The sequence below is a fragment of the Melospiza melodia genome, chromosome 1 (genome assembly GCF_035770615.1).
Source record: "Melospiza melodia melodia isolate bMelMel2 chromosome 1, bMelMel2.pri, whole genome shotgun sequence".
NCBI lineage: Eukaryota > Metazoa > Chordata > Aves > Passeriformes > Passerellidae > Melospiza > Melospiza melodia.
Window position 1 is genome coordinate 141,281,894 of NC_086194.1, and position 72,089 is coordinate 141,353,982.

Here is a 72,089-nt window from a genome sequence, read left to right on the forward strand (position 1 = left end):
CAAAAACTAATGCTTGCTTCTTGCCCTTCTCTAAATTTTCTGTTAGGAAAGCACCAAATGCATGAAAAACCACAAAGATGCAATATCATTCACTCTTCAAGTCCTTACAACCACAGCTTCTTCTTGTTGCAGGAACCAGGTATCACTGGCTACTGATGGTAGTTCAGTTGAGCTTTCTTTGCAGTCTTTGCTATGTTTGGCAGGTAGATGCCATTAAAAAGAAGGAACAAAAGAGCTGCCATGTATTGCTCAGCTTGCCTGTTATCTCAGCTTTACTGTTCCCATTTCATGATACCTTTATTGTATAACTCTTATATACAATAAGAGTTGTACACTCTTATATAATTGAATATTCAATATTCAGTCATTTGTCCTCATAGATCACTTCTTGGACAGAAAATACACCTTTCCATAGTCACATTCTTCCATGGATTTTTTTAGTTATCCCAAAAGCTTTCCTTGTATGACCCCTGCACCTTCAATCTTGCTACATATAACAGTTGAGAAGACAGCACTATTTCCAGTATTGTTTTTATTTAGCACTGCTGGCTTCCAGGAACATTTGAAAGTATTAAAATCACCTGCTCCAGCTTCCTGCCAGTTCCCTTCCAAACTCAGACTGCTTTGGTTATTCCATTTTTCTCACTTATGTACTTTATTTCTAACACTGTGTAAAAAAGACACGGCACGCGAGTTTTGGCAAGGATGCTCAGGGCTTTTCCTCCTTGGGTCATTTCCAGGACACAGTCATGTGATTTTAAAAGATTTGCCCCTGCTTCAGGCAAGAATTGGCCACAGCAACAGCTGTGCTCCACAGATGCTTTTGCACCTCTCTCCTCCATAACAGGATTTCAGGCAACGGAGCAAAGCACACGGTCCCTAATTGTCCTCACTGCTCCTACACGGCTTCCTCTGCTCCCACTGCCTAGAAGCGAGCAGGAAAAGCAAATGGAAAACACTTCTTTTTTGTTTGCAACAGTTGTTCTAGTCTGCAGCTGTGTTTAATTAATTATGTGGGTAAGTGAGATGGATAGAAGAGCTTTTCAAAGCTGCTGAGAAGAGAGCTGTCTGCAGCTAATTATACTGTTACAATAATCCCATGGCATTCCTCAGACTTTTCATCCTCTGACTGAATAACAGCTTAGCAAAATATCCAAGGATCACTTATAGTTTTTAATAAACAGCTGGGAAGAGTGGTAAAGCAAAGTAGAATTCAGCTAGGAATAACTAAAAGATCTTCAGCTTGCTCATTGACAAACCATAAAAGATCAGATACCAGGAAAATACAAGCAGGATTTTCAAAATGTTTCCCCTTCTTTGCCCAAAATATTTATTTAAGCTTGTTTTTTCATTCTTTAGCTAGTTGACATGATTTATTTTAACAAAAATACTTAATACTTATCAGAACCACTTGTGAAAGTTCCTCGTAACTGCCAAGAGGGAAAACCAACCAGAATATCATGTAACATTTTTGCTCATTTTGGGAAGAAAAATATGTATGTGAAAACTGAAATAGTAATGCCACAGAACCAAAACAAAGATTTTTCAAGAACTTTGTAGCACGGGTAATTTTTTTTTCTTTTTTTCCAGAACATACTTTTTGTCAAATATCCCAGGTTATACCTGAGAAATTAGATTGGGGGAGAAAAAAGAGAAACATTAAGTAGCTGGTGAATTGGGAGACCCATAATTACAAAATGACAAGTTGTTTTTTCTTCCATAAAATGCTGTAAGACAGGTTTCTTCTTTGCATGCATAACCCCACATTGCAAATTGCTCACACAAGAGACACAGCACATGGATCATACTGTGAGAAGTAAAGAATAAAAATGGAAAAGATCTTCCAGTCTGTGGCCACAGAAGTAGTTTTATTTCAATATGATTATCTGTGCATAAGCCTTGGTGAGCTGCCAGCGCATAGAGAATTCCTCAATGCTGCTACCTATTATAAACATGCAATATCCCAGAGGCATATCTCTCCAAAAGCACATCAGAAAATAAAGAGCAGATATGCAAGGTTAGTGAAATCAGTGCCAGCCAATGTCTAATGATACCCATCAGAGCCACTTCTATAAAGGTTTTCTGTTTGCTGAGCTTCCATTCAGGCAAAAATCCATGATGGGAGATGACTCTTAACATCAATCTATATCTCAGTTTAAACATCATGATTTTTGATTTTGCTGCATACAAAAACATGCTAGCTCAGAACATTCTCTTGGGCATGACAGGTCTAAGTATTAATGGAAGTGTTAATTCAGCTTTCATGTCGACAGTCCAGCTAATATTGCAAGTGCAGCAGCCTTTTTCAAAAGAGACACATATTTGCAGAGCTGAGTAGGCAGCAGCTACTACTTTGACAATGTTCCAGGAGCAGACGCTGTAGGTAGACAGTGGAAAAATATTTCACTTTTGTGGAATAAGCCTGAGCATGGGCAGGCAGAAAGGAGACATCAGCGTTGTGCGCAGACAGCCAGCGCAGACACAGCCTGGAGATTTCATTTGGCTGCCAACCATAGACAATTTTCTGCAATGGTTCAGAGCTCTACATATTGAGCAAAGACAACATTTTTCCAACCTAAATCTGTGCCTGACACTTTCATTTAGAACATGTCATTAATAATCTCACCAAAAGTAAGTATCTGAACACTGAGCATCCACAAAAATATCCTTAAAGCAGTTATTACAATGCAAGAGCTTTTAAATCCTGTTGGCAATTTTCTCATGTATTGATAAACCACATTAAGGGGAGACTGAGCTTGATAGCACTGTTTTTCCTCTCTGCCCCTCACCTTTCTCTCAAATAAATAGGGCAGTGTTTTGGTTTGTTTATTCTTTTTTTTTTTTTTTTTTTTTTTTTTTTTTTTTTTTTTTTTTGAGGAGTGGGGGTGTTCTCAGCAAGGACAATCAACACTTGAAGCCTTAGAGATGTAGCTCCACCTCACCAGAATCATGTGTACTTATAGTTTGGGCCTCTGGTGTCCTCTGCAGGTGACACGACTGTCTCCTGAAGGGTCCTAATGGAGGTAACCTCTGCCTGGACAGACATGGCCTTGCAGAGCTGCTTGCATCTCTTGATCTCTTAGAGATGATGCAAAAGTGGATGGAGTATGGGGGAAATGCTAAATATGCATCAGGTGATGTCATGTTTCTTTCTCTGATATTTCTTTTGTAATTTTATTTTCTTCATTCAAAACGTGACCACATAACACTCTCAAATGAGAAGACACCTGCAAAGTCAGCACCTAGAATGAAATGCTTGTCATGGAAACAAAAGCCTGGATCCTAAATGGGGATGGATTTCAGTCCTCTGTGGAGATGTGACAGATTCTGTTTAGCTTGGTCAGGAAGAGAGCTTGTCTCCAGCCAAGCAAAATGGCATGGATAACTCAGCTGTAACAATAAAGCTTTAGGCTTTGTGTCATCTCCTTTGACTTGGTCCCTACACAGTTTTCAGTGGCCCCTCTGCAGTTCTCAGCTAGAATAGGTATGTTTAGCAAACACAGGCCTGTACATAACAAAAACTTTATTTAAGGATTCTTGTTTGCAGCATTTGCTTTTTTGAGTGTGTTTTTCAGTTAGGGGTTCATTTAGTCCTGCTGAACACTTGAAAGGTCAACTTCCAATTTAAAGGGAATTAAATAGTGGTCTTTTGAGTTCTACTGTCTTCTACACTCTTCTGAATATGAAATATAAAATGTCACCACAATCAAGTGCAGAGCTATGATCACATCATGACTGTGAGAAGAGTGGCACTCAGCCCCATCTGAGGCAAAAATGTATAATTTCCTTTTGCTATTTCCACTGCTAGTTACAGGTAGCAAGTCAACCAACCATCGTGTCAGACATTTTCCACAGCATGTTGCATGACTTGGACTCCCCAATGCCAGTGGGAATAAAGTAAATTAATTCAAAGGATCCCAAGATGATATCAGATAGACTGTCTCACATGGGATTTGCATGCTGAGAACCTTTCACAGTGTTCTGGATGGCAACAGACTCTTGCACTAGTGCTGCAATAGATCAGCTACAAGAATAACCCATCCCTCCCGGTACCCAAAAATCTCAAAAGTGCTTGAACAATGAGAGATGACAAAAATAAAAAGAAATGGAGAATGGAAAGAGGAAGGGGAGTGTGGCAGACTCTGTACATCTGCGGCACATTTCCATAGCCACAGATGTACAGAGTCTGGTGACCCCATAAAGACATAGAATATAAGGAGTGTAGTGCATTTTCTCTCATTTCTCTAGGGAATTTCCCATTTCAGTGGCATATCTTAATGCTGGAGACACTTCTCCCTGGAAAACTTTGTGCCAATCAATATTTGCTTCTGGTTCACAGTGGTAAATGAACAAGATGTGGGGGAATCAGACGGTAGTACATGGTCTCCCTCCCACCTGGTCTTGAGATAACTCCTTCAAAAGATAAAACTGTGAAATGACTGCTGAAATGCACAAGGCAGCAAATACAAAGGCAGAAAATGTATTTCCCTAACAGCTCCACCACTGCTAATCACACATGACACTTATAAATGAACTGTATATAATACAGAAAGGCTTTGTTGATTTGATATGGAGCAGGGGGATTTTGTTTTTTTTCTATCTCACCAGCATAGTTTATAGATCACTTGGCTTTCCATTACTGATTGCACAGCACTCCTGGTGCACCAATGAGTGCTTACACAGTAAGTTGATATTCAGGCAACGTCTGTAGCATAATTTAGCTTTCTTTTGGCAAAAATATAGCAGGGAACCATGGTAGGATTCAGCAGCATGTGGCAAGTGAGCCAGCCAAGCTCAGGGGCTGCCGCTGATGGTCCCTGTCCTGTGTCAGGCACCCACCATGTGGAGGCTCTGCCATGTCATGGTGCTCATACCATGTCCACAATAGGACTGTGTTATTTTAATATATGTGGAGTTATTTAAACCCCATTCTGCTTGTTTTGGAGAAGATCAGTTGTACAGAAATCAAAACTTGTGGCTACTATAGTGTGGAATTTATATTAATGCCAGATTATTGAAGTTATTTTCAAAGGCAGTCACCCTGTGCATCATTTCTTATGAAGAGCAATGATTTAATGCCAAGAGAGCACACTTTATTCTAATAAAATTTTCTTTGGAAATGAAGCTTAGCTTCCAATGGGACTTCATAGATTTTTCACTTTTCATAACTTGAATCATAGACTTTTGAGCTGGAACTGAACAACAACAACAAAAAATCCTACAGTGCTATTAGGCAATTTTCTCTTTAATTTTGGCCAAAAGAACACTGCTTTTTGAAATGCATTCCCAAAATATTTGTCTAATATATTTTTAAATCACTCATGTGATGGAACTCCTGACATTCTTCTTTAGACAATATTCCCAAATCTAATCAACCAATTAACTTTTTTGTCCCTCCTATTTCAATTAAATTTTCTGCCCTTAAATATTTTCTTTGAAATTCCACTTCAGTTAAAGATTTATACATATTTCAATAATAAGATAAAAAATTACTCTGAATAATGATTGTGATATAGGATATTGTTATGATACTCCTACATAATTATTGTTGTTTGTTGCAGTAGTAGTGTCCTCTGTTCAAAAAAATCTGATCCATGTGTCAGATGTACCCTGATGGACAGTGGAACCCTTGCAGCATGGATGCTGTCAAGGAGATTGGCATCCTGTCAAAGCCAGAGAGCTTGAGGGTGAAATGAGGCACAAGCAAGAAGTCCACTGACCCAGTGAAATGTGTTTGGTTGGCTGTGCAAGATCTCTTTATCTTCTAACTCCTTCTAGAGTCTCCTCCCCTGCAAGGTCAGGCTCTCGGAGGAGCAATTCATAAACTCACAGCTCATATTCTGGTTGCAGTTCCAGAACTGACACAAAATTAAATCAGTCTTGAGTGCAGTAGGATACAAGAATTACCTTCCCAGCCCACTGAGCCCTTCAAGACTTCCAATAAATCTCCCAGTGGCAGCATTCCAGCGCTGGTTGCCTATCTTCCTTGCCTTACAAAAAGACCTTGAAATGGAAAGAGAAGGGTTTTCTTTGAAGTCATATTTCATAGCACAAAAAGACATGCACAGAAGCAGCTGACTTAAGTGGTTTCCCCCTCTCGTTCAAAGTATTTTCTGAAAAGTCTTAAATGGGACTTTTTAGTTAATCCCCAGAACTCATAATTGCTGGTGCCACAGCACGTATCAAAGCAGGAGCTGATATCAACAAAGGTTCCTTTAAAAAAAAATGAAGGCAAAACACTTCAAAAATATGCAGGCTAGCAGAAACATTGTTAGGCTTCATCTAATTGCATTCCTCCCCTGAAAATTATAGCACTCTTCCCTAAAACATATTAAACTTGAACAAGTATATTCACTTCATCTTAAAACTGGCACTGAGTGCAAATGAAATATATCCCTCTGTAATTATTAAATTGAGCAAGCCGTAATTATCTCTAGTAAGATTTCCAGGGCTTCAGTAAGGGATTGCTGAGTTTTAGAGCAACCCTTTCACTTACTCTTGTGGAGAAGCAGGAATGGTTCTCGAGGCTGGCTCTGGTCCTCCCAGAGCCCATTTTGCTGGGGTGTGACCTGTCATGGGCTCCCTGCACTGTCAGGCTGGCGTGTTCTTCTTTCCCAAGAGCTCATGGAGCTGGAGCACTGGCAGAGCTGCCTGAAGGGCATGGTCCCTGAACAGAGGGGCTCAGGAAATACCCCCACACTATTTATTACCTGAGGATGATGCCACTAAGGGGAGGAACAGCTCCCAGCAGGGAGAGGGTAACTGCCCTGACACAGGTGACCGCAAGCATTCAGAGAGTTCTCAGAGCATTCATGAAGGTCACCTTATCCTTTCATAAAGAGCTGCTGTGCTTTCTTTAATGTCAGTCTTTCTGTTGCTTGAACCAGATAAAATGCTGTGCAGTGGACATGGACACCAGCCCTGGCACCTCTCAAACTTTGGTGCTGATGCTGATGCAGGCTTTAGCCTGGGACCCATTTCTATTTTAGGTGCAGAGCCCTCTGAACATGTCTGTGTGCAAGTGGGCTCCAGGAGGAGCTCCCACGTGAGTGACCTGTGAGGACTTCGTTTTGTTTAAGGCTGCTTAAAGTGTTATTGGAAAATTCTGTAAGGCAGCTCAAGTGAGTGAAAATGATTTGCTTAGGATGAATGTAACCACCAGTGCATTACTTCACATAATCTAAACAGAGTTTCAGGCACACTTCATCTATCATTCCCTGAAAGAGGGAGGCTGAGTTAATGCTCTCTGACAAATATTATGTTTCTCAGGCAGCCCTGGTGCTGTCTTCCACGTTTCCTGACCCACTTTGATTAGATACATAAACAGCATGACTAAAACACAGGTTGGATTTTGCTGTTGGAAATGCAAGATAAGGATACCATAAAGACTCATCAACACCCCAGCCCTCTCTGTAAGAGACACCCAGCACTCCTGAGATGGGAGATTCCTTCTCAGTGCTGTAAGATGAGTCACTTGGCTAATAACTATGATTTAGAACAGCATTTTAATTGCTCCCTGGGCTCTCTGATGAAGACAGAAGAGGGGCAGGGTGTCACACTTAGGGACAGTGTCCTTCAGGGCAGGGGAGAGGGGACAGCAGGGCTGATGTCCTGCAGTGAATGAACATTGCTCAGAGGGCAGATGGAGAGGCCCAGGAGGAAAGAAGGAAAGGATGCCAGGCAGAGCCACTGATGGCTCCTGGTTTTCTAATGCTGACACTCTCTTCTGAATCTAATATGAATGTCAGGCACAGGACTAGGAGATGGCAATGAAGAGGGAAAACTCCAGCTCTTCCATGCTGATTTTGTTACAAAAAGTGTGTCTAGCAAACCTCTTGGTGCTACAACTCTGTAGTGAGGGTTTGAGTAGGTTAATTTTGCCCTAAAAACACCCAAAGCCTCAAATGTATTCATTCATTAGCTCTAAGTGGGCTCATAGCCACATCTCTGGGCATGTATACAAAGAGTAATCAGAAGAAAATGAGGACATTTCTTTCCAAACATGTAAACCTCCCACATCCATCAAACTGCAATTCCCCTTAAGCCAGTCCTCACTGCTCACTTTCCCAGAAAGAAGAATTACAGAGCAACTTGGAAGTCATCAAAAAATGTACAAGGCACACATCCTCACTATATTGCTAATCCAAAGGGCTCAGAGGTTAACTGAGAGCTGGCAGGAGGAACAAAAGAGTTTTCTTTATCTGGTTTCCCTGATACAATCATGCTAAAACATTGGCTGGAGCAGCAAAGGCTTAAGACAGCACTCCAGAGAGCTGGCCTTGTGCCCTATCTTTGGATCTTCACTCTGTTTTTTGGGGAGGGGAGTACAAACTGAGCAATGTCACCTTCCTCAGGCTGTACAGAGAGGCATCTTTCAGGCTGCTAAATTTTCACTTGTTAAAGCCAGCCATACAATCTGTGCATGCTGATTGACTGAAACCCAGATTTAATTCTTCATTTTTCACAGGAAGTAAGAGTCTAATCCTACTGCCTTGTCTGTCAGATATCCAGTTTACATTTCTAGTGAATATTGAGACAGGAAGAAGAGCATCCCAGCATCAGTGGTATTGTCTTATGTGGGTTATAATAAGGGGAACTTTTATTGCATTTGGTGAAATCTTTATATAAAAAGACCAATTTTTTTAATGGGAAAAAGGAAAACAAAATAGCAAACACAAATTCTGTCATGGCTAGGAAATAAAAAATGGCTATGGTTTTCAGCCACAGCAATAGAAAAATAATTAAACTGGTTTTAACTGCTCCCAGAAATTGCCACACCAAACTGGCGTGTGGAGGAACTGGCTACAGGCAGCTTACATTTGACCAGGTTATGCACAGCCCCAGCAGGCAAATGTGTGATCAGGATAAATTTACAAAAGAGAGGACAATTTATGAAGGGTCAGTTTCCACAGTTACCAAGGGCTCTCCATCCTGCACTGGGCTGATGCAGCAGGGTGGGAAGAGGCCTGACAGCCCTGTCACCAGCTCAGTCCACAGTCAGCTGAGTGCTTACCCAGCCCTGAGGCACCTGCACAAAGGGTGAATTGGGTTCCATGAGCCTGCTTTAACCTTCTGTGGGTGAACATTATTGTCTGAAACTCCCTGGGAGCAGAGCAAGGCTCTGTGATGGGTGTCACTGCTCTGTGCTGGGCCAAGGAAACTTTGAACAACCTGGAGCCTCGTTCAGGGTCAGAATAGCAGAGAAGGAAATCAAGGCATATCTTAGTCTGCAATGACAACTGAATTAATTTAGGAGTTACAAAGAACAGGCTAGTGTTTTCTATTTTTCTCTCCTTCTCTATTGGGACTTGCTTTCCTTTAATTGACCCATTTTATTGACTATGCTTGAATCATGTTCACTTTGCTGCCTACATTGAGCCCCCTCTGGAAGCTGATTTCAAACTCTCTGAAGTAAAAATGGAACTTTGTTTTCAATGATCTGTGGGACTTTCTGCCATGGTCATAACATGGTCCTAAGAGCAAAATATGAATGGGGCAATGAAGAGTCACTGGTGGGTTTGAGGCAGCTTCACCATCCCTCCACTTCCACAGCTGCAAGCTGTGTTACAAATGCTGGCAAGATGTGGCATTGCAGAAAGGGCATCCACAAGGCTCTGCAAGCCTGAAAGCCTCTCAGAAAATATCATATGACCTCAGTTTGGGAAAGACCACACATGTTGGAGTACTTGTGACACCTGCTACACGTCTTGCCAGTCACTGCCTTGCCTTGCCTTGCTGTTCTGGTGTAGAAGGTGATCTTGAAAAATATCTTCTTATTTTTATAACATTACCACAGTAATACACATAAACATTCTGAGGCTGCATTGCAGAAAGAGTGCAGGCCACTGAACCAGTGAAAGCCAAATGGCAGAAGCTCAGTTTCTACAGAAGATTAGAAGATTCTAATTGCTCAGGGTGGCCACTGGGGCCACCACAGCTTTGGGAGGTTATTTTTGTCCTGGAATATATAACTCACACTGCAGCACCTGTTGTTTGGTTTTCCTGGCTGCTGGTTGTTAAGTGCACCCCATAAATGGAGATGGGAGGTCTGGGGGTGCCTGGTGATTGTGTTTCACATCCCTGTGAGTTCTGCCTGCACTGGCTGACCTGACTCTGCTGATAGAAGCTGAGAGCCAAGTGCTGTGCTAGCATGGAGGTGGTCGCAGTTGAGGCATTTTGAGCCTCATACCCTACTCACACTTTGGCAGAAGTACAGGTTTGCTGCTTCTTCATATTAGAATGATCTTGGTCAGGGATTGTGTAGCACAGGGCAAAATGTCAGTGGTAGTTCTCCTCTGGATGTATCCAGACATCCTACACATGCTCTGAAATCTGGCATAATTTGCTGGAAGGTTTGCATGAACTTCTCCAGCATTTCTAAAGTTTTTCAGGCTGGGAATGCCACACCTGGTACTTGCACCATAACTAAGGTGATATTCAGTGTGTGTCCCCTGGCAGGAACCAGGATTACCACCTGCAATCAAGAAGGACCTTCACACATTTCTTAAATTCCTAGGCAATGTGCAGGGTAAATGTGGCAGTAAAGTCACTGCAAAAACCAGCTCTTACAAAGAAAAAATGGGGTATCTGAAGTAAGCTACCCTAAGGCTCTCAGTTCCTTTTGAGCAAAGCAGCAGAGCAAGTGCATATTCCACTCTGTTGGCTTACAGGTAAAGAGATGGACCTGGAAGCCACCTCTGGCATGGAACAGGCTCAGAGCAGGTTGCCTGTGCTGGGTGAGGGCTCAATTCCCATCACATTGGTGTGGTATTCAGGCTGCATCTGGGGTACTGTGTCCAGCTCTGGGCTCCCCTGTACAAGAAAGACAAGGAACTACCAGAGCAGGTTTAGTAGAGAGTTACAAAGATGATTAGTTGGCTGGGACATGAAGACAGGCTGAGGGAGCTGATCCTGTTTAGCCTGGAGAAAGAAGACTGAGAGCGGATCTTACCAATGCATACAAATATTTATCTCAATGGCCAGACTCCTCTGTGATGCCCAGGGCCAGGACAAGGGGCAGCAGGCCCAGACTAAAATGTAGGAAGTTCTTTCTCAGTATGAGGAAAACTTTGCCCTTCTGAGGGTGACAGGGCGCTGGAACAGGCTATCTAGAGGTTGTGGGGTCTCCTTCTCTGGAGATATTCAAAAGCTCTCTGGATGAGATAGTGTGCAACCTGCTCCAGTTGTACCTATTTTAGCAGGGGGGTTGGGCTGGATGATCTCCAGAGGCACCTTCCTCCATCAGCCATTCTGTGATTCTGTGATGTTCATTTTTATTTCCTTCAGCCTCTATTATTAGAAGTTTTTACTTTTCTTAAAGTCTAGGAGGAAAAAGTCCACAGACCTAGGTATGTATTATTATGCTTTGTTTCAAAACTCAACAGTAAGCTCCTTACCAATTATTCAGTCTTTATTTAAAAGCTGTTTTGTAAGTTAGGATTTTAGACATTAAAAAGCAGTCTTTTACATCAGAATATATGCATGCTGGAACGAGGATTCCATTGTTTCACTCTAGAGTGGTTAATACATGTTTTATGAGTTCCTCAGGAATAATTGGTGTGCTGCTGTTATTATTCAGATAAGTGGATGATGCTTTTTGTCTCTTCTGGAAACCAGAAAATCCTCCCTTGTGACTCACAGCCTTGTGGACTCTTGGCTCCATCCTTAATTCCCCCGGCATGCCTTGACTTTTCTTTCACCAGTGAAATTTAAGAACCTTTAATAGCACTGATGACTTTTTTGTCCCAAACCCAGAGGTCCCAGGTGACCTCTGAGCCAGTGTCACACATCTCTACACATTTTCTCCCCTCCTTTAGATCTGCCATAATTGCCTGCCTGCCCTGGCTGGGTCAGATATGCTTTTTATTTGCAGCTCCTCCTCATCTGACACTCACTATTCCATGCTGTTTTTTCTTAACCTCTCTGCTCATATCTATAGATTTCACAATTAAGGAAAGTTTTAACAGTGAGTGTTCATTTGCTCATGCTTTCTGGAGAAAGTGATATTAGATTGTGCACCTCAGGGTGTGCTATGGCCAGGAGGAGGGACTCAGACATGGCATCCTTTGCGCCACCTGTGTGTGACCTCTCTGTGTGACAACAGCTACACAGCAACAGCTACAGCCACACAACTGATCTCAGGCAAAGGAGGCACCGCAGATCCACCTCAGCTGCTGTGAAGCAACAATTAGGATAATCCCCCAGGTCATGGGAGACTTCCCAGCTTCAGGCCACAGCGGATGTTGGGTCTTGGGGCAGCAGAGGTGGATTTCAGCAGCCACCTTTGCTTTCTAAGCTCCTTTTACAGTGTTTAGAAATGAGTATTTCTGCCTTGCATTCCTGTAAGTTTATGCAGGAAACACTTTCTTTCACTATTCCAAATATTTTTTGTGGTTGTATCAGCCTCACTTTTGCCCCTGCATCCTTCCACTTGTGGGTAAGAGGGTAAATGTGCACACTTCTCACTGTGGTCATCTGCCTCTGCTTTATCTGACCTAATTGTAGCATGTATTTTTTTTTTTATCCCCAGTACTCATTTGCTTATGTTACAAAATATTAGAAAATTTTTCAAAGCAAAATATCATTTATTTGAGTCAGATGAAGGAATGAAGAGAATAGAGAAATCTTTTGGCTAGCTTTATAAATTTATGAAGAAATATGGAATAACAGTTTTTTTTGGTTTTTTTTTTAACATACTCAAGAAAGACTTTAACTAGCAAGAGAATACAATCTAAATAAAATGAAATTAAATCAGTCCAGCTCCATTAAGTATCAAAGTTTTTTGGGTTGAGTTTAAAGGCTGAAATGATGCAGACTCCATAACTTTCCCTTTGTGTGTGAAACTTGTCCATAAAACACTTCACAGGGCTATCAGCCAGATTTCTTGAGGGAGAAATAGTCAGGGTCCAAACTTAGACCAGACACAGGTTTGAAACACTAATCCTACATCTCCTCAAAACTGAATGAGGTAAGCACATTCAGAGCACCCTACAGACTCACTAGAGCCATCTGAGATCCAAGCTGTCGCATTTCCTTTTGTTGCATGTTGGCACCAGCACAACTAAAATCCAGCAAGGGGAGATGTCTCTCTCAGGTGGTCCTTGGGGTGCCAGACTCCAGCCTGTCCCAGAGCTCCATGGACTGCTCTGCCTGGGGCGGGAGTCACAGTGCCAGTGGCAGCACTGAACCATGATGACTTTCAGCCATTTCACTCAATTGTAATTATCTCACAAACCAGGCAGACGTGCCAAGAAAAGGTAAAATCTGATTCTGCAGGAAGTGAGTCTGAGGAGATGAGAAGCCACTCTGAGGTGCTTCATGGCTATCTCTCACAGCATCCATGCTGCCGTGCTGAATCATTCCCATGGACATTGCCAGCTCCAGGGATTAGCATCAGGACTGAATTGGGAAGCACACTTTCTGCTTTTAAAAGTTTAAATGTTCTTAACTCTCCCTATCCTTGATCCCGTGTGGCTGAATGCAGCTGAATTTGCCATTGCTGTGAGCAGCACTGTTGTACTCAGATGGGTCTTGGGGCTTTCTGTCCTTTCTAATGTGATCACTAATGTCAATGTCAGTCCCAGTTCCTTTTCCTTTTGCCTTTACTCCAAATTACTGGCCTGTTTGAACCTTCTGTTTTCCATAGTCCTGTTTCCTGCTGCTGGTTAATTTTTAGACTGCAGTCATTTCTCTGGAAAAATAAATACTAACAGTACTAACAATTTCTGAAATGAATAGCTTTAAACTTGGCTCTGCTTTTTAAGCTGTGATTCCCAATTATGAAGCAACACAAAATGCATCACTTCTCATCACTTTCATTACTTCCTGTCTTGACTTCTAAACCAAATCTTACCATTGCTTAGATTTTCCCCTGCCTGAGTGTCCTGGTTTCAGCTGGATAGAGGTAATCTCTACAACACTGATTCATTCAAGCATCTGAAGCATCTTCTCTCATGGTTACTGTGAAATTGTCTTGGTGCATTTCTACAAGGATGCAAATATCTTTACCTAACAGGTTCAGATGTGCCTGAGTTCATGGATCAACCCATGCCCTGGCTTATACAAATCTCTCTTGCAGTGCCTGTGTCAGTATGGATTTACATTTATGCACCAACCTAAATGTAGGTGCTTTTTACTGCTTTAGGCTTTTTACTGCTCAGAAGATGCTGCATTTAAAGCAGAGCTCCTACTTTTGTTATCAGAGATTTTCTCAGCTCCTGTGTCATTCTTTGTATTTTCTCAATCATTCAAAAGAGAAAGCTCAAAAAACTCTCCTGCTGACTGCAACTCCAGGGTGAGGTTTGCTACACGCCTGTACTTTGTCTGCTCATTACATGGGCCTAATTCCTGCCCACAGTGAGACAGACAGACAAGGTATAGCCAATCTGTAAGACAAGTTACAACTGATGCATGCCCTGTTGTAGCCTAAGTGATTCCTTACTCCTACAGGGCAGGGTAAAAGGCCATTGATATAAGGGAAAATCTGCCTCTGGTTTCTTCTCTTGGGTTCTCCTCTACAGATTAAGGATATTTTCTCATCTTTTCTTTCTCTTACTACATGCTCTGCTTATGGGCATTTCATCTTACAAAACAAAAAATGTAACCAGTGAGAAGGACCACCTCTTTGTTCATATGGATTCCTCTTCTTTCTATCTATCCTTCAAGGGTTTGAAATCATTCCCAGCTGATTTTGGGGAGTGGGGATGTTCTCCCCTACCAATCCTCTACAACACAAATTTTCAGACAGCATTTTGTTGTGAAATGTTTCACAAAGCCACATTTTCAGTGTGCTGCAGAAAACAAAATTGTTTTATATATCAGAGCAAGGAGAATTCAAGGCTATTTCTTTGAAGAAAAAAAGTGAGTCAAAAAATTATGGAGACTCACTTACAGAGTGGCTTTGTCTTTGGTCCAGCAGCATATCATGGAGAATACCAGTATGTACACTAGACAGCTTGAAGCAAGTTATTTCCTATATATTGAAAAGAGTCTCACTCGAATCCACTTCAAATCTGGGCACTTCAGATTTCTGCTAAGGGTGTATTTTATTGCTCTAGCTAATTTTAATTTAAATGGGCAAAGTATTTTGATAGCCCTTCTTATTAGCAAGAGTCAGATGCTAGAAAGGCAGGCAACTGGATCTTTGGGTTCAGGAATGGACTGCCATCATGTTTCAGACTACCAACTCACACAGAAATGTCATTTCTTGTCCCAAATTGTGACCCTCCTGTGTGTCACACAGATGAGGCACAAATCAGTTTTCCCAACAGGATTTTATGGGAATTATCTGGTTTTGGTGGGAGGAGATGGTGCCATTGCCTGAACCATGCTGCCATTCATCTCGAGGAGTAAATAGTGACAGCACTGATGAGCAGCAGGAAATGAAATAGAATATTTACTCTCACTATCAGCAATATTGATATACAGTGACTATGAGTGCCTACAGAACTGCCAGCACCCCAACTGAAAAGGTGTTACTTCCATACAGACAGAAGGGAAGTGGGTGAGTATTGAATACAGATACACACCCATCACAGTTTGCAGATTCTATATTCACACTCAGAGGATACATTCCCATTGAATAGCAATCCCTAAGTGTTAATTCAAAAATTCACATTGTAACACTTTTGGTTTACATATATTTAGCTGTACCTAACAGGTAACACATCAAGACAGGTGGAGGTTGCTCTCTTTTCCCATGCAGCAAGCAATTGGACAAGAGGAATTGGCTCAAGCTGAACCAGCTGAGGTTTACATTGAATATTAGGAAAAATTCCTTCACTGGAAAGGTGGTCAAGCATTGCAACAGGCTGCCCAGGAAAATGAAATAACTATCTGCAGAAGAGTTAACAAAACATGTAGATATGGTGTTTAGAGACATGGTTTAGTGTAAAGTTAATGTTTGTACTCAATGGTTTTTTCTTACTTAGAGGTCTTTTCCAACCATAATGATTCTAATAGGATTGCTTCTAGAGATTGCTCAAATGGCCCTGTATCTTCAGCTCAGTCTGCAAAAATTTTTAATCATGATTTATATTCCAGTTGTACTTGTACTTTTCTTTAAACTCTACATCTTTTGTACTTAGGCTCTATTAGATCATTCTACCACATACAAATAAATAATATTAGTCTGAGAATTTCCATAGAAAGCTGCATCATTAATTCAATGTTGTAATATTTGCTTATTATACAATAACTCATTTCTATCTGTCTATATAAAATTGGAAAGGAAAACTTTTCTCAAATTGTGAACACTCAGGAAAGCTGAGAGGCAGCTGTATATAAAGGTCTCAGAGTTCTGTTCAAAGAGGCTTGAAAGGCTTAGACTTTAAAACTATGAGTGCTGACTACTTTTTTCCTGATACTGTTCTTCACTCAAAACAATGCATTTAGGTCCCATTTACTTACCCAAAAATGCTATCACTCACTGCCATCTAGTGTTAATGGCACAGACTGCCAGGAATTTAAAATTGCTCTTATTACATTTTTCAAGTTTGGCCCTATCCTGAGAACCTGGCCATTTTTTTTACTGACAGAGGGAGCTGCAGATGCACAGCAGTGCAGAAAACCTGAACAGTTTATTCACAGGAACAGATCTGACTTTAGGAGCCACCACAATTTCAGAGACTACAGTTACATTTTTACTTTTTCTGCTCTGACTCTGCTTACATGTTCTCTTCCTGTTTCACTGTGTCACACCAGGCTTGCCCTGGAGCAGAGCTGCTCCTCCAGCAGCCTCCTCCTTTCTCTGTTTTACCTGCAAGGATTTACAGTCTCAAAGCTGGGATAGAGCAGTTGGGTGAGAAAGAATTTTGCCTACTGAACATCTGTGGCAATTTTAAGGCACAAGTCACATTAATTTACAGTGCAGCTTCCAGTGTTTTCTGAAGACTGTACAAGTTCTGTACAGTGTGAATTACCTCCTAATGACTACCTTTTAAATAAATAGGAATCATAACTGGTGTTTATGAGAAGAATTATGTATAAGAATAATGTATACTAAATTCTTAAAGAAAATGTCTGAATTCAAAAGCAGACATTCAAAAACAGAGCCTTACCACCATGCATAGTCATAATTAGTTTATTAGCACTGGTTTTGAAACAAATATATTCAGGTACTCAAACACATTTTAATTAATGTTTACTAAATTCAATATATTACCATATATTACATAATGCACTGAATATTCAGTAAATGAATAATGAAACCAAAGTGCAGATAAAAGTAGCAAGATCAGTTTTAAGTTATCAGGAAGGGCAAAATCACATTTAGCAGTATAAGGACAGCAAGTTGTAAATGACTAATATTAAACATGTCATTCTACCACTGCTACAGGCATGCTAGTACAAATGATCCTGCTGTGAACTGCTTCCACTATCTAGAAAAGAAAGTAGTTCTTCCCTTACATTACAACTTCATGATCCTTGATTTCCTACCTTTCAGGCCTGATCCTGCAGTCCCTACTCAGCAAAACTTCCAATGCACTCTGTCAGATTAGTTTTGTACTTTTTATTAAAGCTACACAAAGCCCATTGGCTCTCTCCAAACACCTGAATAATAAATGACTAGAATCTAATTTCTAAAAATTTAGAAATTCTAAAAATATTTGTAACAGAAAACAATGTAATTACATACAGACCTAAGTGTACTAGGGCCAAACCCAGGAACAGATCTAGACAGAAGCCAGGACAGCAAGGCTGGCCTCTGTGGAGTTAGGCACTTTCCTGATTAGCCAGTCACTTTTAGGATCACAGTTTTGGACATAGACATCTCCAGTCTCTTTAAATACTGTTTTGAGCACCTGCATCCTGGTTTTGGATCTGGCCTTTTTTTATACTCGAGTACATGATGCATCACATTAACATTATGCAAAGACAATAAGAGAAGTGACCCTAAAGTAGAACAAAATGATAATACAACATGATATCATAGCCAAGTCTAGAAGAAGGTATTGTTCTTTTCCGTGCTTGGGTTAGGCACATTTGTTTTAACAGCTTTTAACACTGTATCCCATTTGCTATTCTTGTGCTCTAACTGCCTTTTCCTAAACTTGTGCTGAAATAAATCATTGCTGTCTTCATCCTCAGCCTCTGATACTATCTCCATTTTTTGGATAATCAGTTTAATGAGGTCATGCTGCTTTTCCAACAATGTTGATATATCTTTGAGCCTAAAAAGCAAACAAACAAACAAATACACATCAGACTTTGTCATTTGATTTCAAAGGACATCTAAGTCATTAAAATTACAGATGCAAAAATTGACGATACTTCACCCTTCTGAGAGTACTTAACTAAACCCTTCTGCTAACACAGACTATTATTTACAATACATTTAATTCTTTAAGCTGAAGTTCTTCTCCATGTTACAGGAAATAGGATAAAAGAACAAATCTGTGGTTCTTGTGAAAAGTAACTTAATATATAATTAAGCAACTTCACTCTTAAAATAAAGTTGTTGACTGCTCTATCAAAAGTTTTTCCTATTAACCTATTTCCGTAAGAAAAAGGCCAGCAACCAAAAACATTTAGTGAAATTCACAATCACTTTTACAGCATATGAGAAATACTGATGAGGCACTCACTGATCTTTTTCAAAGTGCTATCCAAAGTGCAATTGATGCAATCAAGTAGTTAAACTAAGTTAGCATCACACATACAGAACACAGTATCTGTTATCTTTAAGGAAACAGGGAAATAAATGGAAATTGTGACTATAAACTGTCTTTACAGAACTACCAAAGAGGCATTTGAAAATCTACTTTTCTGAATCTACTGAATGTCTACACTCACAAAATTACAACAAGAAAAGATGTGACTGAAAAGGTGCTTTTGCAGAACAGTTGAGGGGCTTTAGATGTAGTTAGGGTTTTTGTTGTTTTGTTGGTTTTTTTAATAAGAAATGGTAATACATCTTGAGATATGTGAGAATCACAAGTAATAAAATGCAAAGCAAAAGAAAACTCTGCCCCATACCAAAATCCAAAAATACATACACCCAGCACTGACACTAGCTCCAGTAGTAACTGAACTCAGTTTTGAACTCTGGTAAAAACACACTGGCAACGTAGTAAGAGTTTTCAGCCAATATTTTCAGAGAAATAAATATGACTTTCCACAATGATAAGGTCACAAGTTATGCTATTGCAAATAATTTTATAAAATTATAGTTTTCTTCCTTCTCTGTAGGAAAAAAATCCCAACCAAGGAAGAGTCTGTTTTATGCTGTTTTATATTATAATGATGTAGTATGCAGTTTAAGAAAGACTTGCTAAAGTCCACGATTTGCCTATATCTGTAGGGTGTAGTCTCACATGCTTCAACTCTTGCTGAGTCTTTCATGCAACCAAAAAAAATGCAATCTGAATCTGTGCAGGTGGACAAAAATTTGGTAGATTAACAAAAAAAAGGGAAAGGAAAAAAAATTGAGAGAAAACAAGTGCAAGGAAAAGTGAGACTGAGTGAGAAACAATGAGTTTTTCTAGTTGTACATTCAGAGTAAGCTTTTCTGAAACCATTCTTATGGATATGTTGGTATGACAAGTAAATCAAGAAAGTACAAAGAATTCCTTCCAAGGCTGTGGGAAACATGCTTTGTTTAAGAGAGAATCAACACCAATCAAACTTTGGGAAAACAATCTGAATCTGATTTACCCAGTGGAAAGTCAGTAACAGATTGTATATACTTGCAAACCAACTGGAATTACATCACTTGGGAGTTCTGAATAACCCTTGCAAACCTCCATTTGCAACTCTCTAAAATGAAATTCCATTTTCTCCATTACTTCAGATTACTTTAATGCGCAACAAGCTGTGTTGGTTTGGGCTGGGGACACAGAATTTTAAGAATTTTACTTTTCAGATACAGTATGGAGCTTTAAAATACCTTTAAAAATAGGAGTATATTTTGTAATATTGGTTCTACTTATTTTTAAAACTGTAAAATATCACAAAAATACCTGTATTTCTGCTTCAGAACTTCCAATTCTAGTGTAGTATCAGGGCTCTGTGCATATGTGGTAGAGTCCTCACACCCAAAGCAATACTGGAACACGCTCTAAACAAAACATGGAACCAAACTTAAATAGATCCTATAGTCTGACAACAGAATAAATATGTGAACAGATTAAATATGTGAACATTGTTCACACAGTGTAAACATTGAAAAGATTTTCTGTTATGATGTTATTTGCTTATATATTCAAATGTTTGTTTTATAAGAAAATTCAGTCTATCAACAACAGCTCAAATAAAAGAAGAAAAGCCAAAAGGGAGTAATTCTACTTTTTATCTGAACATCTTTTGTAGCTTGACTTACTTAATAAAGTTACCGTGCACTGAGTACTCAAACACTAATTTTATCTGAATCCAGCTGCACTCAAACAGATTTATCATTTTCACTGACCTTAGGCAAGGTCTAACCACAATTCCCTTGATGTCAGTTAATAACACAATGTCCTTAGCAATGTGTGTACACCTCCCTTTTTGGCAAGAATCCTTCTATCTAATATTCACCATCTTACCATAAATCCACAGTATCTTGGCCTGTTGGGATATACAGTGATTGATTCCTGGTCCACCCGACTTAAGAACCAAAATGGCAGCTTCTTCTCTAAGTTGGTATGAAGATTAACCTAAATGTGGTTTTGCATTTAGAATGAGATATGTTATCTTACGATAAATACACATTGTACGTGAAAATAACAATCATGTCATTTTATTCCATTCACTAGTACTACCCCACACTGCAAACAGCAGTATAATAACTGAATAGTCCAGCCCAGACACTAAAAGTACATTGTCATGACCAGTATTGAGTATCTTGACAGAATTAATTTCTCCACACAGATGTGCACTCTAATGAGAATTTAGTCCAGCAGAATGAATTTGGTATCCTTTTGATTTTTGTGTACCTTCTTTCCACTGCACAGACTCTCTACTAGAAGAAAACTGCAATTTCAGGCTTTGCAGTGACTGATTCTGAGATTCTGGTTTTGGAAAAACTCAAAATTTCTTGAACTGATGGTTGAAAAATTTCTTAAAAATGCATTTATTTGTACATTTCCTTGGCAATGACTCGTATGAGTGAAAATGAGATTCAGAATGTTCAAACTTGCCAAATCTGCTTTACGGATAACCAACGATAGTTGGGAATATGATGATAAACCAACTAATTATCTAAAAGGTGTTCTAGCAATGATATGTACTTCCAACATTTGATGATTTTATGGTCTTACTCACCTGCATTGCAATCCTTTTGAGTGCAGCATATTTTTGTACTTCAGCAATATCACCAACAGCCAAACCAATCTAGGAAAAAGAGACATCATTCATTATCTACTTTTTCATAGTCTGTGATTTCAATTGTATTTCTCTTTCACACTTAAAGAAGAAAATATTCTAGAATTAAATTACTTTTTCACTTGAATTTCGAAATGTTTTTTGCATATTTGTAATATGTATCAATAAATGTAGAGAGTGTTTTCACTGACAAAACTCTGTTGGTAACGCACTGAACTGCTAGTTTTGCCAAGAATAACAACCCATCTTTTACATTCTTCATTACTGCTGGAATGTTAAGAAACCAGTTGATCTCTTGATTAAGTAGAATCATGGCTGCAATAAACAAGTTTAAAAAACATGAGGTTTTTGACTTTTATTGCCCAGTTCAAGTGAAAATGTGATTTCCTAAACAAAAGTTATATTCAGTGTATCATGGCTGAAGATATATTACGTATTTTCCCCCCTTTCCACCATTATTGTGTTTTCTGATTCTTAACTTTCAGGTCAGGTTTGTTAGTTAGTTCTTTCATTACTTCTGATTGCTGTTTTGTGCACAGTGAATATTTGAATTTGGGCTTTTTGGGCTTTATTTTTTTAATTTACATTATTGTTAGTGTTAGGTTATGACACAACAAGGGATTGAACAAAAATCATTGTTCCTCAATTTTCCTTATCAAGACCTCAGAATAATACATTGCAGCTCCAATTCAAATTCCATCAAAGTTATTACCTAAACATATAAAAATACTCCTGTAGAAGTGAGGTGTAGGAAAATACTGAGAGAAGTACACTGGACGGAAAACAAGTGCAGAGAACAAGGACATTTTAATATGTTACTGAAAATATTTGTTAAATAATGAATGGCTGTCACTTACTGAAGTAATTCGATACTAGAATTACTAGTACTCTAGAATTCTCTACACATACTCGTGTTTAACCAATTTTGTATATTAATAAATAGCTTATACTTACTAGCAAATTCATAAGAAGGATTGGAATAAGCAAGGTAAATATAATGAGAACTGTGTAACTCAGGAATGGGTATGGCAATTCACTGCTTAGTAAAGGATCCAGGAATGCATCATGGTAATTAATGTCTCCCAGCATCATTGCAAATGTCTTCATTACAGAAAGCAGAGGTGTGCTGTATGTTTGCTGCAAAAAGAAACATCAAAATAAAGATAAAACCCAACTGATGGAATTTGTAAATAAAGTCTTGAGATGCTTTAGTCAAAGATAATATTTATAATGATAAAAACTTAACTAGAGTATTGAACTAACCTGTGAACCCAAAAGGACAAAGAAACTCAGCCCAAAGGCCAGTATCAGGAAAAAGAAAACCACAGCAATTCGAATCAAAGTCCTCAAAATTTCCCAGAACATCACAACATAGATTCCATAGTTCTCAAATCTAGGCAATAAGTAAACAAAAAAGATAGAGAATCAGTCATAGAATAAGACTTCTAAGACAATCCACTCCAACTATTAATCTAGCACAACTATTAATCTAGCACAGCCAAGTCTACCCCTAAAGCATTAAATACTGAAGTATGAGTCCCTTTCAGTTATTTCTGTAAGGCAGTATGTAACACTGATTTTCATCTGTGGAAAGGGACACTGCCTCTCTGAGAGATTCTGTGATGGTAACAAACCTGCTCTACTTTCACATCCAAAAGAGTGCAAGTGATCCTACACACAGCAACTTCATACTGCATAGTCTTATATTTTAATGCACAAGAACAGTTTTCAACATAGTATTTTTCATGGATAACATTTATTCCCTCCATAGGCATAGGCAGTACAGTATTGTACCACTGCTACATTCAGAATAAAAAACAATAGCAAACTATCCAAATTTTTTCTGCTTCTCAAAGCAAAGCAGCAACCAAAATAAAGGACAACGGGCACCATAATCCATGTAGCAGCTACATGCCTGATTTAAAAGACTTCACTTTTTACAAGATGTGAAAGAAATGACATAATGTAGTTTTAGTGTAATACAAAGAATAGAAAACAAACAAACAAAAAGAAACACACTGTTCAGGAAGATAAGGAGAATAGCATAATTTTAAGACACCTGTGTTCCCAACAACAATCTGTTGTTGGCAAGCCTCTCCTATTCTTGGTTGACACAAAAACTAAATATGAAAACAGGAATTACCATAAAGCACATTAATTTTTCTTTCAAACCTGAACTTGTGAATTTATGTCCCCTCTCATATCCAGGGACCAAGAGATATTTTAAGCTCACTGGAGCAACTGTGAAAATCCCTGTGGGTATCTTTCACTCTGAAACATTATTTGCAAGGCTGAAAAGGTCAAGCTGGAAATAAAGCAAACCCAATCTTCCCTTATATATTAGGCATTTACTAGGCAAAATTCAGCTGAAGTCAATGGACTCACATATTGCTTTGGGAAAAGAGCCTGAATGAGTTAGAAAAATCATGTGTAGAGTTCTACTGCAACACACTTGAAATAACAGTCAGGCCAGGAAGGCATTTCATCCATCAGCAGAAGAAAGGTTGTGCAATCACCTGTTTACTTTGGAGCAGACAGGACACACACATTCATTGGTCACCTGAGGCCAGACATGGGGGTGGGGGGTTAAGGAAAAGGTTTGCAGTAGAGGCAAGACCATAAAGGTCCTCTCTTTTGACATTAACTCTGCTGACAAACCGTGTCCTTAAGCATCCCTACTACAGTAAAACAGCCCTGAAATTAATCAGCAAATGTGTTTGTCTGTCTGCAAGACTTTGTGGCGGTGATTAGAGCATATATACAACAAGAATTGGAAGAACATTTATGCAGTGTTACCACATTCAGTCCTGCTCAGACACAAATGTGTTTAATTTGTCTCAAGCACTACACCCACAATATTTTTTTCCTCCAGCCAGCTCTCCTGCAGTTCATAACTCTTGGAAACTATTGTGCCAGTGACATGATTTAAGATAATTAAGGGCAATAAACAGACATGATGTCAACTCAAGAAATTTACAATTCCATCAATTGCAATTCTTTTACAGGACACTACAGCATAAAGTCAGACATGCCATTTAATATGGGAAATGATAAAGGAATTTACCTTCTCCCAGGTATTACTCATAAAACCTGACTTCCTTATGCCATTCATAATTCATATCTTTCTGGGTTTTTTTAAAGTCAAAGTCTATAGAGTGTAGTGAAAGATGATTTAAAAAAGATAAAATTCAGCATGGCTGTGCTTAATTAATATTAAAATAAATATTGTTATTTCTATAGTTGCTATAACATATGTTGTGATGCTCTACATGAAAAACACTGAAAATTACAGCTCATCAGAGATAAAAAATTCCTATGGTCCTAATCTGGAAACTTTTATAGTTTGAAAAAAAATAAAAATAAAAAATGGGACTCTCAAACTTGATCTTTCACAATTTAGAGTATGTAAAATATCTGAAAATATTAAAATATTTTATTGTAAAGCCTGTAAAATTTTTTACCGTTGAAGATAAAGCAAGAAGTTCATCCAAGACAAGTACACAGCAATTGCTCCACATTCCCACTGCAAATGAGCTGGTGTATTAATAAATAAAGAAGATACAAAAATTATGCTTGTAGTATAAATGGTCCAGTCCAGTAGATTGGAGTAATCCAACAAATATTTCAATTTCTAGGATTTAAGAGAGAAAGGTTAATATTTACCAGTCATCCATCATTAAAACACTGAGTTCAATACACTATTTAAATTCACCATTCAAAATCTGTTTTAATCATTATGTATATAAATTAAAAAGTATAAATTGACATTTGACTTCTAATAAGGAAAAAAACAGATAATTTCAATATCATACGAACTGCCATGCACATAAATTTTCTGATTAATGTTATTTCTCTCTGTACTAACCTGCTGAATCAGCTGAAATATTTCTTTGCAGATGCCCAGTAAACTCATAATTAAAACTAAACACATACACACTCTTGTGAAGTATGAGTCCTGCAACAAAATCAGAGCACAAAAGAAATTAGAAATTATTAAAGGAATGTTAATTTGATCTCTACCTATTATATATACATTATATTGCCTGTTAGCTTGTATCATATACTTATTACTATCTATATTCTGTTTAATTAATATTTATTGTGAAATCCATGTTCTGGGTTGAGCTGTATATGTGATCTCATGATTTTTTCATAGATCAGGATATCTTCATGAACCTTTGATATCCCTTGAGTTTATTTTATTTCATTTTTCTACTAGCATATCTTTTCTGAGTTCCTGTTTCAGTTTCATTCTTTTTCTCTCGTGTGAATCTTTTTTCTTTAATATTAAATAAACATTATTCACTTCAGGGAAAAAACTGAAGTAACCATGTACTAAATATAAATTTCTCAGAAAAAAATAAGAAATGGGAACTGAAAATTATCTAAACTGAAAATTATCTATCAGCAGAGGTTGCTGCTGAATGTTTAGAAATATATACTTCAATTTTATTCCATAGAGTTGCTAGATCATAAATTAATCTAGACATTATTTAAGTAATCATACCTTTTTGGTGTAAAAATCTTAAACAGATTGTAACTATTAATAAAAAGTACCTCATATTCTAATGGTCTTGCTTCATAGAGCTCTGTTCCATTCAGAGGTCTTCCTGGTTGTATGTGAGTGACCAGAAGAGTCAGTGGGATGAGACCAAGAGAATATATGCCTAAATTCATTAAATGTGCTCGAAACCCATAGGCCATCCTTGAAAGTGAAAATGTTAAAGTTACAACACTTTTCAAATTCAGAAGAGCATGCATTCAAATTTAACATTCAATAATGTCTTCAAGACAAGGGAATAAGCATTTCTTAAAATGTCCCTTTGTGATGAATGTGTTCATCACTTATGTGGACAAAAGTGTATCTGCCACTCTGAAAAACCATTCCTTTCACTTTTACTTGGCAACCTAATTATATATTTTATAACAAAGAGGAAACAAAGATAATAGCTGCCTTTGTTGTAAATATCAAAAAATCTTTACTAAATACTAAGTTGTATTTTATGGAAAAGACATTTCTCAGTCAGCTCTATAAACATGCACATTTTAATAAACAACTTTCAGGCAAAATAGTCTTTATCTTGACATGCAGTATTATATTTTATATCCACTGAAATAGACCAACCATTTCATAAGCAAATATTCTTTACACACAGGATGACTGAGTAGCTCCATGCGATTGTGGCGCACCATGGCCTGCAAAACACAAATACAGGAGGGTCAAACTTAATTCATCCAGGCAAGCAAAGTGTTTAAAAAAACTGGCTAGGCCACCTTTTTAACCTGATTATTAGCCCAATGAAAAGTAAAATATGTGTAAGATATTGCAAAGTTCTTTTGATTAAGCACCTGGCCCAAACCCATCACTGTCTTGCCCTCTCTGCCTGCTAAGGCCTTCAGTTTCTCTGCTGAGACTCTGTTAGTCTATTTCAAGCTTCAAAAATTATACAGACTATTTTCAACCACACCTGTGAGACCAAGTTTTACATTCAATGAGAAAAATATTTATTTATTTATTTATTATTAGACAGTATAACAATGAATTGCCAACAGGAATCCCAAAAAGCAAACATATTAAGCCAGAAAGTTTGTTATATAGACATTTTCTGACAAAGAATGAGAGAACAGATTGCAATGCTACAAAACTAGCAAATTTGTTTCATATTATAAATATTTTGCAATTACCATATGAAACAAATCAGCTTGTCAGGTTTTTTAGTGCCTTACATTCCAGTGCATGGTCACTGGAATGACTGGAGTGTGGTTTTCTTTGATGTACTACCTGCACGTACAGCACAATATCTTGAGCATTCATAGTTTTATCTAAATCTAAAAGAAATTTTATTTATTACTTAGAACTTTGGCCCATACTTAATTTCAATATCCTTTCAATATACAAAGTTATGGGCTTTGGAGAAGAAATATTATGATGAAAAATTTCATTTTATCTAAACCAAGACAGCAGGCGATGATGTCAGAGTAAAACTTACATTTAAAGTGGTAAGTGGTTCATAGAAAATATCTTCACCATCCTTTACTTTCTTGTTAAGTGTCAAGGGACACTGAAGATATCTGAAGTTGTATTCAATCTATATAATACACCAGAAGTTAAATACAATGCAAATTATTATCTCAGTCTTAGATGATGTTCTTAATATGAAAAAGTCTATCTTTTAGAGAGCACATTGTGTCAAGGTAGTCAGAATCAAGATGTATATTCACTGTTAGCTGAACACATGTCATCAAGATACACATCTGTGACTGCCAGGTGTTTAAATGAACAGCCATTTTGAATTAAAAAAAAAAAAGTGTACATTTCTTGCTAAAATGTTACAATTAAGAAAGGTCATTTTCATAACCGTGATTTTTTAATGCCAACTTTAAAGAAAAGCTTGTCTTTAAAAGTTATATGGCTTTGATAATACAATATAAAGAAAATGCACAGTAGCAAAATATTTGCAAGTTTTCTGTTAATGATGGGGATACCATCCAATATAATCACTGATAAGGTGGTTTTCAATATGGTTTCAAAGGTAACATAACTGGAGAACATTCATGTCTCCCTAGCATTAAAAGCAATCTACTGCTTGAGATTTTCAACAAGAATTTACAAAACAAAGAAACATGTTGAACTCAAAAGTATTGATGACATTTGCACTACTTATTATAAGCACACTTTCAATATTCATAAATAGATATTACATGTCTTCTCTCACTGCTATTTTGAAATACCCATAACCTCTGATACCCAGCTTGATTGCAAAATTTGCCACAGCAAAGATACAGTTTATGGATTGTAGAACTTTAATGTCACACTTATCAAAATATGTAAGCATGAAGATTACAGAAACTGAACTTCAAACTATTGACAGTCCAAAGGATAAAATCTGTCTCCTGTGTTCTGTGCAAAGATCTGAGATTCATCTACAACAGTACCTTATATATATGAGCTTGACATGTACATTAAAATACATGTTTTGTACTTTCCCAGACTTTTTCATCTACTTACATAGAAGTCTCGACTTGTCTTTTCCTCTGAAGACTCAATTATGCAGTTGTCCAATACCAGCTTTGCAGATGAACAGAAAAGTGAATTAAGGTGATATAGACAATGTTCAACAGAAAGAATATGTTTAGACCAGAAGAAAATGACTGTCAAATACAATGATCAGCTAACAGAAGTGATGACCGTCAGTTTTTATGATGTAGGTTTTGAAGACATAAAATTCTAGAGTTTTCCTGTAGGAGTTAAATGTAAATGCAGTTTACAAGGCTACAAGCCAGTTTACCAGTATGAAGTGTGAATAGTTTATGAAAACCTATGTAGTAATTACCTATCCTCTGAACAGAGAGAGACACAGTTCTCCCAAGATTTTAGAAGCTGTGGGAAACTTAGAGGAAAGAATTCAAACAACTATTATCTCTCTTTCTGTAACCATTGTTTATAGATTTAGTTCTCCGGAGTGTGCTACTTATAGCTCACCAACAGTGTGAGAGAAGATTCCCAAAAGCCAGTCAGGTCTTAGGTCCACCATTGTTTCTATGGGAACTACAGATTTTTAATAATAAAGTGCCTTTTCATGCCTTCTGATGACAGAGTCTCTATAACACCTTTGCCTGTCCCCAGTACCCCCTCAGTGATATATGTGCGTACCACTTGCTATTTTATTTAAAAATCATTTCTGCTGCGTCATTTAGCAGTCAGCTAAGAGAGTGAAAATATCTCAGATGATTTTGAACCCAATTCACTTATGACTCTCATTCCATCTATACATAATTTTTATGTTACTTTTATAACTCCATTGATCTCAGGAAGCTAGGAACTTTTCTAATACAGAACTTAAACTGGACAAACTGAGACTATCACTACAATACTATTAAATAATTTTGTGAACTTCTTTCTATTTTATAATAATATGTATTAGAGAGCACAGCAAACAGAAGAATGAATGCAGAACAACAAAGGTTATTTTGTGAAGTTGTTTCTTTAACATGTGCAGAAAACTTACTTTAAATGAATCAGGAAGATACTCAACCATTTCCAGCAAAGGACACTTATTGGCACTGGAAGAGTGAGAGAAAGTCACAACAGCTTCTTCCCATCTGCAAAAAATTATTTCAGATAATAGAAAATTAAGTAATTAAAGCTACTCTAAATTAACTACTTTTAGATTATTTGAGTTTCATTTAAGATATTAAAAAGCATAATATATAATGTGCTAATTTTATGCACTATTAAATGGAAACTAAGCTGTTTGGGGAGCAGCTGAGTAATATTCTGGACACTTTTGTAAGAATGATTCATGTTAAATTCTGTTATCAATTAAACAGAAATGTTTCAACTATGCTAAGGCCTCCTAAAAAATATGAGACTGGAACGAACTTTGGAATCTTGGGTTACAAAATTACTCAAATAATAATAAATACAGTGAAACCCTGTCAGTATTCCTGTAACTCTTACCAAAAGATGTCATCATTAGGCAATGGTGCATTGCTTTATTCCAAAAGTGGGGCTTCACTATGTCTTAACCTAAGATTTTCTAAACTGCAGTTGAAATGCTACAATTTAAAATATTTGCAACATTAAAAAGCATGATTTTAAATTAAATCTCTTGAATGATTTCAGTTGTATTCACATTTTGATTAAAATTTTATAGGCATTAAAGCATTATGTGAAAGGTCAAAATTATTTCTGATGGCTTCTACATGTTTTTTACACACAGAATCCAAATACTCAATGTAATATGAAAAACAACTTGCCATATGTCTCATGTCAATTACAATTATGCCATTTTTTATTTGAGCTCATTAGAATAGAACATAACCTCTTGAATTGCAAAATAAGTATTCAGTTTTACTTATTAAACAACAGATTTTCAGAACTTAAATCTCATTTAAGAAAACCAAAACAAAACACGTGGGCAAACAAATTGAAGAAGCGTTTTCTCTATACTTTACCTTTTGTGCAAAATGACAGCAGACACCACATCTTTTCTCCTATTGTGTATTGCTTCATGGAAAAAAGAAGCCACTGCTTTGTTGAACAGAATTTTTGCACCATAGTCAAGAAGTAACCTCACTGCTTTTGCATGTCCTTCTCGTGCAGCCAAGTGCAAAGCTGTGTTCTGTGCAGACAAGCAGTACATGAGTAATTTAAAAAAAGTACATTTCAGTGCTTTCCCACATTGAAAAGCCACATGCTTTTCTCAGCTGCAAGTCTCGAATGCTTTCACTAGCAACACAAAACATTAGAATATTGTCAGATTCTAACAGAGATTACAGACATGATCTTTATGCCTACAGCTACACTAGGGCAAAATCTGAAGAGGAAATTCACTATAGGTAACATCATTAATATCTTTTAGTTTTGCAATTAATGAACTTCAAGTCACAAAGAGGTAAAAATCATGGCATCTACAGACACAGAACACCTTATTTGATAATCAACAAGAGAAGCATCCAATTATATCCAGATGTGCTCATACAAAAAAAAATCTGCAAGAAAATCTGAGAGTGAAATTTTCTAAGTGGAATATTTATTTTTTCTTTAAATTTTAAGTAAAGGAAAAGTGGTTTAGGAATCAAGAAAAAGTAAAGGAATCAGGGGTTTAGGAATCAAGATACACTAAAACTGACATTTGAGAGTCTTCTGAGCACAGAATCTGCACACAGATTTTTCCAATTGAAATTAAGGACTTCTCATGAATTGAAATTAAGGCTTCTCATAAATTTAAACTGAAGATTTGTTTCTAATCTAGTACTTTAAATGTTTTCAACACCAGTTCTCAAGAGAAATTAGCAACAGCTTCTGTGTTGAGAATTAAACAGTTCTTTAAAATGATCACCCTATACTCCTGATAGGACAGGTTCACACAAGAGGCTTCCATCCTTGAAAGGGATTCTGTTTTGACCTAAAACACACTACATCTGTCCAAACTCCAGAGCAAGACAGGTGCTGTTTTTGTTGGACATCACTGTGCAGTAGATTTCAAACAACATGTTAATGAGCTATAGTTGATACCAGATTTTTTCACATCTGTGTAAATTCTTTAAATTTGCATTAGCAGTGTTTGTACTACATTGCTAAAATATTCTTGCATTGTATAGAGGGCAAGAGGAACATGTCTAATACATTCAATGATTCATGTTTTCTATTAGAATATTTGAATCTATTTTATCTCCTGCTTAAAAGAATTGGATAAAAATTTCAGCAATCATATATTTATCCAAGAAATCTTTTATCACTGAGTCTGCCACAGGAAATAAAATATTACACATGTAATGCACAGTGGAAAACTACCAATAGCCTAGCCCTGACATTTCTTCTAGAAGTAAGAGCAGACAAGAAACAAATAACGTTAACACATACCCCTTCTTCATCCACTTTGTCAGTACACTTCACATTAGTATCCAAAATTATCTGCATTGTGCGAGTGTATCCTCCGAAGGCAGCATGGTGCAGGGCTGTCCAGCCTTTATAATCACTTACACACAATGGTATAAAATTAGAAATTATAAATAAAAAAGCTTTTTTATAAATTTAAAGTGAATATAAATGACTGCTCCTTTGACTCAGACCTCTTTTCTTTGGCATGACTGCTGCAGAGATGTCCATACATTTTGTCAAATATTATGTGATGATCAATGCACCACTAGAAGCAGGGGCTCAACTCAATAAGAGTACTTAGATCTCTCCCTTTTCATGTTTTTCTGAGATCTGAGGATCTTTGACCTGAAGGCAGAACTTACAGTGCAAGGCAGAATGCCTGTGAACTAAGAAACCCTTCTCAAGCCTGTGAGTGAAGTTGAAATGATTGTAACATTTCCAAACCATTTTTTTTTTCTCATGAAAATGTTCAATAATCTTCTCTCATTTGGATTTAGAGAAACCTAGCATTAGAAGCCTTGGTTTTACAGCTAGCTATACTCTGTTTTACAAGTATTTTATAACCATACTCTTACACCATATGTTTGAATTTGCATATATTAATATAACAATCATTTTAATATACTGCATTTATATTTGTATTGCATTAACTTCCCAGCAGGTGAACATAAAACATAGGGGGATAGGGGTTTTTTTTTGGCTTAATGAATGAAAATCTGTATACTTACCAGAGGAAGAGAGCCCCTCTCTTCAGAAGAAACTGAACTACCTTCTCATGACCATTCTGGGCTGCCAAGTGAAGGGGAGTCATTCCCTTCTTATCACCTTCATTCAAAAGTCTTGTGTCTTTCATGTCTCGGATAAGTCGTTGACAAGTATTGATGCGCCCATAGCTTTGCAAGATGCACAGAAATTAATGCACAGAAATTAATGTCAGAGACACAGGGATGAAAGGCAAGGCATGGATTCCATAGCCTGCACCGTGCTACTCACCTGGCAGCAAAGTGTAAGGGTGACTTCTTGTCCCTGCTCTTGGAGTAGATGGAAACGTTGAGGCTGAGTAAATTATTTACAGAGAGGGCCACACCTTGTCTGCATGCATAATGCAATGGAGTGCATCCTTCATTATCTTCATCCACTACAAGATTTTTAATATGTTCCATCTGTTATCCCCCAAGAGAAACCCAAAAAAAGCACAGAATTACATGTATATCTCTTCTGCTCCATAGTTTCTAATAGTTTGCAACAACAGCATTAATACTCTAAAGCAGTATCTAAAAATAATAAATAAATTTAAAATAAAATTTAGGAACAAAGAGCACCGTTTTTATCTGCTGATTTGTGGGTCACCATTTTTTCAAACAACTACTCTTCAAAGAGCACAGGAGTTTATCACCCTGCATCCTCACTGCAAACCATTCACGGCACAATAAAGGAAATTCTTCTTTGCTGCCATTCCAATGCAATGCTCACTGCTGGCAGTAGAAGGCTTGTACCAAACCTAAAGGCAGTCTTATAGTCTGCATTCAGTAGCAAAACCTCTGACTGTCAAAACCCAGCAGTTCACTGTTTTACAGTGTTAATTTATTTCCCCTATTTCTTTTTCATATTCATTTCCCCATTTTCCTTGTCTAATGCTATCCTACAACCTTTGTTTAAGCAACTAAAAAACTCCTCCCACCATCTTATCCACTTACTTCTCTGAATTATTGATATGATCAATAATCAGAAAGTCAATGCTGAGGCTTATCATCACTGTTTTAAAACTGATCCACTACATCTGGGAGGTCAAATCCATTCTGAATAACAATCAAAGGTGTTCACAGATTTCAGCACATGTTGTAAGATGAGTTATATTTGATTCACATTTAAAAGGCTATTTCTGGAGCTCTGGAGGCCAGCAAATTTAATTTTTTCAGACAAGCTTGGGCTCTATCAATACGAGTGCTTCATTTCAACATAGCCAAATACAAATTTATGTTTGAAATATTTTAAAAAACCAAATCCAAGACTTCATTATGGTCCAGTCCACAGAAAGCTCCTGCAGAATATGCTGCAAACTATTTTTAAAGTTGTAGATCTTGAGTGATTAGGAGGATATCTCCTGGCTTTACTGCATGCAAGCTGGGAAAACAGAAGTGAAAAGTTCTATATTTTATTGCCTACCTCTTGAGCTATTCAATCCCCCAACAGCAAAATAATTTATGGGATTATGTAATTCCTTTGCCTGGCAATAAGAAAACTGTATTATTTGGTTTGAAATGTTTTCATGAGAGATATGTGATATGTACCTCTTCAAACCATTTTTTGTGACACTAGACTATTTAACAATTACTAAAAAATTTTACAAACATATCAAAATAAAATGGTAGGTGCCTTTTTCTTTACATTTTCCTAGAAAAAATAACAGAAAGACATAAACTGATGTTTACTGTACCTGCAGATATTTCTCATTCAGATGCTGTAGTCCTCCAGGCTGTAACACGGTCAAATGCAAGAAATTCCGACCAAGGTGATCTTTTAATGACACGTTTGCTCCTAAACAAATATGGAAATAAATACCAGCAACTTCAAAACTGCTGGTTCTTGGCACTATATAATGATGTTTAAGACAAAGGAACAAATATTGAACTAATGTTTATTAATCTATAAAATTTTATAAAATAATTCTTATAAATCTATAAAATATTCTTTCAAGTTAACCTTCCAACATATATTTTTGTTTCTCAAGAAAATCATCTGTAATTAAACTAGATTTCAGCATTTTCCTGTGTGTATGCATTTTGTATTTCATCTAAGCAGCACTAAGTTTCATATGGGGCCCCTACATTCCAAGATGCTGATCACCCACAAATCAAGAGGAAATTTAAAGATGCAGTCACCTCTTCTAATCTTTAAAGCTGTAACCTTTTTTCAGTTTCAAAACTTACTTAAGTCTTTTAAAGAAAATCAGTTACACTAATAACAAGAGGAAATACAGTAATAATCATTAGGTTGCACCAAAATGCAGCAGATGAAAGAAATAAAGCTCAAAGATTTTTCAAGGTGACTGGGATTTTATAAAACTGCAGGTAAGGATTAAATGGTGGGCTTTAACATCTAAAGATTGCTGGTATGAAACACAGCTCTGTTTAAGTGGTGTATTTATTCTGCAGTTCTGTTTACTTTGTGAGCTCCTAAGGAGTGCAGGGATGAAGTGCCAGCGCCACCTCCACCATGAGAAGCATGGCACATGGCCTGTTCTACAGCCTGTTCATGCTGCCGTGAAAGGGGTGAAATCATCACACCAATTCTTCCTTTCTCTCAGGGGACACCAGCAGGGTGCAGCTGTTCAGCTCAGCTGCTCCTGGGCTTGGTGCTGGAGTAGAGAAGTCAAATTGAGAGGGAAGCTGGATGCAGAGTTTTTAAATGAATGAACCCTGCCCAAAGAAAGTATATATATATATATATATATATATATATATATATAGATGTATATGTAGTATGTGTATATTCCTTTTTACCTTTTGAAAGCAGTAAGTTCACAATTTTCCATGATGCACAGGAAGTGGCCAGCAGGAGCGGGGATCGACCTTCTATGTCAACACTATCAATATTAGCCCCCTGAGAAAAAGAATTCCAAGTTTATGGTGAATAATGAATAAATGGAACTTTAAAATGGTGCTGCCCTTTATAGGCACAGCAGAAATACAGGCATTCTTAGTAATTCCAGATGGTCCAGATAAGTAATTTCACATTACATAAATAAACAAAAAAAAATCAAAAAATAAGTAAACACATTATATCTCTCCGTAAAACTACCAGGCTTTCTAACCATCAGCCACAGTTCAGTCATCTATACATAAAAATTCAGATGCCTAAATAATAGGGGCTTACTTCTAGGTGTACTGAACTTACAGCTCATGATCTTTTGTTAGAGAACCTTTCCATGTATTCTTACTATAAAATTCCAAATTGAAAATTCTAACTTGAAAATACCAGGATTGATGCTATGGAAAAATGCAAAAATGGCCCTTTCAATGATGTGGTCTTACCTATCAAACAATTACCAGAAAAAGATCTTTCTAAACCTCTACACTTTATGAACACAATTCAAGAAGTAATGCATCCAGAACTTAGTATAGTTCAACCTGCATAGCTCAATCTATATTAGTTTTCTATCCTTCAGCATAAGTGATTTGAACCAAGTCCATTTTGATGCCAAAGCAGCTGTATCAACAGGGGCATATTTTATTCTGTGTTGTCTACTTTTGCACTGACACATATTGCCAGGACAGTATGATCACTATAGTCACAGTATCACTATGGTCATATCAGCAAAACACTACTATAAGCATAAATATATTTATTTAAAAGATCCCACCAAGGGAGCAGGAAGATACACACAAATGAACCAATGAGATGTGTGTATATTTAATGACAGTTTAGATATCATTTTTTCTAGATACCGAGTTGCAAGTCAAACTTGATGAGTTGAACAAAGTACACAAAAAAAATCTATTTTACTTCAGATAATATCCAAAGATGATTGACAAAAAAAATCGATGGCAGTTTTTCCATTAACTTGAATCATCTTTGGGTCCAGTCTTAATTTGAGAGAGAATTAATAACAATCCTGAGTAATATTTACTTTCCAGGATGGTAACACCTGTAACGTGGTACTAAGAAGCACATAATAAATGTGCAAAGATTACCACAGAGAATAGGGAGTTTACAATGTATGTACATTAAATATTTGGGAGTAATATATGCAAGACCCTTTCCCCATTTACCTTTCTACAAGGTCAGACAACATCTTAAAATTTATTTTTTTTTTATTAAGAAACAGATCTTTTTTATCCAAGTGTCTCATTTATTTCAATGAATACAGGGCAGCAATTTCTCCTTATGTAATATTCAATTATCTTCGCACCAGCTAACATAATTGCTCAGCTTTCAGTAAAATGAATTTTGCAGCATTCATAAATACTTATCTCAGTAAGAAGTAACTTCTATATTGCCACATATATTTACCTTATTTATGATACAGCTAAATTGAGAGTTTGGAAAATAGTTTTTGAACTTCATTTAATTTTCCATTTCTGTTGCCCCAAATGCATTAACATAAATGAATTAAACAGATATTAATATAAAAACAATCATGCCAATTTTGTAAATATCAATTATTATTTATACCTGTTTGATCTTTCATTTTCCTTTTAGAAAAGACGAAAGAAGCAAAAGGGGAAAAAATTCCAAAAACCAGGAAGAAAATATGTAAAATTACTGCTTATTTATTTTGAGCAAAATGTGAATATTTAATGTGTAAAATAGATGCTGTTCTTTACTAAAACCGGAAAACCTTTATGAACTGGAATTTGCTAGTCCTTTCAGGCAGTAACCTTGCTGCACCTTTTCTTTTTCACCCTAGGCTAAACTAGTCAAATTGTGCTCAAGGAATGAAAGTTTATTCTTAGCAAATGCAGTGTTAAAGATATTTATGATAAAATGTTTTGCACACACAAACTTCCACGTGCAAAAAACTTGCACCTGCATTTCTCAGGTAATAAGTTTTGTTGACAGTTGGTTTTGTCAGACAAGTTTGAGTAGTCAAACCTCACCATTTCGTATTTTAATCAAAAGTAAGCCCAACATCTAGTTCTAACAAAATCAAATCTCTATAACAAACTTTCTGAGAAAAGCAAAGCTGTATGTAGAAGATAATTGCTTTTAGTATAATTGCCATGAAATGAAGCAAAACACATATAAAACAAAAAAGAAATCTGATGATTTCTGAAAATGACCTCAGCTGAGAGGGGCACAAAATGATTATGAGCCATAGTTTAATTGGCACAAATGGACATAATTGGGAACATAGCCAGTAGCTATGGACAAATTGGGAACATAGCCAGTAGCATGCCTGATTATATTTCTTCTCTTTATTCTTCATAATTATTCAGTGAAGAAATACAACCAAACTACACAGAATAAAATTTTTTTCTACATCATACACAAACTTTGATATATGGCTATGTTCCCATATTAACTGTATGTACATTCTTTAAATAACTGATTTATATCTTGATAAAATTCAGATGAAATTCTATGCATGTTTGGCCTTTATTTTTATATTTCATGTCTGAAGAGTGTAGAATGACCAGACCACTTCACCATATTTGGTAAAAGATGTTTATGAAATTTTTCTGAGTAAGTAAAATGGAAATAGAAATGTAAGATTTCATCCTCTGTAACTGTGGGATGATATTATGGATCAACAACTACTGTTGTACTGTACCTCTCAATTATACATTATGAAATGCATATATCTACCTATCTAATTAGCCTATACCTGAGAACACATTCTACCTAATGATTTTCTCTATGCAGACCTGCAGCAATAGATAGCAATAATCTCTCTAAACATGTTGCTTGATTAAATATTTACCATTGAAATCAAATACTCCGCCAGTTCATAATGATCAAACAGTGCTGTTCTGTGGAGAAAAATGCAAAAATACAGTAATATTAGAAAGGACAAAGACATTTCAAGCCAAAGAATAGCATTCTTCTCAATTTTCTAATATTTTCAAATAAATCAATTTTAAAATGAAAAGACAGAGCTACACCCTTATTACATAATTCATCTTAATAAACTGGTTTTATATTTTTGCATGGAGTTATCTTTTTCAAACTAAGTTCAGTTCAGTTATTGCATTCAAAACTCACTGCAGGAAACAAAGATCTTTTTGGTAGGTAAACAGGTATTTTACCACCGAGTTTTAGGAGAAACAATAATTTCATATGTCAGATCATTCAGTGTGCCACACAAGGCCAATACAGAATTCCACAAATTTCATATGCAGTTTTTCCAAGCATTCCTGAAGCCTCAATTTCATTTCATTATTCAAAAATAATTTGGTTTTATACAAAAGTACAAAAGTATTTTGTGCAATAATGCCAGTGTGAGGTTAAAATGGCAATGTCTAAACATGTATTCTGACTGTGGCAGGCAAGTCTACTTGAAAAATTATGAACAAACTAATTGGTATAAATTGGGTATTTGGTGCATAGTCAGCAGCATTAGTTAAATATACAGATAAAAAGTTTATGGCATTTACCAGAAATATTTTAAAGCTGTCTATACATTTGGAATCTGGTTTTATTCTACAGTATAGAATATACTGTATATTCTATACAGGTTTTATTTGACAGTAAGGCATTGAATTATGTATTACAGGAAAAAAATGGTCAAAGCATGAAAGTATAGCACAGTAAATACACACACACACAAAACATTTCCTCAAGTCAGACCTCTGCGAAATATTTTGACTCAATGAGCAACACAGAAGGACAGTTCCAAGGTTGCACTGTATCTCAGATGATAACAGTTGCCTTAGCATTATAAGAGGTAATAAAACATTGGGTGTACTATAGTTAGAACTGATTGCTCAAAAGACATATTTTAAAAATCAAGTCATGGTTCCAAGTATGTAGAGATGCCTCCATTATCTATAGTGGACCTTTCCAGCCACACATCAATACTGAATGCTGCACAAATGCTAAAATAAATTCCAAGGTGACTGAAGAGAAAGCAAAGTCATTTTATGAAATATTTAGTTGGGAACATGGCAGTAGGAATGCAAAAGCATCAAGTGCTACCTATACTTCACTGCTGCTTTGTTTCTCAACAAGTTGCTTATGTTCCTACTCAGTATTTTTTTATATTCTGCAATATCTGGGTGACTTTCTACCTTCATGATTATTCTTGCTAATATAATTTTTTACTGTTTCACAGACACAGGGACTAAAATAGAGTTGTCCTTTTTACCAAGCTTTTTCCAAGGACAATAATTTTCAGAGATAAGGCAGCCAGTTATCTATTAAATAGTACATGTGTCTGCACAATTTGATTTGGCATTCTGTCATCACTTTATCTATAATCATGTTCTGCCATGGTAACATTTCCAAGTGTACCCAAACATTACCCTAATTTTACAACAAACTCTTTTAATGTCTTCAGTTATCTTTGAATCATTCCACTTTATACTGTGTCCAATGAACAATCATCTCCACTGCTTCTACCACTTACTTCATATACTGTAAAACTTGTAGAATAACACTGTCAAATAATTACAGTTAAATGCAGTGAAACATATCTTTCTTGTAAAAAAATGTATAGATAGGGAAATATATTATATTCCATAGAGTTGGGAACCAGCTTGTTTAACTTAGAGTATCTTTCTGCTACAAAGGATTTAGGAAACTTCTCCACAGTCTAGTGCTCTGGGTTTAAATGGAGAATGAAAGACTACAAATCTTAAGGATTATGACATACACAAATATCATCTCTGCAACTTCGAAGTCACAGGGAAATGTACAAACATTTCCTTTTACCTGATCAGGTATAAGAGTTTTTTGAAAATAAAGGAAAATATTTTTTAAAAAAGTTCATATTATTTTTCATTCATTTTCTGGAGAACATCAAGTGATTATATAAAGGCATTTCTTCCACATTGTCAGAAGGTGTTAACAATTCCACAAATTTGTTCCCCTACAACTTTACTGGAGTAAATTTTTAATGCAAACTGTTAGTGACCATTCCTTGACATGGTTCCGAGATAACTGCAACTGTTTTCATTTTGGTATCAGCACCAAGATTTTTAACATTCTGACCGTTTTTTTCCCTCTTTCATACAGCACTACAACCATCTCCCATACCATGGAGAAGTTCCAAATTACATGGAAGGATGCTCCAAACACAAGGAATAACTAAGAATATCGTGGTTCACAATTCATAGTGAAATCTGGCAGGCACAGCAGCTTCCTACCTGTGAAGCAATGTTTCCTTATTCCCATCTACAGCATCAATAATGGATTCCTCCCCAACATAGGATGACATCATTAGCTTTACAATCTCTGTCGCTCCTTGAGTGGCAGCAAAATGAAGTGCTGTGCATTTTTCATTCTATAAATGAGTAAACAAGACAAAACACAAATATTTAAACCTCAGAAACCTAACTTCCAATCTATCAAACACACTGGTCGACCAGCCCAGGATTTGTAATTCCCAAATGCTTAAATTTCTATGCAAGCAATAAAGCTTTCGTCTTTAACTGTAGTAGAATTCTAAAGAGATTGACAAAACCAAAAAAGACTAAAGAGATAGTTTTAAAGGACTACTATGAAGCTTCTTATCAATCTGTATGAAGTCCCTAAGATTTGAGATTATTATACTCTTAACAACCTTTTGTAGTTTAATTAAAAATCAGAAAGTGGCAGGAGATGAAGCAAATGAAAGATACAGAAAACCATATCTAGGCCAATACAAAGGAATAAGCAAACAAATAGGCCTATATTATACAGAAAATGCATTATTTTGAAACTTCATTTACTTCCCAAAATTGAATCCACCTTAGAAGTAATTCTTAAATCAACTTTTCTGCAGGTAAAAAATAACATTGTCCAATATGCTATAAAACTATTATAAACTAGACTTACAAAATAATTAAGCAATATACAGATGAATAGAACAATACTTGCCAAAATGGGATCTTTGTTTAGCAAGATGGGACTAACCAGCTTTGATATATACCTCATTTTTAGAGCAGGACCATTTTGATGAATGCATTAGAATGGGCTTTTCCACAATGCCATAAGCATTCTCAAAATAGTTTTGCCCATCACAAAATTAGCAGCCTAAATCATCTCATTCGAAAATTCTGTGTGTTCAAAGAATCAAACCAGTAAAAGAAGGCAAAACTATATTTAGTTTTGCTCTCACGAGTTGATTTCATCCTTGCAAACATTTTGATTAGCAATAGATATTTTTAAAAATGTTTATTCATGAATGCATCTGGGCACAGACCCTTACACCAGCAGTCATACACCATGGGAGCAGCAGTAGTATCACAAATTTATGTTTGCTTACAAAGCAGATACTGCAAAGGCCAAGGCAAGGCTGATGATAGAGAAGAATGATCAGAAAGTGTCAGATTTAAGATTCTGCTTCTGGGAAGGGATGACCCAATGTAACTTGTGTAAAGGAACATCACATTCTGCCTGATTTGAACCAAAGACTTGCTTTCATTTGCTGCTCCCTCTGCTTTGTATTGGAAGAGAGAATGAACAATGATTATCTGCTCATCTTTTTTCATACCACTCAGAGCTTTAGAGAGTACTAGGTTTTATCAAAAATACATTTCACTCCAGTCTGAGTTTTACCTGTTTTAGATCAATTTGAGCTCCAAATTCAATGCACATTTTAATCATTTCAAGGTCACCACTCTGAACTGCCAAATGAAGTGGACTGCACTTTCCATTATTGGTAAAATTGATGTGGGTTTTAGCAGAGTGACCCAATTCTTCACCTGAGAGATGAAAAGAAATGGATTTTTTTTAAGTGAGAATGAGATAGCAGAAGATATAAAGGCTATCAAAACAAGCATGTTAAGTGTGCAATAATATTCTCCCTTCTCAAAACAAGAACCTGTCACATCTGCCATTTAACAATGGAAGAACATACACTTAGGAAAGCAGCTAATTTGCTGCTGCAATCATACAAAAGTTGTCAGCATAAACCGCCCATAAGAATAACTGCAATAACATCTTGTAAGTTTAAACACAGATATAATTGCTTGTTTTCACAGTTATTTGAGAACTAAAGCAGCAAATTGCTACTCACTACTTGGGAGCATTGTATTTACCTTTTTTCAGAAGAATTTCCAGACATGTTTTTGCACCTGAAAATGCCGCTGCATGGATAGGCATGCATCCCGTTTTGTTTGGTTTACATATTTTCCCTCCATTTTCAATCTGAAAAATAAGTCTCAATACAGCTTATTGACATACAGAAAAATCTGACAAATGAATATACTATTACAGATATAGTCTCCTGGGTAGCTGTCTCCTTTTTTTAATATATAATACAAATGGATTATGAAGTTTTTATACAAGTATCTTTTGCATGTTATAGCCATACAATGCATATGCCTCATTGTGTTCTCATGACCTTCAAAATCAGTTTTTTTGCTTGAGTTGGCCAGTCAGATAGCTATAGATATAATATACCCTCTTAAAAGATCAAAGTTTCTTAGGAACCCATGCAAAGCCAGTTGAACACTAGGTCCAAGATTAACCTTCCTGCACTGAACAAAGACCAAACCCAGGAAGAGAATAACTCTGCATCAAAGTAGAGAGAATAACTTAAAAAGATGATGGATAATTCTACCTACCAGGAGTGTCAGTGCTTCAGGATTGTCCTTGTAACATGCTACCATTATAGGTGTGTTCCCTGCTTCACCTTCCAAGTTAACATCTGTACTGCTATGTTGGACTAAAACCTAAATGTTTAGGAAAACATTCAGTCAATCATAAGGCAAACACAACAATAAAAGCCTCTTCCATTATCTTTGTTATTTACAACCCATAGAACCCTTGTAACTTCCTCGTTTGGCATGCCAAAGGCCCATAATGCATGGGCAGATGAGGGGGAAAATTGCAGAATGCCAAAATATGCTGGTGAAAAATACAGATATGAACAGATATGAAGCACAATTCTTTCCAGTGGGCAGCCAGGTAACTAAGTTAAACTCTGCACATAGCTGCAAAGTATTTTAAAGTCTGATTTAAGAATTTATCAATAATGGGAGAAAGTATTTTCTGTAGCACATTGCAGATAAGGATTTTCAACTGAAGTTTTCAACAGAAAATTCCCTGGCAAATGGTAATATTTTGGAATCTGCTCAATTAGAAATCTGCTCAATTGAACAGTAAAATGAGGGGAGATGGGTCTTGATGAAAAGTTGGACCTTGCAGTCCTGAAATCTTGCTCCAGTCTCTATGCTAACAGCTGATACTGAACTATCAGTACAATAAATTATCTCTATGGCTGCTTCCTGCACTTTTTGAGAAGTAAAGGATCTGGAAATTATAATGACCATATTGGCTTATTTATTCCCCTAGCTACATATTTATTTAATTGTCTTTCAGTAATTTCAGTTATTTATTTTTTCTGCACTAGAGGAACTGGTACATTTAATCACTCTCAGGCAATTTGGCAACAAAAACCAAGGGAGAATTAGTTTGCATAAACAACAGAGTGGAGAAAAAATGAGAGCATCAATTTAAACAAGAACCAAAGCACAGAAACTGATAAAAAGCCCATTTTAAAAATGTCATTGATTCCAGATTTCATTGTTCTTAATTCATAATAAATACAGATTTTGTAAAAGATTTGAGGACACTGAAACACTTCCAAAGAACTCTTTATTTGTCTTGAATATAGATAATATGTACTTCTTTTTTTTTGCATGGATGAGCTAGAAAATGAGACAAACTTAAAGAGACAAGGAAGTGTTGCAATTTTAAGGTTGTATTCATCTAAAAAATTAAAGAACTTAAAAACACTGAACATGAAGTGAAAAAAATCTTACTGCATTTAGACAAATGGTTAAAAAATTATGCTGCTTCAAATCTCATAGCTATCACTGTTTTTCAAGGTTCAACTTGGACACCTCGGTAATTTCATCACAATATATTTTAGTGTTTCTTAATTGCAGATTTAGTTCTGCTACCATTCAACTGATTATTAGAATGCTGGTTCTAAGGACTGTGCTTTTTGACTAGTTTTAATCTGTTTTTTATTTTGAAATACACTAGTTTCAAGAATGTTAATACTTCTAAGACACCCTGTATACTTGTAAAAAAAAAGAAACAGAATATTATAATTTGAAATACACATGCCTACATAAAGTTTCCATTTTAAAAAGAACTTTTAAAGAAAGTACCTTGTGTCTGAAAAATCAAAAACCATTTTCTGTGAAACATAAGGACTACTATTATAGCACAAACTTCAATATTTCTATAAATCAGTAAGTTACTTTTTATTGGCAGTGCTAAGAGGACACCAACATTTTTACAGGCATCATGTTACACATCCTGCTTGCTAAAGAAAGCACATGAGGAGATATGGAATATATCAACAAGGCCTTGGTACACATAGCTCTGCTGCCTGAGCTACTCATCAAGTGTGCATATCTAGGCAGACTTGAGACTTACCTTCACAATTTCATTGTGCAGGGACTGGACAGCCATATGCAGAGGTGCCATCATATTGGAGTTGAGAATGTTTGGATTGGCTCCTCTGCTGAGAAGCAAGCGAACGCTTTCGACCTGGTTTTTCTTTGTGGCCCAGTGCAGTGGGGTATTTCCAGAAGAATCCATCACATTTAATACTGCACCAAAGGAGAGAAAACAAAGCACATCAAAAACAACAAAGCAAAACCATCAAATGTTCTGATTGAACTGAAACAAAAAAAGGTGTCTTCGGAGTCAGGTTTAGGTCTGTGCTACTGCATTTCTTTTGAAAGGGAAAGGAAAAGATTTCATGAGATGCAGCACATTGTGTTAAATTGATTAAATGTTGTGCTGAATATACAGTATTGGTGAGAGGAATGGAAGTGGTGAAACACTTGTCTATTTCTTGTCCGCTATTATAATGTTTCTCCTCACCCAAGAGTTACTTGATTTCCCTCTCTACTTGATTCTTCTTTTTCCTATTTATTTGACTTCACAGTAATTTCTTTAGAGACTGCACAGAATAAATGAGTGCAAATAACTTAAATAAGAGTAACAAATGAGTGCTTGCAAATTGTAAGAAAATTAAAGACCATATCTATTCTGTTTTGCTTCAGAACACAAAGGTAAATCAATTCACACCGTTTAAAAAAAGTGGTCTGTTCTAAACATACATTTTGAGCTTGAAACTGAAGATAAATTTCTACAAATATCCTAAAAAATTGGGACAAAAATGACAGACTAAAAATAAAAAATATATATATTCCAGCTGGATTGATCTAAAATTAGATTGGCCATCAACAGGTGAAAAAAAAGCCAGCTGTTCAGGACCATTGTGGGTTTACTCAGTAGCACAGAGTCTGTCAGTGGAGTCTGATGTAGTTCACAAGGCTGATTGTACCAGTGACACATAACATGAATAAGGAGGACAGAAAGTCAAGTCCTCTGCTCAATAATTTCAGTTATTCATACCTAAGTCTATATATCTGAGTGTCAAACAAAGCAAGACATATTGATTCACTGCATTAGAGAGAAAACTGTCCTACAAAACAAAAGCAACCCAAAACACACCTGAGACAGTGCAAACTGCCATAGACAATTAGAAATAGATTTGAATCTATAAATGGAAATAACACTTATCAGTCCTATTTCAGCTGGGTAATGGACATCTTGGTTATTGAACTTTTTTTATTGTGCTAAATAAAGTAGTTCATAAAATGAGTGTTACCTTCATAGGACGAATCATCTATGATCAGCTGCATGAGTTCTATTTGTCCTCCTTCTGCAGCGTGATGCAGCGGGGTGGCATTTAATTCATCCACTTTTGTAAGCCCAGAACGATTCTTCTTAATGAAGCTCCGGAGCCTACAGGCACTTCCGTCTGAAATAACCTGTTTTGGGTAAAAACATTCTCATTTTCTCATTCTCCTAAAAGGCAGGAAGTTACCAATGCTGTAATGCGATTTTGTGGGCATGTTAACAATCAATAACTCCTGCCCAGTTGTCTGGGCTCACAGAGAAGTTCACAAATCCTGATCTGATGGAGCCAACAGTGAAACTCTGATTGGTTGTTGGTTTAACTGACTGCACTATAAGATCCAGATGAGAAACAGTGCAAAATGAACAAAACTGAAAATCATCTTGAATACACTGTTCTCTCTTCTGTAGTGAGATCAAGATCCTTCCTTTACCATGGAAAATCTCAAGCAAATTCATCCATTACACTTTTATACTCTTTCTTGCAGTGGCCATGTAAAATGAATCCAACAGAGAGGAAAATAAATAGTCTTGATAAATTCCTTTCTTTAGATCTTTTTACAGAGATTGATACTGTGTTCTTGGCTTTCAAGTTCGGCCATTGGACTTCTGTGATGTTCTTTGTGTCAGAGAAACCGATATATTTTTTAATTTCAGCAGCATGCTTAGAACATCAGACTATTATCTCAGCCTGAAACATCTCAGTATATTCCCAGCAAGCCCACTGACAGCTTGATATATTCCAGGTACTATGTTCTACAACCAAAGCCCACTACGGAAACACTGCTGTTTATTATTTTATGATAGTCTCCAAATATTTTTGTAAAAGCTATTAAAATCCCATATTTATATGTAAAGTGATAGAATAACATGATTGCAGTAGAATGGGCAGGAATTTAAGAAACAGACACTAAAAATTAAGAGAGAGTAAAAAAGTAAAACAGTTCAACTACATCGGGTGGGAAAAAAATGAAAAAAATGCTTATCTAAAGAAATGCAAACCATCAAATGGTGTGTAAGTAAGCAAAGAATGAAAAGAGGGAATTCCCTAAAATCACTTCACATCTGAAAAAGAAAACTTTGCTCTCCAGGATGCCCTGAGTGTCAAAGACTCAACAATTTTTGCCAGCCATAAGCAAATGTACATTACAGGGCAAGCTCATTCATGTGCTTGAGCACGTGTTTATCTTCATTCAGCTTAATGGTCCCACTGACCTCAGTGAGGTTACTCACGTCAATAATGTTACAAATGTGTTTAAACATTTATAAGACTGAGGCCAAATATGGGGCTGGTATCAGCTTCAATAGTGCAATCAGAAAAAGATAATTGAAACATGTGATATAATTGTGGAAAAGATAGTTAAGATTAATCCACTGTCACAAAAATAACAGCTCAATTACACATGCAGCATCTATACATTTTAAACCCACCAAAAAGCTGTCTAAGAAAACCTTATTAGAGAGCCTGGTATTTTCTATTTCTTCTAGCATTCTGCCTTTATTATTTCTATTGATCAAGACCACATTTTTCTGCTTTTAACACTAGATTTATTTCTCATTGTAAGACAGAATGTGGCATGATAATAATTTCTATCGATCAAAGTAAGATTTATCAGCCAATCCTGCAGAGTTTCACTAACAAAATAAGGAAGCATGAAGTCAATTTGGTGTTCTCAGTAAAGCAAGCTATTTTAAACAGCAGCAACTCCTTTGCCCTGTGCCTGAACAGCTCTGTAGTGGCAGATCACCCACCAGAGTGACCAGCTGTATTATGCTGAAGGGGTGCTGCTCAGGTCTATAGCTAGTACACAGAAAACATATCTGAATGGAAATGAGCTCTGGAGGTATTTAAATTAATTTACAAACTTTGTCAAATTTGTTTAGGCTGCTGTTAAAAATCTCCAAAGTTATCCAAGTCTTCCATCCTGTAAGCAAACTCTTCCTTTGCTTAATTATTCTTACGCTTTAAAAGGCTGCACTAAAGTTTGGTCTAGGTGTCCCTAGCAGCAACACAAATACATGGCTTCTCATCCTAATCTCTGTTAGAAATGGGAAGATATTCTGTCCTTTCTGGCTGCAATATCACTCGTGTAGGTTGCACTGATGGTTCCCTTTCCCTTTGTAACAGTTCCAGTGCTTCTAAACTCTTTTGTATAATTTTTGCTAAGATGATCTATTCATTTCCATCGTGACCTCGGCTTCCCTCTAAGAGGGGGTCTCTTTCTATGCCCAGGGGAAATGTGAGCTCTGCCTCAGCAGCCTGCCACCCACATCCTCCTTTCCCTGCTCCCACGCTGCCGCTCAGCCTGCACCGCACCACATCAGCGTCCTGTGCCCCCACACCCCGGGACGCTCCCAGCCTGTCTCCCATCCCGCACCGATCCTCCCTCCGCGTCCCATGAGCGAGGGACAGGGTCCCATGGAGGAATGGATCCCTGGGACATCATCCCTGCCGAGCCCGCACAGCTCCAGGGACCCTCCGCCCCCTCGGCCACCTCACCCTCCACCTCCATCCCTCTGTCCCAGCACGCACCTTGAAGACATCCTGCGAGGCGACGGAGGCGGCATCGGCCTCGCACACGACGCCCTGGTAGGCGCTGGAGTTGGCCGCCTTGTCCCGGGAGCGGCAGAGCCGCAGCAGAGAGCGCTTCATGCCGCCCGCCCGCCCGGGCCGCGCCGCAGACCTGAGGGCGACACCGCGAGTGACGCCGGGACCCGGCCCGGGGGGAGGCGGGGAAAGCGGGAGAGCAGGGAGAGCAGGGAGGGCAGGGAAAGCGGGAAGAGCCGGCAAAGCAGGGAAAGCGGGAAGAGCAGGCAAAGTAGGGAAAGCGGGAAGAGCAGGGAAAGCAGGGAGAGCAGGGAGAGCAGGGAAGGCGATCCCGGCGGGGCCGGCATCGGGCGGCTCTGGGCGGGCCTGCGGGAGCGGAGCGCCCGTGTCCCACGGGAGGCTTCGCCCCAAGTGATGCTGCCTGCCCTGCACCGCCCTCCCGCCCCGAAAAAAGCGGGTCGGGTCTGCTACTGCTAGCTTCTCTGAGTAACCATAACATTTTCTCGCAGAATTTGTTTGACCGGGCAGTTTGGGGAGGTGTGCTGTGGGAAGAGTAGGGAAAGAAGGAGCCTGAGGTGTTTCAAAGGGTTAATCCTAAAGAGCCTGTAACTGAGTCAGTCTTTACGGAAAGACGTGTAACTCGTATTACTTTATTGCTTTACTGAACCTGAGATGAGTAGCTCTGCTAAAGATCAGTTAGTGGGTTGGGAGCAGCAGTAGGAGGCACAGGAGGTGATTTTTTGCCTGTGTTTTCATGGTTTATGGCAAGCGGCAGCTTAAGGACTGCCAAAACCAAGTGTCGCACCCCATATAGCCTATTTAATAGTTGTCAACAAGCAATTCTCCATTATTTCGCTCATTCCCTTTTAAAATCCTTTTTATACTGTCTGTGCCACAACATCCTGTGGCACTAAGTGCCATAATTTCATTACATATTTGTGAAAAAAATTGTTTTCTTTTACCACTGGCTTCACTTTGTGGTCCCTAGTGCTTTTATTTTGAAAAATGGAGCATTCTTCCCCCTTTTTTTCATCCCTGTTAGTGCTCATTATTTCCCAAAGTCATTGATGCACTTTGATGCACTTTGCTCCTTGATGGGGCCTTGCACATGTGGTTTTCCCTCTTACAGATGCCACTGTTTATCTCTGAATAGCCACATCCTGCTACTCTGAATCTTTTCCATGTTCTTTTAGAAATGGAATGGGAAGACTTACATGGTTAAGGTATATTCAGGCAGTAGTGTTCCTTTTTTTAAATTTTTTTTCTTCATTCCTCTCATAAATGCTCACAAATATATTTGGGGTTTTTTGTATGCCACTGAGCTAAGTTTCCTTAGAAATTTTTTCCACTACAGTCCCTTTTCTAGCTGGTGATAGTATCAATAAATAGCATTCAGGTATGCAGCTAGTTAGGGTTATGTTTCTTGTGGGTACTTACCTAGAATTTATCAACGTTGAATCTCATCTGACATTTCATCACAAATATTTTGGGATCTGCCACAATCATCTGTATTTTTGGTCATTCTGAGAATTCAGTAGTGCCTTCCAAGTCACCAGAATGTTTTTTGCACCTTAATATCATCACTGACTTTAAGGGGTCCCAAGGAACCTCCTTGCTTTAGAAGGTTGTATTCCTACTCCATGTTTTTGAGTGCTTAACCAAATTCAGAAAAGCATTTTTGCCTGTCCTATGACAGTTTAGCTTCATTAAAAGACTACAAGAAGGGACCTTTTTGAAAAACTTTCCAAATCCGCTTATCTCTGGCATCATTTGTACCTTGGTTTGCTTGCTGATTCCTTCAGAGAGTTTCACTGGTGTGCATAACACCAGACTTCTCTATACAAATGGTGTTTGTTATTTTGATCCTGGTTTTTTTGAGCCTGTAACTCCTGAATTGTTTGTTGTAAATTGCTGAAATCCTTAACTAAGTAGCTTTAAGACCATAAACTGGAATAGTTCTAAGGTTAATTGGGGGGTTTAAGTGCTTGTGGTATAAACCCTCATTCCTGTCAATTATCAACAACATTTAAAAATGAGACAAAAACTTTCTTCCCCTCATAAGCTGCTGTAGCCACAGGTATTGCAAACAGCAGTGCATTAAGGTATGTTTTTGTTGCTACATCATCATTAATTAGGACCAAAAGGGATATTTATACTATAGCAAGAAAGCTATAGTCAGGAAAACTTGCTCTTAGTGCCTGCAGAGATCCTAATTATGTGACCTGGGATTAAGAACTGGAGGAGATCTCTGTATTTCCCATCGCTTTCATGGTGCCTTGATTGGAAGCATCCCCAGTTGGTGAGCATGTTCACCTTCCTGGGGCGAGATTCCTTTGAATTCCCTCTCTGCCCTTGACTTTTCTGTTGCTCACAGTCCTCTTTATGAGACATTAAACTCAACATATGGGTATTGTATAAAGAAAATAAATGCAGTTTTATGTAGGAATCATTATCTGGAAATAGAAGTGTCACTGAAATATCAATAAAAATTAGTAAAAATATCATCCATTTCTTCTTAAAATCCTCTCAATTGAAGCCCAAGAAATACTGTGAAACAATAGAATTGATGAACCTCAACCAACCATAGCTTTACTAATTTGCTTGAATCTGATAATACTGCTCCTGTCTTTTAAAATTACTGCTACATTTTAGTCTTCTAGTAAGTGTTCAGAAGAATGTTCAGAGTATGAAAAATAGTACAAAGGTTTTCCATTCCCAGTAGGATTCAAATGGAATTTTAAGTGGTCTGACCACAGTTTTTATTTCTGCAAAATGATTTGGCATAAGGAACTACTTCACAGAAGTAGTTGAAGAGCAACGCTTCCTACAGCTGTTTTTCCCTAGAGTGGATTAAAATACATTTATACCCTTTAATTTCAAACATGATCTTGCTAATGGAGGGAGTGGATCCATTAGTACTAGCAAAATTCACTAAGGGTAATCATACCACAGCATTTCATTAAAAATATGATTGTTTAATAATTAAATTGTATATACAGTAAATATGCACCATTAGACTACTGGAGCCTGAGTTACGCAGTACTGCAATTTTGTTAATTTTCCAGACCCAGGAACCATAAATTCAAGCAAGTGGCAGTAATAAAAAGGATGCACTGTATGTTTTTTTGCTTTGGAATTTATTTATTTGGCGGCAGTATGATATAAATTATGATGTGTAAAATGGTCGTTAGGATTTAGTGAATCAGCTTAATTCAGTAAGCCAAGTGAAGTCATGATGCTACTTTAGATATTAATTACAGCCATTCAGAAATGAATCTGTTACTGCCTTGACAAGCAGGAATGCATTGTCTCCTACAAATTTTCAGAAACATACTTGTACCAAGGAAAAAAAAATGCTACTGTCATTGTCAAACAAGTGAGGTCAACTTGACTAACACTTTACATTTATGTCTTGTGGATTTTTCATTGCATTCTTTGTTAGTGAGATTTTGCTGTAGTAAGCAATATGCTGCTATGCTCAGCAGAAGGATTTAAGTTATTGACAGGTTTGTTACATGCCTAATTGTAAAAAAAAAAATAAAAATGGGGGTATAGAAAACAATAGTTCATTTTATTACACTGCAGAGCCTTTTTTTTCTCTAATGATAAAACATTATATGAAATAATATCACACAGATTTTGAGTCCTACTCTGACTATTTTGGACTAGAAGAAATTTAAGTAGAGGCCTGCAGAGTAAATCTGATTATAAAATAAAATTATTTGAAAGATAGTATAAATTGATTTTATGGTTAGTATCTATTTAATAAGCAGGTGTCACTCCACGAGAACATTCTTGGTAAGGATACTTCCTAAGGTATCCAGCGCAGCCCAGCAATCAGTTGAACCAACTATTGGCTTCAAATTAGCTCCTAGAGAAAAAACATTATGCTGGATCTAGAAGAACTTTAGGGGTATGGTAGCAAAAGTGAATGTAAGCCCTTGTCCTTGGGCGGGTTGGATGCTTCAGAGTGGAGTGTGTACAGGTGAGGGGTGACTTAAGTACCCATTTCAGACAGAAATCCTCCTGGGAGCTGATCCATCTCTTACAAACTACCTTTTAAACAAGTGAAGGGCCTCTTACATGGCAGGCATCATATTTCTACCTCAAATTAAAGAGATTAAAACACTCTCTCTACTTCATAATAAATACAATCATGGTCACCAAATGGCAGCTTGCTTTCTGAGCAATGCTCTCTCCTCCTCCTATTGGAGCTGTGCCCATGTGCAGCCAGAGACTGGGTCAAAGTGCTGATGTTTGACTCTCCACCACCCTGGAAATCTCATCTTCTGGTTCCTGCCTTCAGCACTGATTTTGTGGTTTCACATTCAGTTAGCACTGACCAGACCCAGAAACCATCTGTGAAGTTGGGGAACTCCATCCTGGGCTTTCCTTAACCATGAAATTTAGGAAAAACTGAATTATCAGGCTTCAGAAACTTTCTGATCCCTCATTCCAATGAGACTAAGGCATTGAATATATGCTTTACACTGCTTATTTTGAATGAACTTATTTTGGTTTTGGAAATTGTGGAGATACACCTTCAGTTGTACCATATCTGGAAAAAAAGGAGAATCTTGATAAAATATCTAGAACTAAATATTAGTTTGTGTTGGATGGGATATTTAAAGACATCTAGTCCAACCCTTCTGCAAAGAGCAGAGACATCTTCAACTAGATCAGACTGAAGATACTGGTGCCTCAGGGTATTTATACATGTGAGAATTAGACAAGAGTTTGTTTGGGGCAAGACAGTCTAGATTTCAGAAACCCAAATCTCACCGGCAATTTAATTCAAACACTTTCTTGATGACCAGTAATACATTCAGAAACACTATTTCTTTGTGCTGCTTGGTCTTTCCTCAGCAGCTGTGTGATTTACATGACCAAGGCATCACTAATATGCATCCACAGAACTTTCCTCCTATATATTTGCTGCCTGTCGGGGTACGCAGCATCGTCATTGCAATAGTGCTTTTCATTCATTAGTTTGTCTTTTAGGAATCCTTTTCTCCTATGGACATCCTATCCAGCTAAATCTACAAAAACATCTTGATCACACAACTTCTACTCTCTCTCTCCGTCTCTGAAAAGACCCTTACATTACTTTTGTCATTCCTAAGATATAGTCTTTGGTGGTTACTGATATTGAGCTGTTATTGATAAATGTCTTTAAAGGTGGAAGTTCTTAAAAATGACTGTATGAAGGAAAACATGCCAGAATGTGTCCTAGTAATTCATAGCTCTCTATTGGGATGCACTTGTATTTACCATATGCAGTAACAGAAGGACAAAATAAGTAGGAATAATTTATTAACACAAGTATATAAACTGCAATATTTATAATTCTGTCAAATTTTTCCATGCATATTTTCTAATGAAAATATGCAGTAAATTTTAAGCTCGCTATCTTGGAATTCCCTCATTTTGTCATATATTTCCTCAGAGTGCAGCGTACATTTCACTGCTGAACCAGAGAGCTCAAACCTTTTCATGCTATAAGCTATAAGTTGTTGGGAACTAGTTTCGGATCATGTCATGGATGTTTCCCCTGCCACCAGTTTGCAAATATAGAAAATGAAGAATGACAATCTCAAACATGGAAAAGTAAAGCATTAGTAAAGCAACAGCACATATGCTCTCGAGTTTCTTCATCTTGGCATTTCAAACTCATTTTTATGACAATTTCTTTATCCTTCCTATTATGTATCTTTTCTATTCTTCTCCCTTGGCTTCTCTCTATATTTCAAGTCTGCTTGACTGTCTTCTCTTCCCCTGACATTATTTTCTTTCTGTCCATATTATCCATCAAAAGTCTGTCTTCCTCTTAACTTCTGCTGACTCTAATTTCTCCTTTTTTAAACAAAGAGGATTCACTTAACTCTCTAACTTTCTTAGGGACGCACATTTTCTGAAAGCACTTCCATGGTTTCTGATATCTGAAGAGAGATATGGATCCTGACTTTCCAGTGGTTAACCTGACCCTCTTGTTAAAGTAACTGGGAATAATGAACTGACTCTATTTTGCAGGAATTGGCAACACTAGAAATCTTCAGTAAGCGCTTTCTATGGATCATCACAGACTGCACCATGTTCTTAAAAATAGAATGCAATTTCTATTTTTGTTGTCAGGCTATTCCTCAGGTCTTCACTTCTTTGAAATATCAACAATGTGTTTTGCAAGTTTTCTGTATTACTTCTATTTCTTCTCTATGAATTACCCATACAATTGCACTGAAATCAGGAGGAAAACTTTTGATGTATTAAACTATATTTCTATCAGGTTAGAAAAAAGACTAATCAAAAATTAACTTTATTAAAAAGTAACTTATATGGTGCACATGAGCTGTATATATATACATATATATTAATATTATATCATAAAAGAAAAAATTATCTTGGAAATGGTTACATCTATAATGAAGCAAAAATGATGCTCACATACCTGGATCTAAAAAAAAATGAAATTTTAAAATACATAGTCTTGTTTTAAATTAGTCAGTTTAAACAACTATAATTCAGGAAAGAAGAAATAGGCAAAAACAATGAAACTGAACAGTACTGGGTATTTTAGCTCTTCTTTAAGACTTGTTGGCTATTGACTTGATTTCCACAAGCCCTGACCATTCCTGTCCTAACTGAAGGATGGTACCTAAGTCAAAATCAGTCAGACTCTCTGCCTAAATCAGTCAGTCTCACTGCCTAAGATGAGGTTATGTAGGCTTATTAGATGGAGTAGGTATGGGTATTTGTTTGAAATATATTTTCTATTTCATATTTAGTAGTTATGAAACTATGACCAGAGTCTCATCAGTAATAGTCTATTTTATTCTATTTAAAGCATATTTAATTAAATATCTCCTTTTTTACAATCGTCAATTGGAAATATAGTTAATATCTACCACTAAGGTAGGTACAATACTTAGAATGTTTTTTTTAATATGGATATCTTGGGGAAAATAAATGGTGGCCAAAAAGAAAAAAATACAGATTGTGAAAAACTTTTGCCAATAAAAATAAATGTAAATTCCATACTGAACATGAAAGGATGTAATATTATTTGTATATTACTTGCCTTTTCCTACTTTTAAAAGATAGATTTTATGAAAATCAACTAAAATACGTATATACATTTTTCCAATTAGCTGAAATTACGCCAAATTTACATTTCAACATGAATCCAAAACCTTCTATGTTGTATTTTTAACAAAAAAATTCTCCCTAAAAGCAAAAGAAAAATAGGCCCAACAAAAATTTGAGTGACAGAATTTGAGCGAAAACCATATTACGCTTACCATTCAAGAAGTTTGCAGATGATTTCTCTCTGAAGCAACACATATATAAAGAACACAAAGATTTGACAGTTTGAATCCTTATCTGATGTTTATATCAGTAAGTTCTTGTGGCAGGTGAAGCCACCAGTTGTGTCATCTGGTGGCTCACTTTGTGTAAGGAGATGCTTATTTAAAAGAGGCAGGTATGCATTGCTCAGGGTGGGAGGAGCATCGGTGCATCCTTGAAGCTCTCTATTTTTAATACCTCTAATCCAACCCCATTTCAGTTCTGGCTGCAAATGTACCTTCCATACAAGAAGGTTTTTCCTAATGCAATATCTTAGAGTAGTTTCAGTTTGTCAGGTAGTCACTGGAGGGTGCTTGTTTACCTATTTGCAGTGAACTAATTGCCTTTAATGGAAAATCTAAACATCACTGAAGAGGAAAACTGCCTGCTTTTGAAATTCTCTTTACTAATAAATGTTTCAAAAATTAGAATTACAATATAAAAAGTAGTGGACTGTGATCAATTCCTAATGCAATATGAAACAGTGTAAGAATTGCATATGCTTTCTCTTTGAAATATAAATCTTACTTTGTCTTCTGCACTTTATTTTCAAAGTATCACAATATTGCTCAGTTCATTTGAACTAATTCTCAGAGGACTCCTTGGCCCCATCTGCATTAGACTGAAAGCAAGATTACACAGTTTCCTGAAGCTGAAATAGTTATAGTGGTCAGCATTTTGATAAAGAACAAAGTTTTCTTGTACTAGCACCTATCAATTACATTGTCTTATCACATAAACTAGAATACATAATTGTGCAGTCAGGGGAAAGCAGCTCATATACTTCAAGCAGTATCACAAATATAAGTTCTGTGTGATTTCATACTCTTTCAGAATCCATAAGCCTTGCTGATTCTCAAACAAAGGATTGAGTTGTGGTTCAGAGAGTAACATTTTCAAGTTTTCTACCATTTTGGTAATATAGTAGCCAGACAGTAATAAAATCTTCAGAATAAAATACTTATTCAAAATTCAAATAAAAATTTATTTAAATTTATTTTTAGATAAAGAAATTTAGAAAAGTCTTCTAAATTGACATTGGCTAAGGATGACTGGGGCTCTTCATTCTGTGGCTCATCTTTGCCCAGCCTGCAGAAACCCACAAAGCACTGCCACTCAGTCATGCTAGTACTGGCCTTGACCAGATTGCTTAGTGACTTGGGGAGACAGATGGAGCTTCCTAACTTCTCAACAGTCAAGCAACGTGGACATTTCTCCCTACAAAAGCTGTCTAGCATCACTATGTAATTCTATTTATCTGTCTCTTTGGAGATGAAGTCTCTATCTCAGTAAATACAAAGTAGATATGAACACAAAAATAGTCTAAGTGCTAGTTGAAGTTTTATAGCACCACATGATTATCTTTAAAAACATAGAACCAAGAAAGAATGGTCTTGACAGACTTTGTGAACTTACCAGTGCACTTTGAATTGTTTTCCAGTGCTGCTGTACAGGTTTTAATTCTTGAGGCATGGTATTTATTGTGTTCATGGGCTGCTGTTACAGAAGATAACTAAATAATACAGTGCACTGGTTTATTAATGTGGACATGGTTGGAATTTTGTGGATATTGAATAGTGGTTGTCAGCTAGAAAACCTATTTTTCTCAAAATTAAAAATCCAAGTCACCATGACATTTTCTTTGAGGAAACTTCAAAATGAACATTTTTTTAAAAAGAGATTTTCACTAAATTCAGTCACCTGATAGCCCAAGAGTTCCCTCATATCATTCACCAAGTGAACAGTGTCTACTTTGAAACCTGTTAAGTTTCTTGCCTCTATTTTTTCCCTAATATCTTACTGCTTTCATAGTTAGGGATGTTTCTGTAACTCCCAAATTAAATTTATTCATGATCTAGGGATGATAATTTCCTCTTGATCAACACTGTGTTCTGTTTTAAGCTATCATTCCCTCACTGTAGTATCTCTCTCTATGCTCTGATTTACTTGGAAGAGGACAATACAGCCCTTTACAGCCACGATTTTGTCAGACTCAGCAAACCAAACCATTCATTTTATTTTCAAAAATTCCAATAGCCTCTCAAGACCTGTTTGTTCTTACAGTTTCTAAATTGGCAATTTGTAGGGTTTGCCTTCTGTGAATATTAAAATAGGTAGCTGTGCAAGTGACAGCACATTCAAGAATTCTGAGGGTACATTAGGACAATTTCTGAACATTTAATGGGACTAATGACGTTGTTGCACCCTTTCTGTTGTCCTGAGATTGTAGTCATGCTTTTCACTTCTAAGACATAGACTAAGAGTGTTTCAAAGGTGTCTCCCTTGTCTCTTTCTCTCTTTTTCTGATGGCCAAACTGATGGTCAGCTGTTCTCATATACCTCTGGGGGTAGGGATTTAAAATCAAGTATGAGGGCTGAGAACTACTGGGACCCATACTTTAAGGTTATTTAGGCCCCTAATTCCTAGATACCACTCTTAAGGAAAAAGCAAGGAAGAGACAGTATAACATGATGAAGGAAAACCTCCGGGATACAACTGTGTCAGCTAGAGGAGTACCCAGGCTGCATACATGTGGAAATAAACATTGCATCTTTTATATACTTTGTCATATGAATATCAAAAGCATTCTTTCAAATTTAAAAGCCAGTAAGTGCTAGATTAAAGGTAAGCCCTGCTCAGATGAATGGGTATTAGGTGTTTAAATATTTTTTACCCACTTTTAAGAATTCAGTTTTTAAAACTGACACAAAAGGATTAGGAGAAGTACCTGTGAAAAGTTTGTTTTCTTGTCACTGAAGTGACACAAGTTAAGGGAGAGGTTGGGATGGAACCAGCAGTGTCATGTGTCAGCTGGTGATAATGTATACAGAGAGAAGCTGAAAAGCAAAGTACACTGCATTAGAGAAAACAATAAAATATTATTGCAGCACCAAAAGCAGCTTAGCAGTGGCAAAGTCAGAGGAAAAATTTTACAAATGCCATCTAGTACGTACAGAGCTGAGATTCATAGACTCACTGCATAAACATTAAAAAAAGTGAATAAAAGGATAAAGGGAGTTATGAGGTTGTCTTTATATGGTGGTGCTCTGAGGAAGGGAGAGAAAAGAGGAGTTAAGAAAGCATTAAAAATATTCAAGTGTTTTCTTTCTTGAAGGCAAGTTGTGCTTTAATGAAATTAATTATAAACTGAAGATGAGGAAACCTATGCACAGGGCATGCTCCGTGACAAAACACAGCAGGTACTCAGCACTGTAAAAGTTGAAACAATTTGGAAGGTTCACAATTAGAAGGTTTTAATCAGAAATGTTGTCTAAATACATCCACTTGAACACACCCTAGCTAATTTACTCATTTATTTTACAATTTTTTCGTCTCTTAATGATTTCATTTTGGCTCTCTGGAGTGGAGGTACTGCACTAGATTTCAAAGCAAGAAGCAAGATAATTATTACTAAAATTATGTAGAGTGTATATGAAGATAAAACCCGTATGAAGTTCAAGCTTCTTGTTAGAACTGTGCTGTCTTCTCAATGAATATGTGACTTTCATGAAAAAACAGATTTTTTAAATATAGAATTTAATTATAACTTAATTTCATTAAAATATAATAGTTAATATCACATTGCAAACAGGGTGTTACACACTTGCTTCTTGGATAAATTTTTTTTTTACTTGGGGAAAATTCTAATAACAACAAATGCAAGTGACTTCAATGGGATGACAGTGTGAAATATTTTATCCAGGGTATTTAAGGCATTAGCTTGTATTTTAAAGAATTCTAACATTTGGACAGAACTCCTTCAATACAGATCATTGTGAATCACCCCATCTATTATTGCCAAAATGGAAAATATCTTTAAAAAAATTCTAAATCCTTCATTTCTTCTTGAATGGGATTTCTGGCATTCATTAGAAATGAAAATTGTTCCAGTAATACAATGGCTGTTCCAGGGTTTGTGTTACTGATTCAGCACCAAGAACATTAGCATGCTCTGCAACTGCCCTGGGAAAGCAGGATGGCATCGAGCCACTCCTTTCCTAGCACAGGATTCTCAAATTCTCAGATTCTCAAATACAGGGTAAATAAAACTGTCCATTGAGTTTTTGGGGTTTCACCAACCTGAAAAACCAGAAAAGGATGCCTTCAGTGGAAATGGAAACTGTATTTTTGATTTCAAAACTAAAGAGATTAAAGCAACTAGTACTCATTCTTCAATTATGTAGATATTAGTACTTCACAAATATTTGTGTTTTTATCTAAAAGTCTACATTCAGTGCTAAAAAAGTATGAGCTGTTATGAATTTCTTTTCCTCTTATGTCTAATCAGCTTGTATGATATTCCTGTGCATATTATATTGACCCTCAGAGAGATTCTGTATTTTTATTCAGGAATTAAAATTAGCAATCAGCATAGTTTATTTGTCTTCTTTCCAAATTTGCTCAGTTTCAAGTAAGAAACTTATATGTCAAAATATATGCCTGCATTAATTTGTATGAAATATGATGTGAAAGCAGACTTTCAGAAAAGCTTCAGTTATACTTTGTCTCAGGACCAAGAAGGAGGTTAATTAACTGTTTCCAATATTATTAACCATTATATTTGCTGTTGTCAAAACCTGTAGATTTTATGGGAGTATTTATAAAGTTAAAAACCTATATTAACATTGTTATTATTTAGTAATCATGCATTAAAACTGCAACAGTCATTCTTTAGTTGCTGGAAAATAGGAGATCTTATTATAGTGCATTCTAGCAGTAATTTTAACTGAAATGACACTGGATTTTTAGGTAATTAAATAACTGTAAAAGCTCTCATTTTGTCAGAAACTCCGTGGAATGACATGTAAATGACAGATAATTAGTAGAGTGTTAAGTTCCTGTCTTTCATAAGTACACAGAGGACTTCAGGTTATATGTATAATACCAGATATTTCTAAAATGAGAAGAAAAACTTCAAACCTTATATCAGGGGAGTCAGGAAGAAAAGAAAGAGAGGGAAGACAGGCTGAGAGGCCAAGGGTGAGTGAGGCTGGCCAAAGGCAGGAAGGAGGGGGAGGCAGGTCAGGGGGAGGATAAGGAGAATTCTCGGCCGCTACTGCTTCTACACTGTCTCTTCCTCTTTGGCAATGAAGAATTGATTTGTAAATACTCATCAGTTTTTATAAGTATCCCAGCAATCCAGACTTTTATGGTATTTTTTTATCCACGACAGGAGCCAATTTGCTTTATTTCCTATTGGTACATTTCATGGATCCCCACGTGAGTAAATGGTAGAATGGTTTGGGTTGGAAGGGGCCTTAAAGACCACCTAGTTACAACTCCTCTGCCATGGGGAGGGACACCTTCCACTAGACCAGGCTTCTCAAAGCATCATAAATACCCCATTAAAAAAAGGTTAGTGACTGTCTTAGACACTCTGAAATGCTTTACTTGTCAGCTTTGCCCACTGCATTGAACTTCCAGACGTGTGTTTGGAGAGCCCATAGTGATTGCATTACTTAAACAGAGCCACAAATAGGACGACAGCCATATGCCCGTCAATGGTGTTGCACAGGAAGTCACAAGACACCAGTGTGTTTACATCTGGTTACAGGCATTACCACATCTGTTAGTGTGACTCATTCTGTTTAGTCAAGGTCTGAAGCCATTTGAAAAATATTTTTTTCATTTAAAGTATCCTTAAAACTACACGAAGATAATTGGTCACTCCAGCTGAGAATGTCTTGCCATGAAAAATGAAAATACAAGTGAGAGCGGCTGAAAAAAATAAGAACATTTTAGAGAGATTTGTAAGATGTTTGTGTCTAAAAGATTCTCAGATATACAAGCTGAAAGTCTGAAAATGCTGCATGTCTTTCAACTGGCTCATAATAACTAAGTTATCAGATGATGGAAAAATGGGCTCTACAACTTCTCCATCAGCCTTAGGTCATGCCTTGCCTCTGTCAGAAGCTGGCTATCAGGCTTGAAATACTGTCTGCATCTGTCACCTCCATATACCTTATCTGAAGCTGGATGAGGATCTGTGTGATTTAAATATTTACATTGGGCCCTTTTAATGTTTATAATGTTAGTAGAAACTTTATTACATGGATTGTGTCAGAAGTGTAAATATTAGCTTGGATATTAATAGTAGTCTTACAAACACAGTAAACTGACTTCATTTAATTCCCGATTCAGTCTAAATTAAAAATTGTACTGCTGGAAACAATACAACAGGAAGCAAATCCCAGATGATGAAGTGTTCAGTACATACACACAGTTTCTTTCTGCACTTCCCTAATGACAGAAAAGAAAACCTGACATGCAATTGCACAAAGCCATCAGTCTGCTTAAGCCACCTACACTGAACTGGTGTAAAACAATTATCAACTTTGGGGCAATAAAACTGATGAACCTCAGTTCAGTGGAATGTCTTATTAGTTAGTGAAAGCAGCATAATCATTATAGACTGTGCTTCAGGATTCGACAAACTGAAGGAAAAAGAGGAAATAGAGCAATGTAATAGGAAAGTAATAGAAGAAAATAACCTCAGTTATGCAGTCCAGTTTTGAGAATAAAACCTTGATTGTTCTGGAATAGCCACTTAGAAAGACCAATATGGCATGCCAGTCCATTAGAATTCCTTATAAATAGGTCCACTACTAGGTGGATCTAATAAATTCTCTCTCAGTACTGTTTGTCCTAGCTAATGGGCTCAGTGTTTCCATTTTAAATCCATCTTATCTTGATTTTTTCCAATATAGAGTCAATACTTGAATTTTGTGGCTGATACTTGTTCAGAAGAGAAACAAAGCTGGATCTGTCACAATTGGTGGCTGAAATTCTCACAAGATAATGTGAACTATATTCACCAGTGTATTTTAAAAAGATGTATTTACATATGGGTTTTGACCAGAGATTAAAATGTCCCAAGCTTACATAATCAAAAGAAAAATATTTATACATATGCATTTACAAATTTACATTTAGCTACATATGTTGCTTTTAAATAGGGCCAAGATATGTAGTATGTTATACAGCTGTATATATCTGATAGTGAGTGATCAGCTCCAAATTGTGGGATGTAATCTTCCATGAAAAAAGTGCTATTCTTAATGTACTTCAGAAAGGCAAAAGAAAATCTTAGAAAGACAAGCCAAATATACAATCCAGATGGGCAAGTATTTAATTTTGTAAAAAGAAAGCAGCAGAAAACTGCAGCTAAAACGTTGTTATGACTTGACAGCCCAACAGCTAACCAAGTCCTGTGGCTACAAAAAGGAGTGCACTGAGAAATTTCACCTCAGTGATGTTGCTGTGCATTAGGGAAGATGGTAGCACAATGTGTGAGAAATAAAACAAGAAAAAATGCAGTAATTCTATGCTGAATTGTGAATTGGTTGGGTTAGGCTACTGAAGAGCAGATGCTTGAGCACAGGGGAATCTGAAACCAGACAATTCAAGTACAGCACAGTCCATTATAGGCAATATTCAATTATAGTGCAAGCAGATTCCCCAAGCAATTGCTCTTTGTTCAGAGGCAGAATCCAGATGTTATAATCCTGGCCTCCTGGCCCTATGCACTGTACGAGCCCACAGATGTCACTTCATCTGCCTTACAATCCACGTCAAAGTAGGATATAGCAGGTAGGAGGAGTAAAGAGAGAACACAGCTAATGTAAGTCCTTGTGGGTTGGTGATTTTTACTGGCCTTTGCCATAGCAGTATTTTCAGATTATAGTCTAAAAACAAATTTTTAAAATATAATGGCTTCTTAATAGAATTTTTAAAAGTCAGTAATTACAGATCTCAGCATTAACAGAAAATTTCTTACCCAGTTTGTGCACTGTGTGCAGTATAGCAATGGAAAATAGGCAAGGTTTTACTAGCTTATTCTATCTATAACTCTTCCTTCTATCTACACCATTTTTTCTATCTGAAACATTTTTTCTATCTAAAATTGTTTTTGTTTTTTTTTAAGCTAAAACCACAATACGTTTTTGCACAGGGCATTGCTTACCCATGGCTGGTTTAGGTTGAGGAAACTGAAAGTTCTGTGTTTCCAACTTTTCCCCAGCCCAAACCAGCAAAAGGTATCCAACTTTTCCATGGATGTTCTGGACAGTGCATTAAAACCAAAATCTTCTAAACATGAGAACTTTAAGCAAAAACTCCCAAGGTAGCAGAATGAATCTGTTGGTTTGGACACTTGCCTGCCATTGACAGGATTCAAGTTCAGTCATCTGCTTTTCCAGTGACTCCCTAGGGTGGCAAGCACAAGTCATTAGTGTATCCAAGCCATGAAGCCTTTTAAGACTATCCATATTTTCTCTGACTGTGACATTGGCATATGCCCAGATCCACCAAGACACCTGGACCTGAAATCTTTAACCCTGAGGGAGTTATAAACATCTTTTGTCTGTGTTTGAAGTCCTCAAATGGCTGATCTTCACACTTCATCCAAGGGTATGTTGAGACTCTTGGATACAAAATGATTTTGGTTGGTAGCTCTTCGGATCAGGAATACTATCTCCCTTGAGTACATAAGTCTGTCAAATAGAGAACCAGTTTTACCAAAAATTAGTGGTTTCAGAAGATTTTTGAAGCATTTTTTTCATTCTCCACTCTTCTAACTGTGCCATGCTGGCCTGAGAGTAATTACCACTGCCTCCATGAGAAGGGATTAATGTAAGGATTCATGTTATCCATGTAATTATTCATTAAAATCCACAGCATCAGTGAAGAGACTTATTCACCTGATGTATGTTCCCCATCACACATGCTTGTTCACGTGTCCAGAAGGATCTGTTCCATGATCTTACCAGGCACTGGGATATGACTCACTAGTGGGTAGGGTCATCCTTTTCACCCTTTAAAAATATGGGCTTGCTGTTTCCCTTTTCCAGTCACTGAGGATTTTGCTTGACTTCCATGACTGTTCAAATATCCTTGGGAGTGTCTTGATAACACCAACCAATTCTCTCAGGACTCTGGGATGCAAATCATCAGGTCCCATGGTGTGATATATGATTAGGTCATCAGGTGGTCTTGAACCTGGTCTCATCCTAAAATAGGAGGGACTTCATTGCCCCTGCTTCCACCTTGAAATATGTAGGAAGAGAGATTACCATTGAAAATAAGTGAAAAAATGGTTGAGTTCTTAAGCTTTTTCCATGTTGGTTGTCACATTTTCTGTCTTATTGTTTTCTTTGACCTTCACTTTCTGGCCAATGTACCAGTAGGAACCTTTATTACTTTTTTGCATCCCTTGAAAAATTCAGCTCACAACTTAAAAGCAGCATAAAATTTGCAGTCCAAATCCATGAAGACACTTTGTACTTAGCATCACACTGGCTTCAAAGTCAGATGGAGCTAGGAATGGACTTAGGTTTCTAATATTTGGTAGAGCTAGATCGTTGTCTCATACATTATTCCATCAACATAATAAAGAATAAACCACAGAACTTTAGCTATTAACTTTTCTTAATAATTTTTGTGTATTGTCTGGAAAAGAACATTTGAAACACATATTCAAAACAGATTCTCAGTGCCTTTTATTCCAGGTTTTTGTTCTGCATTTCAAAGTAGTTGAGGATTTAGTTTAATGTTACAACATTTTTCCCATCAGGTAGACTAAGTAATTTTGGCAATTTAAATGTTGATTCTGAGGTATTGATATGGGCAAATGTAACATTCATTATACTCTCTGCAGTAACTTGGAAGTAGCTCCAGCCATTAAATCTTGCATAATTGAAAATTTGAATACAACCTAGGACACCATGTCTTCTCATCTTTTGTGCATGTTCTATGATTTAGAACAGCATGTCCTTATCCAACACCATCACTGGAGATATTCAAGAACCATCTGGACACCATCCTGTGCCCTGTGCTCTAGGATGACCCTGCTTGAGCAGGGAGGTTGGACCAGGTGACCCTCTGTGGTCCCTTCCAACCTTATTCATCCTCTGACTCTGTGATTATTGAGATTGAACTCATGTAAACTTTGGATGAAAAAACACCAAACATAATTTGAAACCAGGATGAACAGATACTTGTGCAATCCACTGGCATGTTTAGGTAACTGTCATGAACAACTGTATTAATGAAACTGAAAATGTTTGTAGTGGCAGTGACTATGAAATCTTGAAGCTCTCCATGATCACCAGCTGTCACCTTACCCATCATCACAAAACTGTCTGGCCTCTTATTATTTGGGCTGAAAATACTTACATGCATTTCTTATGGGTCATATGAGAAATATCATGTGAGTGCTGCTTTTTTCTCCATGTATTCTAAAAGAGAATTTTGGGGTTTTCCCCCTCAATTGGAATTTCTAGTATAAAGCAAAAAGTAACAAAATTTCTGAATAATGATTTGATGTTCAATATTATGACCCAGAATAAACAAAGTGTAAAACTAAAAGCAGAATGAAGCCTTTTGGAAAACTGAGGTTAAAAAAGGAATTAAAATTAATTAAAGATTTGTATTGGGCTAACAATATTTTGATACTCAACACATAGCACTAGCAATATGTAAATACATTCATGATGTTGAGGAAACAAAACAGTCTGGTACTGGGACAGGCTCTTTTGAGTGACAGTAGAATTTCCTGGATGGTTGGTCTGGTTCTGATTGCACATGGATCCTTCTCTTTGGCCAGAACGTCTGGTGATGCAGACATTGCCATTACAGGGTGTGATGTACCCAGATAACAGAGAAGCTTCCTGGCTTTGCTGCACTCCACAGTGTCTAACACAGGCCAGAGTGTTTCCTCAGCTTTGCTATCTCTGCAGCCCTGTCAGTAGCCCTGGCGTGCAGAAAACTGACTGGAAATTAATTCCATAGGGATGAGGAACTCTAGACCGTCACACCCTGGCCTTCATTTCCACTGTGGGAAAGGCTCTGTACTATTGCAGCTGTGGGCACTTGAGCAGCCTGCAGAGGATTTATGGTCACTGGTTTTCTAACAAATTCCTCCAAAGATACGCCTCAGTTTCACAGCTGCTTCTCCTATGGTCGTGAGATTTCATGTCAATACTTACAGAGATATTTGCATCAGGAAATACAAAACCAGCAAGGATATGGGAGAACTCTGGTGCTGTGGTTTTGATTCAGCAAATAAAACACACCTCAGATACTTCAGTTCCTTCAGTCTACATCATGTCAGTGTTGAAATCCAGGAAATAATCAATTCAAGTGTGAGGAGCACTCCCACTTCAAAATGGAAAATATCCCATTTTCATCTTCCAAAAATCCACAGATTGCACCATTGTAAACAGCTTTTTTTAATTTCTAATTATATATTTTAAAAAAAAGGCAAATGTAGAGGGCAAAATTTAAAAAAATCTCTTTCTCTTTTAAGATTAAAATTTGGCTTGAACTACCTGGTCACAAAAAACATTACTTTTTCTTCTCTGTTTCAAACTGGACAGAGAAAAATCTCCTAAAATCCTTATGGAACTGGAAAAACTTGTTTCAAGTAGCTGAATGCATAATTCTCTAGTAGATGATACACAAAAATCATTTGGTTAATGACCATGTTTCTTAACCAAAGAAATCAGGAGTGATTAGATGAAGAGAGAAAATTATCAATCAGATGAGAAGAGAAAGTAATCACTCTGTTATAAGCATGAGTGGGAGCAGGACAAAGGTTCCATGAGATATTACAGCAGTGGAAGGCTACTGTCTTCTGCCCCTGATGGGGAGTTGTATTCATGCTTGACTGATCTCTAGTTCAAAATAATTTGCAAATACTGAGTATTTCAAATATCAAACTGAGGTAGGGAGTTGATATTCTTCCTGCTGGCTTTACAGATTGCCTGTTAGACTGGGCAGAGAGGTCAAACAACTTCCATAGGGTCATGGAAGGAAAAGGAATGTTCACTGCAGTGTTAGCTTTCAGTCCAGTGCTCAGAAATAAACTATTTTCTTATCAACCTAATACATCTGGGGAAATATCAACATATCTCAAAAGAAGAAACAAACCAAAAACCAAATGAGAAAACACCTGTTGATTAATCATCAGCCTCTAAATGAGAAAGATGTCACTTTTCTAAACATCTCTTCAGGTATTTTCTCTCTTCTTATATTTATACTTTAAATGTCTGTTTAAATACAGTGAGACTACAATATTTACATTACTGCCAGGTGTGATGTGCTAAGGGGTTATGGTGGAATAAGAAAGGCAGTAAATGTTCCTGTTCTCCTTTTACTTTACATTGTTTTGACATAGCCCATTTGCAGGGGACTGGTCTACTTCTTCAGCCACATTTGAGTGGAAATGAGAGAGAGCTTACATTAGCAGAGGAAGGAACACAGTGAAAAATGCCATCCTTTAATCTAGCTTTCTGTTTAGTTGTTAAATCTCCTTGCATGTTTTCCCATCCATGGGCTTACCCTTTGAACACTCTTATCTTTTTGCAAACCCATGTATGCATTCCAGTGCAGCAAAAGCTGCATCCATATAAACTGTACAGGCAGTGAAGTGCACATATGGAAGAACATTTTCATCCAAATGGTCCATAAAAGAAGTGTCAGACCTTTAGACACAATTCTAATGTCAATGAAAACAGAAAAGCAGAAATGCATCTTGCAGGGTTCATTTGTACATGAGAAATTGAGCTGCCATTGCACAGTAAATCTGAGTTCATAGCACCCAAGCTTTTGTTTCCCCTCTCCTCCTTATTGTAGAAAGGAAGACTGAACACTTTTAAACTGGAGAGTGTGGAGGAAAAAACCAAAATGGCAAGAAAGATGTAACAAAATACTACAAAGGAGAAAAGCTATGAGTCAAGAGGAGCTGCATATACAAAATCTGTTTCACTGGACCCCAGGGTATGTGCAGTCAGATGTGAACCTTCAGTTCCCTGAGAACCTGCATGGGTGGGATATACTGCCACAGGTAAGAAAGCCCACCAGAATACCAGTGAGTCTGAAGCAATTACTACTTTATCCTGTTGTCCAACAGAATCTTTCTCTAAAATGCAGATTAAAGCTCAGGCATTTTGTTTGTGTCCATACCTTCTTTTGTCTCCATAAGCTCCATTAAAGTGCAGTCCAGTTTTATTAATTGATAGTCTAATTTTATGAAATGTGCTGAGAGAAGATATATTTGAACACAAATTTAGTCTATATTTGTATCTAGATAAAAATACACATCACCTTCAACCTAAGCACTTTAATATTTCTAATATTCTAGATTTTATGACATCCATGTTTTTAATCATGGAAGTCTTTCAAAGTGCTGAAGCAGAATGCCTTTCTGTAACTTGATGCTAGTGGATTACCCACAGTTGGATTTGATCAGAGCAAGGTTTACTATGTACTAAATGCACAAAACTAAGGAGAAGCTGAAACTGAAGACCAGTAAATGAAGGTAAGTCCCCCTGTGCAGGTACATTTTCTAGTAGAAAGAATACTCTGTGTTTCCTTAGGGATTAGGAAGAAGTTACTTAAAACCAATTTAGAAATTTTTCTGACCTCAATCACTACACTATGATCACTGCACTACTCACTCTTTCATATTTTTGTCAATTTTGGTGGTTGGCTTTGTTTAAATGTGCCTTAAATTTTGAGTTCTTTCAATCTCAAAAATGTCACACTCTCCAGGATAAATTACCTTCTGTCACTTGGTTAGAATGCAGTAGAACCTTTATAAAAGTTCACTAAAATACCTGAGATTTTCTGAAGAATTCAACATCTTGCTTTATACATCCATATTAAAACTTCTATTTTACAAGATGAGAGGAACTCTGTTCTACAAGGTAAAAGTCAAAAAGGGCAATATTTACATTCCTGATACCTTCCCACTGGAGTTAGAGAGCAGATTTTCCATTTAATATATGTGGGCATTAAGCTATGTTGCAAGAATTTCTTCTGACAGACAGGAGGCAAGGCTGTTATGAAAATTTGCTAATGGTATAAATACCATTTCCAGCTGGATTATCTGTAGCACATTCTGTTGCCCACAAGCTGACTTCTTCTTAGAGAATAAGAAGGAACTGGTTCAGGTCTACTCAAGAAGAGTAATAGCTTTAAGATGAAAGAAGATACATTGAATTAGATGTTAGGAAGACATTCATAAATGTGAGGGTGTTGACACACAAGAACTTGTTGCCCAGAGAAGTTGTGGATATCCCATCTCTGGAAGTGCTCAAGGCTGGGCTGGATGGGGCATTGAGCAACTTGTTCTACTGGAAAGTGTCCCTGCCCATGGCAGGGGGCTTGGAACTAAGGGATTTTTAAGTCCCTTGAAACACAAACCACATTATAATTCAGTGATACGCTACAAGGACATAGCATATTGATCCTACATAGAAAAATGTAGGTGGATGAAAGCTTAAAGAGTCTTCCTCAGCATCTGGGCTCCTTTTCTATGACTTTGATTTTTGACTATAGGCCCTAGGGTCTTAAAATCTTAGATCCCAGCCCAGGTTTAGAACATAAAATTTGGGCTGAAGCACAGAAACAAATATTTTTACATTTAGACCTTTAGTGCACTGACACATTTTTGGACTTAAAATTTTCAGAATGAAATTGAATATTCATTGCACATTAAATGTGTAATTGCACTTCTGTCCATCTTAAAATGTATTTACTGTGTTTCAGCTGCATGGTCATAAGAATTTTCGTTTTTCCTCTGGAAGGGCTTCAACAAAGAGTCCAGAGAATACTTGAATCCTAACTGCCCTCTTGCTTAGCCATTTAGATATTTGTGAAATACAGATTTGGATGTCTTCTGCACTAAGAAAGAGCTAAATACAAGTTTCTCACTTCCTGCATGGGTGGGCTATTAAAAAAGCTCCTAAGGAATAGTACAATACGCACAGTACCAATTACAAAGAAATACTGCTTCAAATGAAATGGGATGTGACAACAACATCTTGTAAGGAACCTAGGGTAGCAAACATGGTGAATATCCCAAGTTCACCTTCTGGACTGGGTCAGCCACAGGAAACAGGCAAATAGATTACTAAACTAAATTTTCTAAGGCTGTGTTAGAGACAAAGCTGAGCATCACAGAGCAGGACAATGGGACAGACTTTTGTGCATGAGCAGAAGTCCTGCCAGGCACCCACCTGAGGCATCTTGAGCATCTTTCTTGTGATTATGGAGTGTGTTTTAGTGTCTAAACCCTTGGGTTCATTTTCCATCTTCCATTTTGCCAACAGACAATATTTTGTAGACTCTGCTCTACATTTGTTTTGAAATGTTTTCGTTGCCCACTCAAAAAGGAATGATTTCCTGAGGTAGTTTACAATAGTCAAGAAATTCAGGAAGATGTTTCCAATTACAGCTGAAACCCTCATCCTAAGCTATTACACAAAACCTCAGATCTCTGTGGCAACACTGGGATTAGAGTTTAGTTGCTTTTATTGTGGAAGTTTGAAATGTCCTTCTTAAAGCTTTTATTGCCTTATAAAGCAGCATCCTTGCTGAAATACAGAACTTCTATTTTAAAATGTTTTAAAATGAAATATATTGAAATGTCTAGTCTACTATTCAACAAAAAGAAAGAACATTATTGACCACTTAGAAATTTAACATTTACCACAAGAGACAACAACATCCTTAAGGCACAAAAATTTGATTTTAAGGGACAGTTATGAGCTCAATGGGCTTTTTTTCCTCTGCTGTATAAGAGGTAACTAGTGTCTGAACCTCTGCATACAGAACAGAAAAACAAACTTATTTAGAAATAATCTTTGCTTTGTGCAAAATATATTTTTTCTGGAAACAAAAAGGATCACAGAATCACAGATCAAGGAATGGCAAGGACTGATTTTCAAGATCATAAATGTAATGAATTTATGTTCTATTGGCCTCAATGAAAGATGACAATACAATCATTTTATGACTATTAAAGTTTCTTTAATAAGGAAAGATGTGATAGGAAGATCTGTATTTAATTTTCGATTTCAGTTCATTACTGAAGAGTGTTTTATGGTTTTATGGCAATTACCATTAAATCAAAGAAGATGTGTCATAAAAACTTCTGGTTTTAATACAGAAGTCTGAAGAGATGTTGTCTTTTACTTTACTAGGATTTTTATGCAATTGCTTTCCTCTCAGCTCCCATGGTGTGATGCAGCAGTGTTAGGATGGGGCATGATGAGCAAAGTATATTCAGTCTGGACTATGAGCCATGAGGCAATGTTGTATTTTTTCTATCTTTTGCAGTGCATCCAGCCCTAGCTCCATTTCATTCAGTGTTTTGAAATAATTTTTAAATTTTCTTATGGTTTTCTTCTGTCTCATCT

At 36.9% G+C, this 72,089-nt stretch overlaps 1 protein-coding gene across 1 annotated transcript; it reads right to left on the reverse strand.

The window, feature by feature from the left end:
- Positions 1-17,182: 17,182 nt before the first annotated feature.
- Positions 17,183-48,659, reverse strand: TRPA1 (transient receptor potential cation channel subfamily A member 1). The gene is made up of 27 exons (XM_063178092.1): positions 48,531-48,659; positions 45,969-46,131; positions 44,723-44,898; positions 42,898-43,005; positions 42,370-42,478; positions 41,888-42,033; positions 40,495-40,631; positions 38,112-38,160; positions 35,191-35,290; positions 34,125-34,225; positions 32,681-32,850; positions 32,416-32,580; positions 31,670-31,784; positions 30,259-30,425; positions 29,310-29,403; positions 28,310-28,369; positions 27,291-27,389; positions 26,426-26,496; positions 25,858-26,005; positions 25,166-25,255; positions 24,762-24,931; positions 22,564-22,693; positions 22,255-22,437; positions 21,241-21,309; positions 20,523-20,633; positions 19,959-20,056; positions 17,183-18,170 (listed from the first exon to the last, which is right to left on the reverse strand). Exons 1-27 carry the CDS (start codon positions 48,648-48,650, stop codon positions 17,939-17,941), a joined length of 3,381 nt encoding a protein of 1,126 aa, XP_063034162.1. The 5' UTR covers positions 48,651-48,659; the 3' UTR covers positions 17,183-17,938.
- Positions 48,660-72,089: the final 23,430 nt, after the last annotated feature.

What these genes read in the sequence shown, in the direction of transcription:
- TRPA1 (XM_063178092.1), bottom strand. Translation starts at nt 48,650, where the DNA reads ATGAAGCGCTCTCTGCTGCGGCTCTGCCGCTCCCGGGACAAGGCGGCC. An exon ending in CGGAGTATTTGATTTCAATG is followed by an intron (nt 35,291 to 38,111) that starts GTAAATATTTAA and finishes TCTTTTTCTCAG; the next exon opens with GGGGCTAATATTGATAGTGT. An exon ending in CCCTTACACTTTGCTGCCAG is followed by an intron (nt 32,581 to 32,680) that starts GTGAGTAGCACG and finishes CATCTTGCAAAG; the next exon opens with CTATGGGCGCATCAATACTT.